Source organism: Cucurbita maxima, unplaced genomic scaffold, assembly GCF_002738345.1.
Source record: "Cucurbita maxima cultivar Rimu unplaced genomic scaffold, Cmax_1.0 Cma_Scf00028, whole genome shotgun sequence".
Classification (NCBI taxonomy): Eukaryota; Viridiplantae; Streptophyta; class Magnoliopsida; order Cucurbitales; family Cucurbitaceae; genus Cucurbita; species Cucurbita maxima.
The window spans coordinates 1,450,081-1,500,547 of NW_019272044.1; the positions used below are offsets into that span (position 1 = coordinate 1,450,081).

At 34.9% G+C, this 50,467-nt stretch overlaps 5 protein-coding genes and 1 long non-coding RNA gene across 10 annotated transcripts; 3 read left to right on the top strand and 3 right to left on the bottom strand.

Moving 5' to 3' along the window:
* Positions 1-2,347: 2,347 nt before the first annotated feature.
* Positions 2,348-12,223, bottom strand: LOC111500246 (peroxisome biogenesis protein 5-like). The gene is made up of 15 exons (XM_023151948.1): positions 11,768-12,223; positions 11,520-11,642; positions 11,249-11,429; positions 10,661-10,854; positions 9,843-10,094; positions 9,295-9,417; positions 8,394-8,549; positions 7,686-7,870; positions 7,341-7,587; positions 6,434-6,518; positions 5,464-5,573; positions 4,336-4,560; positions 3,144-3,209; positions 2,844-2,938; positions 2,348-2,759 (listed from the first exon to the last, which is right to left on the bottom strand). Exons 1-15 carry the CDS (start codon positions 11,885-11,887, stop codon positions 2,681-2,683), a joined length of 2,241 nt encoding a protein of 746 aa, XP_023007716.1. The 5' UTR covers positions 11,888-12,223; the 3' UTR covers positions 2,348-2,680.
* Positions 12,224-23,671: 11,448 nt separating this feature from the next.
* LOC111500308 (cytochrome P450 87A3-like) lies at positions 23,672-28,270 on the top strand. 4 transcript variants are annotated; one of them, XM_023152045.1, is made up of 10 exons: positions 23,672-23,926; positions 25,024-25,179; positions 25,250-25,571; positions 25,666-25,815; positions 26,494-26,745; positions 26,841-26,930; positions 27,013-27,091; positions 27,185-27,291; positions 27,414-27,541; positions 27,753-28,270. In XM_023152045.1, exons 1-10 carry the CDS (start codon positions 23,913-23,915, stop codon positions 27,838-27,840), a joined length of 1,386 nt encoding a protein of 461 aa, XP_023007813.1. In that variant the 5' UTR covers positions 23,672-23,912; the 3' UTR covers positions 27,841-28,270. The 4 variants fall into 4 exon arrangements, with proteins under 4 accessions (XP_023007813.1, XP_023007814.1, XP_023007815.1 ...); XM_023152046.1 differs by having other exon boundaries at positions 25,045-25,179; XM_023152047.1 differs by having other exon boundaries at positions 25,083-25,179.
* A 986-nt stretch (positions 28,271-29,256) lies between these two features.
* Positions 29,257-36,069, bottom strand: LOC111465048 (E3 ubiquitin-protein ligase At1g12760-like). The gene is made up of 5 exons (XM_023109309.1): positions 35,268-36,069; positions 31,070-31,189; positions 30,845-30,977; positions 29,878-30,042; positions 29,257-29,743 (listed from the first exon to the last, which is right to left on the bottom strand). Exons 1-5 carry the CDS (start codon positions 35,825-35,827, stop codon positions 29,570-29,572), a joined length of 1,152 nt encoding a protein of 383 aa, XP_022965077.1. The 5' UTR covers positions 35,828-36,069; the 3' UTR covers positions 29,257-29,569.
* LOC111465162 lies at positions 30,199-30,501 on the bottom strand. The gene is made up of 2 exons (XR_002714160.1): positions 30,453-30,501; positions 30,199-30,317 (listed from the first exon to the last, which is right to left on the bottom strand). It is a non-coding gene; the product is annotated as an uncharacterized LOC111465162 (long non-coding RNA).
* Positions 36,070-37,128: 1,059 nt separating the features above from the next.
* On the top strand, positions 37,129-43,546 carry LOC111465064 (replication factor C subunit 2). Of its 2 annotated transcripts, XR_002714126.1 has the most exons (8): positions 37,129-37,397; positions 37,795-37,901; positions 37,987-38,088; positions 38,944-39,139; positions 42,685-42,813; positions 42,893-43,087; positions 43,159-43,362; positions 43,398-43,546. XR_002714126.1 is itself a non-coding variant. In XM_023109331.1 (7 exons), the coding sequence occupies exons 1-7, from the start codon at positions 37,236-37,238 to the stop codon at positions 43,267-43,269; spliced, it is 1,002 nt and encodes a 333-aa protein (XP_022965099.1). In that variant the 5' UTR covers positions 37,129-37,235; the 3' UTR covers positions 43,270-43,546. The 2 variants fall into 2 exon arrangements, 1 of the variants encoding a protein (XP_022965099.1); XM_023109331.1 differs by having other exon boundaries at positions 43,159-43,546.
* Positions 43,547-46,491: 2,945 nt separating this feature from the next.
* LOC111465068 (RHOMBOID-like protein 2) lies at positions 46,492-50,048 on the top strand. The gene is made up of 5 exons (XM_023109335.1): positions 46,492-47,085; positions 48,426-48,589; positions 48,673-48,836; positions 49,368-49,618; positions 49,708-50,048. The coding sequence occupies exons 1-5, from the start codon at positions 46,805-46,807 to the stop codon at positions 49,817-49,819; spliced, it is 972 nt and encodes a 323-aa protein (XP_022965103.1). The 5' UTR covers positions 46,492-46,804; the 3' UTR covers positions 49,820-50,048.
* The last annotated feature ends 419 nt before the right edge of the window (positions 50,049-50,467 follow it).

Genomic DNA, 50,467 nt, shown 5'->3' on the forward strand with positions numbered 1-50,467 from the left:
ACATGTCATAGTTCATTACAAATGTAAGATATTTTTCTTTCCGAGTAAATTTAAGAGTAGGATTGAGTAAAATTGGATTGTAACTCTATTTTCAGATTGGTCGACTTTAGATAGAATGCCTAACGCGCTAGGCTACCGATTAAATTTATTTCATATAAGATGATATAAGAACTATTAAATTTACAACTCTCCACATGAAAATGGAATCAAAATTAATTGAGTTATCAGATTTATTTTGTCCAAAAGATCACGCCAACAATTTTCAAATAATAGTTTCTCAATAATTGGGTACGGAGTTTTAAGTTTTCCGTATTAATCATCAATATTCTATAATTCAATTCAACAAAATTGTTTCATCAATAATATATGCTTCGACTCAATTCAACCCGTCTCAAATTATTAATTTTGTAGAAATATTTAAAATATGTTATTAGCTCGAATTTTTTTCATGAATGGGTCATATTTTAGTATGATTCTTAATACAACCAAACAAATTTTCGAACGGAAGAAAGACATCAATATATTTACCAATAAACTACATGTAAATTGATATTAAAAAAAAAAAAATCGAGTTTGAGAGCAGAAATTCAAACCTATAACTTTTAAGAGATTATCAGTAACTTAGCCAATGTGTAATGATGATCCGATCTTCCATCCAACACGAATCTCTCCTTTAAATGCTTTGACAAATGAAATAAAAAGCGTTCTTAAACATTATGAATGCCCTCTTTTGAATGGACGAGAGAAAATGAGAATGAAAAGTATCATTCCTTTAACGTCATTTACCAAAATTATTATGAAACGATATCAATGAGTAAAAATTTAATAGTAAACACCGGCACAATCGACACTTCAATATTTTACGAGTTTCTCCGCTACCTTTTGAACAGACCTTGTAAGAGGCAATTTTATATTCTCGTTTGAAAATAAGAAGCATGAAAACGAAACTTTTGAAAGGCAAATGAATAGAATACAAACACAAAGGAAACTGACTTATGATATACTAGAAAAGGATTTTAGCATAATCTCTCTCCCTTCACTAATTGAGTTTGAACTCATTGAAATCTCGAGTTTCTAATATCATAAATAGGTAGAGCTATCACTACCACATATGGAATGTAAAATGCCTTGAGGATCCTCCTATAATGAGATGAGATTTAGTGCATGTGCCTCGGAGAAAGGAGATCATAGAAGTATTCCATGAATAGCCCAAACTCACCATTAGTAGATATTGTCTTCTTTGAGCTTTCCCTTTCGAGTTTACCCTCAAGGTTTTTAAAACGTGTCTGCTAGGGAGAGGTTTCTACACCTTGATAAAAGGTGTTTCGTTCTCTTCTCCAACCGATGTGGGATCTCACAATCCACCCCCTTCGGGATCCAGCGTCCTCGCTAGCACTCGTTCCTTTCTCCAATCGATGTGAACCCCCACCAAATCCACCCTCCTTCGGGGCCCAGCGTTCTTGCTGGCACATCACCTCATGTTCACCTCCTTTTGGGGCTCAGCCTCCTCGCTGACACATCATCTAGTGTCTAACTCTGATACCATTTGTAACAACACAAGCCCACCGCTAGCAGATATTGCTCTCTTTGGGCTTACACTTTCGGATTTACCCTCAAAAGTTCTTAAAACGCGTCTTCTAGAGAGAAGTTTCTACACCCTTATAAAGGATGTTTCGTTCTTCTCTCCAACCGAGGTGGAATCTTACATTCCACAAAAACAGATAACAACACAAGACCCATCAAGCCATTCTTATAAGCCTACAATTGAATAGCATAGATATCACGCAACTATTTTAGATTCTTAAGAGGGGCAGGAAATGAAAATAAATGAGAAGAGTAGAGTAGGATGCAACTGGGTATTGTAGGGACGTGTGAAAGCTGTAAGGAGGAAGAAACGGGGGCGTGTGCAACAAGTAAAATGGCAGAGACAGAGAGAGCAGAAGCAGATGGGTGGTGGTTTATTTAATAAGGTGGGGATCGTACCAATCCTTCCATCAGAGTTACTGCATTATCCTACCTAAATCATTGTGTATGAAGTGTACGAGTATGTTTCTATTGTGCTATAAAGAGATAAAAAAACAGACACGGAATCAGTGTGGACGGACTACAAAGCTTTCCCCTATATGGACTTACAAACACAAATGACGCCAGAAATCATCAACGTGTAGCTCAGAAAGAGAAGGCCAAAGTTTTTGTATTTACCAGAGTAGAGAAGTAGTCATGGAGGATCACTTCACCATTTCTGCAAGTTTCCAGCTTCTTCCTCAATCCCATAACCAAAGCTCCATCACTTTCACTGCATTTTTAATCAATGGCCAACTAATAAGATAATGAAATAAAAAGAAAGGAAAATTAAACAGCATCATATGATATATTCTCTGTGTTTATTGAAAACTAAGGAACGAGGTTCGTACATGGGCTATATATATTGTTATATACAGTCATTATTGGGTGTGTAGTAATAAACACAATTATTCCTCAAAGAATACATTGATGTGTAGAGTAAAGGTAATTTCATTTTAACTTCCTCACCCCCACCCCCTCAACCCCCAACAAATTTTTTAAAAAGAAGACTAACAGTCCACGGTCCAGCAAGTATTTGACTGTAACCTCTTCGATATAACCAACACGTAACCCTTTCAGTCAAAGCTTATTCATCCAACGCTTGCGAAGAATAATATCACAATGGAAACTCCTTCTGAAGAACATCAAGATTGCGGGAATCACAGGCTTCCAGCATGTCATTCCTTGATGCACAGCTGCAAAAGAGAAATCTATGATTTCATATTTGCATTAAAGAGTGGGTGGGTGATGCAAGAATAAAATCGCTCCGAATCACATACCTTAGTGAAATTCTTAAGTATTGCCATGCATTGTCTGCCTTTGGATTCATACTAAGTGACCTTACATAGTACTTGATCGATTCCTCATAGAGCCCCTAAAAGTGCAGAGGGAAAGAAAGTCAATGTTTCAGTACAACCTTATTACTTAACTGAAAATGAAAGATTCATCCTAGAAATTAGAAATGATTGGTTAATAACAACCGAAAAAAAAAATATATGTTGAAGAAAGAGGACTTTCCCAACTTTTTGTCAAGTCACTGAGACTGGAAAAGGAGAAATAATTAAGCATAGGACATATACCTGATTAGCATAACTGATTCCCATATTGGCCCAGGCACGAACGTAATTAGGCTTCAAATCAAGTGCCTAAGAGACAAATTAAGTTAGTAAACACACTCAGAAGAGTCATTATAAGGCTAAAATAAGTAAAAGTAACATAATTTGCGATAAGACAAGTTGTTCATGGCCTAAAGCAGTTTAGTTTTTGGCCAGCAAGAACATTTCCCATGAGACCATGACCATACACAAGAAAAATCCTATAAAACGTTTCCACCCATAGACTGAAGGGCACGCATAAAATTGAAAAATCAATTCAAACTTCAGGTCAAAGCTTCACCACAGGTTTCTACAAGATCAGTATAGAAACATTACTCTTTCTTTAATTTAATCTCAATGGAAGCTCAGCTTGTTATCGAAAAAGCATTACTCTTTCTTTAAATCTTAACGTTAGGACATTACTGCACCCTTGATTCTGTGACTACTTGTTTTGTATCCTTGAGTTCAGAAGCAAATTAATTCTTCTCGTGATTATCGTCTACTAAAATACGTGTATGTATACAACCCCGCCGTAATGAAGAAATTCTCACACGAAGGTGGACAGTGTCCTCCCTTTCCTCTACAGACAGACAATCTTTCCTCCTCTAACTTGTCAAGGTGTTCACTTTTTTCTCAATTTCTTCCTGATTAATTACCAAACCCAAGAGTTTGTGCTTGTTTCAACTTCGTCCCTAGCTACAATTTTAAAAGCTTCCAATGTAATCCTTGTGGTTTGGCAAAATCTCCTAAACTTCCCTACCATTACTGAATGCAAATTGCTAACCATAACACAGTCATAACCTCTTGTTTGCCTAATGAATCTGTTGTCTTTGGGACACCCCAAGAGCAACCAACACTTCTCAATCCAGAAGGCAGCAACTAGTTGAATACAAATCAATCCCACAATTTCCCCTCTCTTCGCTGCTTTTGCTCTACCTCCTCCAAACTCTCACCTTAGGAGTATCTAAAGACTTTACACTCCATTTTCATTACCCTAAATGGAAACTGCCAGCCTTTTCGTCGTCTCTCTCACCCTCTCTTATGGAATTAAGACCATCTCTTTGTAAAATAATAATTCAATGTCAACTCTTTCTGAGGGAAGTTCGTTTTTATCACACAAAAAAAAATGGTAAGCGCAAAGATACATTCTAGAGATGGAGAGAATAAGGGGTGATACCTGTTGATAAGCTAATATAGCATCAGCACTTTGAATGCTGTTAGCTTGTGTAGCACCTAGCTTGTTCCAAAGAGAGTAATCTTGCGGCTTTAGTTTCAAGGCTGTCTCAAAGGATGCAATTGCTTTGTCAAATTCTCTGGACAAATTATAAAGGACACCAAGCACTATGTGCACATCAGCATCATCAGGGAACATTTTTGCAGCTTCGTTAAATAAGCCAGCTACCTGCACATACAAAAAAGAAAATGGTGCATAGTTTTAGACCAAAGAGGGAAATGGATGCATGATGCAAAAGCATCTTAAGTTCCATGCTAAAAACTCCTAGTTACTAATGAAATTTATTCATCATTATTATTGCTATTATAAAAAAACCGAAACATTTGCTCATGAAAGACTACAAGGGCAATAAAAAATACACCCAACATTAAGAAAAAAGGGAGTCAAACTACGAAAAGAAAAGCTCCAATCAAGAGACTTAAAGGATAATTACAAAATAGTCAAGCTAATGAAATCCAAAATCCAAATCAATGAAAAATTCAGTGAAAATTTCACGTCAAGCAAATTGCTTCTTTGAATCTTTTTTTTTTTCTCTCTCTCCACCCCCTTAGATTTCCAAAGAGTGACAGTCTTGCACTCGAGGGAAAACCAAAAAAACCACTTAAACCGACCGAAACCAAGGTTGGTTCAATTCAGCGGTTTCAGTTTGCAGAAAAAAAAATTGATTAAATTCGGACAGGTTACCCAAGCCAACCAATAATATATATCAATATAATAATGGCAATGCATTCAAAAATATCAGCAGTTAAAATGTTTCTGGATACTTCCGCTATTTGCTACAACATCCAAACCCAGATTCTATTATTGATAGCACTTACTTAGCACACTGCAGAAATCATGAAAGTGTCAAAAAGTAATGCCCATGGACTTGAAAATAATTTTAGCACATTAATGTAATCAGATGACTGGATTTCATCGCAAATGTCATACTCCACCTAATTTTTTAAGCCTCCACTACATGCTAAAGCAATAAACTACAGATAGACACATTTTCCAATAATAAATTTCCCAAGATTTCTAAGTTTGTAACAAAAGCTGAAGAAGAATGAGCAGAAATAACATGGTGCTTACATCTGCATAGTACAATGAATCAGAAAGCTCCGGTTTTGCAAGCATTCCATACTTTGGGTGATGCTGTAACCACCCATACAAGTATCTTAAAGCAGCAGCTTGCTCTAATTCTGCAGTAATTATTTTAGTAATCAATCAAATTATTTTTTTAAGAAACACACATAGTAATTGAGAAACAATTACAAAGGGATGACTACGTGGCGAACTAAAAGAGAGGACCATGAAGATTACAAAGGTTTCCCGATTGGTGGACAGGGAAAGTAAAACATCCCTACAGATAAATGCCAACAAAAGACGGTCAATTAAATCCAATCTCACACATCACCCCACCGTCTTCATTTTCCCTTGGAAAAAATCATCCTAATCCTTTTCAGACCTAACAACAGTTGAGATGTGGAGCCAGGCTGAAGCATTTGGATTAAAATTCCTCTCTTCTTTTTTAATACTGCATGCTTTAATTAATTTCATAGGGCAGCAATTTGAACCTATACATTTGATACTACTAGAGAAAAATAATATTCAATATCCTAGGTAGGAAGACACCTTAGTTCGAACCCATAACCCAGGTTATAGTTTGCCAACTGAATCACCTAGCCAAACCATGGGGTTATCGTTTAATAATTGACACCAGAGAACGACATCAAGAAACCTAAAAGGACAATAGTTGATGGTCAACCTGACCCACATGCCCAAAAGGCTATTTTCTGTGGGTTTTACCCTTTTTTGTAATCTCATACATCAATAAAATTGTTTCTTAAAAAAAGGGGGAAAAAACCTCATCTTCTGACCAATAGCAAACCCATAATTAAATTAAAATCTTTAACAGATCTATATATAATTTATCTACAAACTCACTACAAAGATTCAACTATAATAACTACTGTCATTCAGTCAAGATAATTAAAAATTTGCTGAAGTGACGATATAAATTATATACAGCATGTAATTAGATGATGAAGCAACCACTGACCATTTGTGTGACTCACACCAAGCGCAAGAAGCACCTCTAAGTTTGTAGGGTCAGCATCCAGTGCCCGCTTCATGGCAGCAATAGCCTGCATATATCAATTTATAGCATATTTATTGTACAAATAATAATCAGAAATCCGAAGTTAATAATCACATGGCACACCACAATATCGAATGTACAATTGCCATGAAAAAGCATCACCTAAATTTATAGAATCCGAAGTATTACCATCAGGTCAGAAAAACATTGGTAGTAATAACAGCATGCCTCTAGAAAATGGTTTGAGCATGTCATACACAACTTGAGCAAGTCCCTTCAAATCTTTTCAGTTTTGACATACAAACTCTACCCAGTTTTCACATATAAAAATTTATAGATTGGGAAGCATTACCATTACGCAGGTCAGAAAAGTATTGGTAGTAATAACAGTAAGCCTCTAGAAAATAGTTGAGAATGTAATAAATTTGAGAGAGCCCCTTCGAATCTTTTCAGTTTTCATCTACAAACATATTCTAATAACTAATTCCCAAGGTTTTGGAAACTCGGGAATAAGTTCAACTCATCACAGGAACTTAGTAGATCAATAAGTTGATTTTTGACTACATAATATGTGATTCCACAAGGAGATTTGACAATTTTACCAAAAACGGTGAATATTAAATACCACAACAACTGAAGGGATGGTGCTTTCAATTCAATAATTTAGTTGAAAATCCGGAAGAAACATAGAAGTTGTAGAGAAATATGACTTGACAATATAAGCAAAAATCTATCAAACTAATTATTCTGTATAAAAAAAACATAAATCGTTTATTTGATCTTCTATTTCTAATCATTTCAATTGAAGAATGTTAAATACCTAGTTGGTCTTAAAAGCCAAAAATTCTACATAAATAACGTAAAATACCTGTTGATCATCATCATTTTCAGCATGTGCAATTCCAAGAAGCCTCCAACCTTCAGAATTTTCAGGGTTTTTCATAACTTCAGCCTCTAAAGCGAGCACTGCCTCACTCAGAAGGCCTTTATGGAACAGATCCTGGCCTTCCTTCAAGGGATTAGGATGACCAACATATGGGTTCATATCAGAAAAGACGTATATTCCCTTTGAAGCATCTGTCTTTCCCTTGGCAGCTACTTGTTCAATTAGATACCTGTCAGGAAGGTAAAGCAGAAGGCACAAAAGAATTTATTATAGACAGGTGTTTACAGCATTACAGTATAGTCACTTGAAGTAAAATATCAGACATACTCATCATATGCATTTGCCCAATTATCGGCTTCTCCAGAAGCCCCTTCTCCAACCTGCTGACCAAATTCTTCCACCCAGTCTTCTTGCATGTGCAACTTGGAAAATTCATTTACCCATGGATCATCTGACATATGTTGCTTCTCTTCAGCAAACTCATCAGCCCACCGATTAGTTTGATTAGAAACCTGGAACCATTTTTTTTTTAGAAAAATAAGTTTTGTACAAGCACTTAAATAGTATGTTAACCAAATAACTTGGAGACAATGTATGTTTAGTACCAATTCATTGAAACATAGATAACTTATTAATTTGATTTCACATATTCTGAATAACTTGGAAAGAGGTAAGAGAATTTTGGACGATTGGAAGCCTATGTTATAACCTCATTGCTCCAAGCTGGTAAGGACCGGGAAGCAAAAAGGAGGGGGCTCCCCCGAGTTTGTTTTTAATTCAAACAATTAAAGTTCCTCTGTTTCCATCTAATTTTTCCTCATAATGTAAAGTTTTGACTATAAATATTTAGTCTCCACCCCTGGCTATGGGAAGGATTTCTAGCACTCTCTGCATCCCATTTTCATCCATGAATAATGAAAACAAAACAAAAATCAAACATGAAAATTATTCATAAAAACACCCAACCCACCCATCCGACAGATTGTCAAACTGCAAGGTGGGGAAGAAAGGGGAACAACTTGTTTCATGACTTACAAATTCATCAGCCCAGGGAAGACCTCCATTATACTGTTGCTGGTACTCGGAAGCCCAGTTATCTGATGGAGATAAAGAGTTTCGCTTGACTTGATTATCTTCAATAATAAGTTCACCCCTACTCATCTTTGAAACAAACTGAAGAAACTTCGAGTTCTGCATGCCAAATGGATCAAATATCAAATTTGGCCTTCTCGATGAATTGATTGTGTAGTTTGAAGGGAAAAAAACAGAATCCAGAAGAAGCATAGAAAATGCAAAAGCACCTATCTAGAGGAATATCATTAAGTGACAGTATGACACACCATAACAGACGACAGTTTGACAAAACAAAGTTGATGGCCTAAAAACTTTGTGGGGTGGGCATGTCGAATACATTACCTGATTTTATCCAACTAGCCTAGTCCTTGTGCCACGTTATGTCAACACGTGCTAATCTAATCAACGAGTTATTCACCACTTAAGTAATAATGTTAACAAAAATGACTTATTAAGATCACAATTGAAAGCTGATGGCATAATTGGAACCTAAAAATTTAGGAACTAAATATACACAACAATAGGACTAAATTATAATTTAACCTAAAACAATTATATAAGATGCCAATGAAGAAATAAAGTCAGAAAAATAAATTTTAATAGATGGTTGTATTTTCCATCAATAAAGCCATTAATCTGACCTTTGCTTTTATTTGTAAAAAGAAATTACTATAATGTATACCATTATAGTTCTTGTTTCTATTAAAACTAATTTTACAACATCGACAAGCCTATTAATCAAACCAACTGTTTGACAGAATTTGCTTATGTGATGCGATCTTATCAAATACGAAGGTAAAATGAAAACGTTAGTTATGCTTTAGATAAATGAAATACTAAAATCATAATACAAAATATCAACCTGAAATTTAGGGTCGTTATTATCAGCTAACGTCTTTGCAAGCCTGTGAGTCTGCTCCATTGCAGCTAAGTTCATCATATTACCACCTGCCATTTTTTCTGCCGATGCTAACTGAAACTTCTCCTGTGGCAATATATCAAGAGAATTACAATCCACAACCACGGAGGCAAATATAAGTTATTATAATTGAATTAGAGCCAAATTAGGCACTGTGCATACCGAATCAATTATTATACTAGCCAAGAGTGAAAGAAATATAATTACACATATTTCCCCAAGGTTGTTGGAAGTAAAAAGTTAAAATATCATTTCGGTCCCTGTACTTTGGATTTCATTTCATTTTATTCATGTAATTTTAATTGTCCAATTTTAGTCCATGCTTCTTTTTTTTTTTTTTTAAATATATATAAGAAGCAATTTTATTGATGTTTAAAATTTACACAATGATCATCGACAGAAAGACCTATGCAATCATTAGAAAGCTAGTCCAGCCACAGATAATGTAATATGGATAGGTGCAGCTTGTAGGACAAGCTGCAACTCTTTACCTTCTCAAACTCAGAGGCCCATCCATTGGCACCATGTTGTTGTTCGAAAGACTGAGCCCAAGCCTCATGATCAGCATACTTTTCCCGGTTTAGGCTATATTCAGAAGCCCATCCGTCTGCAATGTGACCACCAGGTCTCTGGAGAGCTTGAGATTCATTCCAATAATCCTCCAACTCATGAAACCTACCAGGTTGAGGCCCCCTAACTTGTCTACTGTTGTCAATGTCTAAGGAAGATAGAAGTGCATTCACCTGAGGGATAGAAGACAAAGAAACTCGATAAGTTTTCATTTACAATTCATACCTATTGAATTAACAGAAAGTTAATATGTTCAATCCTTCTCTTCGCAAACTCAATTGGAATAATAAAAAGGTTTACAATCTCTTTTCTTGTGACTAAAGTTCTTTTTACTAATACTATTAGAGGATCACTTTTTTAATATATTTGGTGCCTAGGGCCAATGACTCCCCTTTTCATGTACTTTTTCCATCAAGGCATTGCCTCTTATCTAGAAGATCGTAAATATTTTAAGAAACAATACTTTTTCAAGATTTGATTTTGTTCTTTCAAGATAAGCAGAAACAGTCTTTCTTAACCCAAAAATAAATAAATAAATCTGTAAAAAATAAAAATTGAGATGAAAACATGAAGTTAAACAAAAAGGGAAAAGATGAGAGCCAAACATGAGACGTGACCTGAAGACGGTGAAATCCTATTGCACTTAAACTAGTGCTTGGCAAATGTCTGAAAATTTGGTATTAAAAAGCTAACTACAATCTTTCTTATGAAATGGTACTAAACAGAGAAATCGCCAAACCTGTGCATTTATGAAGTCTTCATTCTTATCTGCAAAAAAATGTCGAGCCATTATGCTACTACGATCTCGTATACATTGTTTATCACCTTCAGATAGTCCCAATAAAGGCAGAGAGGCAGGATGAAAAGGTATTCCACCACGGCTACTCTCTACAAATGAGTGCAAAAAGTTTGACAGAATTCTTTGCGGTGGCCCTGGTTTACAGTTAAATGAAGTCAAAAAATAAATAATTAGTAAGACTGGAAAGAGTACCAAATTCAAGCTCTAACAACTATCAGATGTTACATAGTCAATATTAAATGTTTATAACTTTGGGATGAACTAAAAATAATAGTTTCAAGACTATGATCTGGAAGTTCTTCAATTAAATATACTATGGAGTTTTTTACTTACGGATTTAAGAAGTTGAATTCAAGTCATGAATTGGGAACCCAGACTAAACAAACCACGAATGCTGTTGAACTAAATTTTCGTTATCAAGACCAAAGTCCTTCGAAAAGGGTTCGATTCCAACACAAAACGCAATCGAACTGCCAACAATATCAACCATCCAGAATTTTAATGAACAAAGAGGAAACTCATAAGTACCATCCAATACGGGTTGATGCTGCGAAGCAGGCATTTGGTCATAAATTCGATCAAATTCAGCAAGACTTGGTTGCATTTCTCTCAAGTGGACAGGAGGAGGACCGCCCTGAACCTCATTCCATGCAGAGGCCAGACCACTCTGATCGGCAGCCGAGTGGAAGCCGCTAAAAAAATTAGATGCCTGACATCAAACAAAATAGAAACAACAGATAAGTTCAAGATTCAATGTGAATTCTAAAAGCAAAACAAAAAACAAAAAACAAAGAAGAACCTGCTCTTTGGGATGAAGCGGTGGATGATCAAATTCAGAGCCAGGGAGCTGCCCATAGCTCGCAGGGGCAAAAGGCCTTTCTGGACCTGTGAGCTGCGATGTAGGAATTTCCCGTAGCCTTTCCTGCTCAGATTATAGTTCAAACATAACATGAATTACCAATCTGATTTGACAAAACGAGGAAACGACAAATTCATGAAAAGAAAACAAAAAATCAAATTAAAATCCAGAAGGTAGAGTGAAAGAACCTGGGTCTTGGATGAGGAGCCAATTATGGCGTTGGCAAGGGCACCTAGAGGGTTAGAAGAAGAAGATGTACCAGGAACAGCACAAGCAGCTCCTCCAGTAACAAGCTCTCGCATCGCCATGTCTGGTTTCTTTTCAAGCTTGGTGGACACTCAATTTTCCTCCTCACGATTAGCGTCTCCCGTCGCTACTTGAAATTGCTCTCTTTTCCCAAGAACTGCAATTGATTTCGTAAATAGGATTGAATTTGAGGTGAAATTGGTGGGAAAGATGATAACGGGATGGGCTCTGGGCGTTGTGTTCGAACACTTTTGAGCCACAATTGCGAAGCAGCCTCCCTACGGAGCCGATTCCACAATATTAAATAAAAATACGACCATCTTCACCGCCATACACAGAGAACAGCATCAATCCCAAAACAAAAAACGATAATTTTGTGTTTTGATTCTCTAATTTTTTTTTTTTTTCTATTTTTGTTTTTAGTTCATCCGTTCACTATCCATGGGTATGTAAAATTATAAATTTCATTTAAATTTTGAAAAAATTTATAGATTTATTTTTGTTTCGTGGTTCGTTACAATTGTAGAGAGAAAAATCAAGCTCAAGATACAACAGGTATTAACCCAAAAGATCAGGCATCGTGCCTGTCCAAAGGCCAAGAGGACTTACTCGTGAAGCCAAGAGTGCCCGAGAGTGTGAGATGGTGTGTTGGGGGCGTGTGTGAGTATGTGCAGACATGTGTCAACCTCTGATTCGTTGTGTTCGACTCTTTTTTTTACCTATTATAACAATATTTTCCTATAATGACCTTGAAAATTATTAATATTGATATAATTAGGAGGAGTTGTGACTAAATTACCAAATTATGAATAAATTACGAAAGAGACGTAGTTAGCGATCCAAGTAAGTAACTTGTAAAAACTCCTATATAAGTTTTAACTTATTCTATGTGAGTAAAGCATGTCGAACATGTGATTAGAAGCTATAAATGTTAAATGGATGAAAATGGCATGCATTGAATAACGATATCGTGAACACATGCATATGATACGAGCATGTTAGAAATTCTTGATAAGTAATTATGATGTTGACTTTAGTTTATACTTATGAGTTGGTTATGTTATGAGATGTGAATGAGTATCTTTAGTCTACTAATCCCGCTGAACCCCTGAGCCATGCACCGAGTGTTAAGTTGAAAATAATTAGTACTCCTGACCATCAGGTTGTGCCCTATTCTAGGCCACCAAAGAATTTGGTAGACGTGTCGTATTTGACCAAGAGCGAGTCTTATATATGTATCTGAAATTTGTAGTAAGCAAAAACAACTATATCATCTTAATATCGAGTTTATTTTGCAGTAATTTAAACAACATTTTAAGCATGAGATGAAAAACGACAACCAGCTATGATTGAAGGAGAAGAATTTAGGCAAAGTCAATGCTAATGATAGAAAAAAAAATCGTCTGCGCGCATGCAGATACATTAGCCACCTCAGGTCGACACCCCTCTATGGCTTTAGAGATTTCAAACGCCTCCTCTGGCTTTAGAGATTCCAAACACCTCCTCGCCTCGACCTGGAACTTCAGTCACTTGAAAAACAAATGTAGGAAGGGTGAGTATAAAATTGTACCCAACAAGCAACCTACTTATAGACTCTCATCCCATCCTTCACCCAACGAATCACCATGGACTTTTCTCTAGGCTCTAGTGTACAATCCTTACGTCTCACATACTTAGGTAACTAACTTAGCCTACACATTGTTTAACCGGTGTTCTGGTTGCAGTGTTACCTCGTAAAACTCTCTCTCTAATGGGGGCATTATGGTGTATACTAGCTTGTTTGTCACCCATAGAAAGTTAGTCGACAAACTGACCATTTGGGAGAGTAACTACCCCATGCTTGCTTGTTACTAAGACTACCTGCATAATTCCACATCTCCATTTAGAACGAATCTATTGTGCAGGGCAATCTAACTGAATTGTCGGTCATACAACCTTAACTAACCTAAGCTTGGTTCGACGATACTAGTACTAAAGTAGAAAGGAAAGTAGAAGTTGTATCGACACCATGCCAACTGATAATAGCTTGGGGGGCTACCTTAGTCTTTCTAGTTTTCCCGAGTGGTTCTCTAGGTTATTAGGGCAATTAGATAACATTGACATAGACTCTCATCTCCAAGTTTCTCTATTCTAACTCATTGAGCCTAGCTTGGTCTGGGAGTACTAGGGTTTGGACTCGTCGATCGCCGCTCCCGATCCTAAGGTGCTCAATTTGCTAAAATTATCTTGTCCATATGACATCGTCTCGCTAAATTGTGTTAATCCTATTTTTAAATTTTAAAGTGTATTTTTTAAATATGATATTTAAGATAATTTTATCAAAAAGAGTTAAAAAGAGTATTTTTTAAATAAAATATTAATGATTTTTTATCTCAAACTAACCCTAAATTTATTTTTAATTTTTTTTTTTTAAATTTGAGAATATTGTTGAAATTAACGGTATTTTTAACTAAATTTGGGCCATGAAGAAGTTGGGCCAATAACTTGCCCAGTGGGCTTGCTGAAAGTACAGACGGTTGTACTTTCGACTGTATTGGATGCTGCCACATACGATCGGACGGTTGAAGATAATTCACTTCTATTGGTAGAGATTGAATCTAAGCCGTTGAAATAAAATAATCTCACAAAATTGTAACCAACCCTATTTTTTTCTTTTTTTTTTTCTACTATATGCATAAATTCATTTCAAATAGAATTAATTGAAAAATATGAAAGTTATGTGATAAAATGTTCATGTCGTACTCGACTATCTAGTCTTGGTTTCATGACCACTTGAGCTGATCTCGTTATTCGTATATGGGGCTTTTGCATTTACTTATAAAAATATTTAACATAATTTGAGTATTTAAAAATACCCAGTATGTGGCTTTACTGTTGGGGTCGAGAAATACAATCACATTCATGGTTCATGGTAAGACCTACTTTTCGTGACTAATCCTTCCGATCTACTTTTCTTTCTGAGTAGGATCGAATGCATATTACTTCTCTAGAATTCACTAGGCAGGCCTACATACATGTCCCGGGACTTAACTACAAACTTATTTGACATGACTATGATCTAAACCTAGCTACATTTCATCGTTGTTTTTCTTAACCCGTCTGCTATAATTTATAAAAACGATAACAGATGTATAATTCAACCATCATATTGTACCGAAAAAAAAACCCTAGAAATGGAGGGTGAAAAGCTTGCAAAATGCATGAATTTGAACAAGGATTCTGTTGGTTTCAATAAATGAGACATGGGTTTTTTTAAAATTATAGACAAAAGAACCCAACTTGGAGGTTTTTTTAAATTTTAAAGGAATATTATTTTTATGAATATTTTGTCATGGATGACGTCATTTTCTTCCTCCTTTGCTTTAGCTTCATGTTTTGGTGACTTCCTTTGTTCATTGAACAAAAGCATTACTTATTTTGCTTCTATGTTTGTTTAGTTGCAAAACAAAGCTTGATTACTTATTTATTTTCTTTTTATATTTTTACTCTTTATCGAACGAAGCAAACAAGAAAATATTTATTTAAGATCTGAGCGAAGTTGAATATAATGAGAGTTCGAGAACATTAAAAATGTCAAACGTCCACTTCAATTAGAATAGAATCAATTCCGAGTAGAATTTGAATAGAAAAAAGTTCACATATATCAACCCAAATCCACCGCTAGCAGATATTGTCCTTTATGTGCTTTCATTTTTTGGCTCCCTCTCAAAGCTTTAAAACGCATCTGCTAGGGAAAGATTTCCACACCTTTATAAAGGGTGTTTCGTTCTTCTCTTCAACCAATGTGGGATATCACATTATATATCTTAGCATGATGAATCCGCTTGAGCACATCTAGTCGTGTATCTATGTAAGAGTCCAAGCCCACTACTAGTAGATATTACTCTCTTTGTGCTTTCAGAAAGAGATTTAATGTTTTGTTCTCCTTCTCAAGTGATGTGGGATTTCACACTTTATGATAAAAAAAAAATTAAAACACTAGTGTTACTGAATCAGATACACTTTTTGTGAGATCACACATCTGTTGAAGAGGAGAACGAAGCATTCCTTATAAGGGTGTGAAAACTTCTCCGTAGTAGATGTGTTTTAAAAACTGTGAAACTGACAATGATATGTAACGGGCTAAAGCGGACAGTATCTATTATCGGTGGGCTTAAACGGTTACACTTCTTATTATCTTATTCGATGAAAGTTTCAATAGTTAATTTCGATTAATTATGATAGAGGAGAATGGTTTAATAATTCACATAAATAAATAAAAAAATAATAGGATTGAAATAATTGAGGTTTTCTAGTAATATTAGAAAGTAGGGAGAAAGGTCGGTAAATAATTAAAGATATGTGGCCTTTTTGAAAGGTCGAAAACAATCTGTCGACAAAAGGATCACCCTAAGATGATCATCACATGGCTAATCCTGTAGTGAAATTGAGACGGCTAGTGTATATGATTTAGGGACTCTAGCTCCTTTTATTAATTTCCCTAGTTATTATTCATGTTTGAAACTATATATATATATATATATATTATAGAGTTACGTGGATATGTGACACCCGAGTAAATGAGGAGTATATAAATAACGTAGGGTCATATTTGAATGAGAGTGATTTTGATGACAAAATGACTGAGAAACATTTAAAAGAATTGAAAATTATTACCTATGCCAATTAGACGCACCTTTTTTTTTTTTTTTTTTTCGGTGGCTCAATCATAAGGAATCCAAAGTTAAGCATGTTTTGTTTAGAGCAATTGTATGTTGGGTGATTTCCGAGGAATTTCCTAGAAAACATGTGAGTGAGGACTAAACAGTTTTTACTCTTAGAAACGAGGAGTAAGTAACGTGATCATGTTGCAAAAGATGCAAAAGAATGTCGAGGCCTTTAGGTGTTGAATCAAGATTCTGAATCTTGATCCAAATTCTATGCATTAATGGAGATAGGATACCTGAAATTTTTTGAGGTTACAAATCTGAAAATGTATAATAATGTCATTTGAGTATGGTTGAAGGTGATGGAGACGCAATCGATTATGGAAAGGATGGCCGAATGCAGAAAACCACAGTTAGGTTAAGTGAGGAAACGATGAACGACACAATGCAGGTGATTGTGAGATTTGACGTAATATCTACAACTCAAAAGTGTGAATAGATATGAAAATATTATTACTCAACAAAAGAATACCACTCATGAGAAATATAATTGGGATGGAAGGTTCAATCTTCATTAATATTCACAACCTTTAAATTAAATTCATACAAGATATCAACTAATACCTATAAATAAAATATAAATTAACTAAATCTTGAGAATAAAATAAAATAAAATATACTGCGGTTTAAATTTAATGGATTACAATATACCTGATATATTCCCTAACTAATATATTCTCCAAAATTATTAATATCATATATTTCATAACTAATTCAAACTTGAGCTGAGAAGATGAAGATTTCAAAAAAACATTTGTAGCAAAACGTGTCCAGATTAGGAGTGTTCGTGAGTTGGGTTAGGTTAGGTTAGGTTAGGTTAAGTTTCAAAAAAACATTTGTAGCAAAATGTGTCCAGATTAAGAGTGTTCGTGAGTTGGGTTAGGTTAGGTTAGGTTAGGTTAGGTTAAGTTGGGATATTTCTTATACCCAATTGTAACTTTTTCTACTCATACAACGTTCATTTTAACTCAATCCAACTATAATTTTATTTTTTTTCTTTTTGAGTTCCTTTGGTTTTCGTTGTTTTGGTATGAAATTAAATAATACTAAAATAAATATACGTAATATAATTGTATCATAAGAAAAGAAAACAATGTATTTTTTAAAATTAACAACAAATTTAAGTTCGTTTGGTTCAATCCAACCTAGTTTTACGGAATATCATGAACTGACCAGACTCATACAGTTTTCATTTATTTAACCCACCTGAACCCTAATAAATTCATAACTCAACTCAAACCAGCCGAGACAAAATCGATCAACAATCTGACATTGAGACAAAGTCTAACTAATCGACAAACTAAGTTGGATACGAGCTAGGAGAGGCAAATGCAAGGAGAATAAAGAGTTGAGATGCGACTCGAACTGTACGTCATGAGAGTTTTCTATAAGAGGAGTCAAGCCAAGCTCAACTTTTACGACCGACGAGATCAGCAGCTGGGGTTTCTCTCTCTCTTTCCCGTGACTTTTTGATCAGTCAAATAACGATCAAGTACGAAGTTTTTAAAGGTACCCGTTATAAAAGTTAAAAGGACAACACCTATTTGAAACCCTACCGAATAAAAAGTTTAGATTAAATTAAGAATATTCCCACAAGTCACAGGGAAGAGACAAGGAAGAACAAGTTTCTCCTTAATCATCGGACTTGGCTAACTCAATTCACTACATCACTATCATTGTCATTAAAATCCTTAATTAATTTTTCTTTAATTACAATTTACTTTTTATTCAGTCAAACTACAAGATAAGTTTTTGATTTTATTTTGTTTTTTTTTTTTTAATAATTCAAAGTCAGATGCTTTTTCATTACTTCTTGCCTTTTGTCTTACTTTTCTCATAATTATCCCTTCCTTTTTTATTTCCTAAGTTGCTTCCATCCTTCTTTTTCTTCATCATTTTAATTATTTCTAAGGCTTAATAAGTTTTTTAGTTAGTTCGAGGAGCTTATATATACCCTTTTCTTCGTTAGAAATTGTGAGATCCCATATCGGTTGGAAAGGAGAACGAAACACCTTTTTATAAAGACGTGGAAACCTTTCCCTAACAGACACGTTTTAAAAACTTTGAGGGGAGGTTCATAAGCAAAACCCGAAATAGGACCATATTTGTTAGTGGTGGTCTAGGGTCGTCACAGAAATCCCTTCAGTAGAGGTGGTCGTAATTTGGGTGTAGACATTTTTCAAACCTAACCCAATTGTCCGGGTTGTAAATTCGTTGCAGAAATACCTTTAGTAGAGGTGCTCGTAATTTGGGTTCGGTCAGATTCAGACATTTTTTAGACCAAACTCAATTGTCCGAGTTGTAAATTCGTTGCAGAAATACTGAGATGCTCATAATTTGGGTTCGGTTAGGTTTGGACATTTTTTAGACCTAACCCAATTGTCTGGTTAAATAATAAACACAATCCAATCGACAGAACCCAATAATTCAAGTTATTCAAGTTGTTTATAGTATATTTGGTTAAGATTTACCACTAAATTTGAAAATCTTTCTTCATAATAGTTAAAATTTATTTGTAAGAAAAAATAATTATGAAGTTGAATGAATATATGTATATATGATTGTATCGTAAGTAAATATGTATTTTATTAATACTAATAATAAATTTAAGTAAGTAGTTCGGTTAAAACCAATTTTCATTTATTTGAACCCAATCCAACCCAAATACGTTCCTAACTTAACCCAAACCATACCATTTGAGTTGAATTACGTGTTTAGGTTGTTACTCGGCCTCACTAGGCAGGTCTAAATGATGGCTAGTTTCATCATCTCTCATAGTAACATGTGTCTGATCAAGACTAAATGACTTCCCGAGTATAGTTGTTAATTCGAGTGAAGCTTGAAAGTTCGACATTTGGTATATAATTTGTATTATATTTAATGTTAAATCTAATCTTTTATTAGGATTTAGTTTATTTATAATTTCAATATTATTACTTTTGGTTACAAACATAAATGTAATTATAAAATATTATATAGGCGCCATATGTTTAGGTAATAAATTAAAATGAGGACAAACAAAATTATTGAAAAATAATTTTCCAATATTTTATATTAAAAAATCTCATTAATATAATTAATTATTTTATAATGTATTTTTTTATTTCCATATTTGGGGGATCGTGCTTCATTAAAGAATTGAAAATTAAAAATCATTTTTCAACCGACCTTCACTAATTTTATTGCTGTAGAAGCGTCAATTGGCAGCTGGAATGATGGGTTGTGATTTAGACACGTGGCAGACATCCAAAGGTGGTGAACAACTAATTGAGAGCCAATCATATTTCTTCTAAGTCAACTTTGATGGATGTTTCTTGACCGTCTGATCGAAATCTAGAAGATCATGGGACAAAAAGTCATTGAAAGCAATGGATTACAGAAGATCTTGCCATGTTCTCTAAACACCCTTTAAATTCTTGGTAGTTATAACTGGTTTTTTTTTTTTTTTTTTTTTTTGCAAAATTCTCAAATAATTTAGAAGTTGTTTATTTTAAATATATATATATATATATATATTTGATGCTAAAAAATGGAAAAAAGAAAAAATTATATTACATCCCATCAAATTCAAACCATAAAGTATCAGACTTTGATAGTTGCTTTATTGGTGAACTTCTCGACAATTCTTTTAGGGTCATTTTGGCCTATTAGCCTTAGTCGACCAAGAGTCAATAATGACCACGAGCGGCTACTCAAAATGCCAAAATGACCGTGGTTTCAAGGTTGAAATTAAGGAAATAGCCAATAATGACACTTTTCTTGGCCATACCCTTTGGAAGTCGGACATCCAAGACCTTAACAGAGAGTTATTTAGGTGTTGGTCACACAGTATTTAGACGGCTATGACGAATGGACCTAACTTTTTCTCTTATTTAAACTGTGCCTCGATTCCAATTATTATTGGGTTGGCTTGATATGAGTTTTGAATTCGATTTTATGACTAATTTTCACCTGTAATGACTATTTTAAAAAGTCGTGTGAAAACCAAGTTCTAAATTTATCAAATATATTAGTTTATTTCATTTTCAATACAAATTTTTTTATAAATAATTAATTATATATTTTTTTATTCACAATTGTCATAAATTTACATTACTTTTTATTTTTAAAAAAAATATTATACCAAATCTACTTTAAATTATTAAAATTGCAAACAAAAAAAAAAATGATTTTGTTTTAACCATGAACATTTTTTTTAGGATTATCTCTATGAATTATTATTAGCATTTAAAATAATTATAGTCAACTTTACTCATTAAATAATTATCAATATATATTTAATAATTTTAAAAAAATTAATTTAATATTTAGTATTTCATTTGAAGTATAATTTAGGTTAGATACGAAAATAAAAAATTAGAATAATTTCCCAACCATTAAAAAAATCCGCTTTTTCCAATAATATTTAAAAAAATAGCTCAAATTAATTTTCCAACTCCATTATCTTGTTTAATCACTCATTAAAAAATAATTTTCTAAATTGGATTAAAAAAAATTATATTAAATACAAAATAATTTTTTAATGCTTACCATTTTCCAAAACTAAATAACAAATCCCACATCGACTAATTTAGGAAATGATTATGAGTTTATAATCAAAGAATACTATTTCATTGATATGAGGTCGAGAAGCTGAAAGCAAAACTACGAGAGCTTACTATTTCATTGATATGAGGTCGAGAAGCTGAAAGCAAAACTACGAGAGCTACTATTTCATTGATATGAGGTCGAGAAGCTGAAAGCAAAACTACGAGAGCTTGTATCATAACCAACAAATTGAGATTAATTATGTCTACGTGTTCGTTTTAATTATATATATTAGGGTTTTATAGCTTGTGTTTATAGCAAGCACACGTCTTTGATTGAGTATTGAAAAAAGTGTTCAAAACTGAAAGCAAAAGAGCTGTCATTAAAGGGGGCAGCAACTTTACTATTTTATTCCTTTAAACCTTCCTACTTCTTCCTTTTTGGTTTTAAATATTTTTAAACTTTATTATTTTAATCTTTCATTTTCCAAGTGTTTCGTGTTAAGGCAACATACAGATATATACGTAGCGTCTATTCGGGGCAATATATCAAACTTTCGTTTTTTATATTATTATATTTCTCAAAATCATTCTTGTAGGTACGTGTTTGTACAAACATATAAGGAGAAGTAATTTATGTTCTATGGCACACAACATGCATGAGGTCTCGCAGTTTCGTTAGATGATGCATACCATGTAACGATAATTTATAATTTAAAATACATACAAACGTGCTAAAGATAATTGAATTGGGATCGAAAGTATGATCTTCATTCATGTTTACCCCGTTTAAATAGGATATAAACTATCACCTAATACCTAAAAATAGGAAAAATATAATATAGAACTGATCAAATCTAAATCTAACATAAAATATACTACTAACAGATCCCTAAATATCTCAGATATACTCCTAATTAATTATTAAAATATATCTCCAAATATCATATCTTAATACATTCAACAAAACTTAAAATAATAAAATTAGTTTAACACCGAAACGTCTTAAATAATAAATTCAAACATAAAACTCTAAGTCGTTTTATGGTCGTTCTTTCCACCATACTCGTCACTCCTATGCTACAGTCTTGGTTTTACTTGAAAATCATTTTAAAATAGAGTGAATATGAAAATACTCGGTAAGGTTCTCCCCTATTGGAGTCAGACATGCAAATTATCATATAGTTCATCCATCAAAATCAAGAGATCTTGATGGTTGATTACTCTGTATCACACAATGTAATCTACTCACCTAAAATAGTTTTGAGCAATTACTCTTTAGTGACCAATAGTTGTTTGGTTACTCGATACACACACAGCTTATAACTCTTACCACATTTATAAATTTCAGCAATTACCCATGTGACCAATTTTTTGAATGATAATTTAGAGTTATGATGTTTCTTTAATGTATTTTAAGGCATTTTTAGACACGGACTAATTATGACTATACAGAGTGACTAATTATAGTCATAAGGTATGAAAGTTACAACTTTTTGAATGCCTCGTGCCACACGAAGGGTTTTAATTTTGAGGCTAATGGATTTGACATGACAAATGTAGTAAAGATATAATTTTTGCTCGTCTTTAGCCAATGACTAAGTTTCTTTGCAATTCTATATAATTTAGATTGTATGTTTAGAATCATTCGAGCTTGATATGATTGATCTTGCTTGTGGAGTGATTTGAATTTCAAACAAATGTTCTTGGTTTGAAATATTTGATCAATAAGGTAATCCAAATTTAATTAACTTTTCCTTGAAGTGATTCATTTACCATTAGGGTTACGTTTCCGTGCAATTATATGTAATTTAGATTACATGTTTAGAATCATTTAAGCTTAACATGATCGATCTTACTTGTGAAATGATTTGAATATCAAACAAGTGTTCATGTTTTGAGATATTTGATCAACAAGGTAATCCGAATTTTACTTTCCCTTAAGGTAAAATCAAATTAATTTGGGAGTTTTAACATTTGTGAACTAGAGGTTTGCATATCCAAATGCTTACGAGGGTTATTAAATATTAATTTAAACCTTTCAAAATTTCTTATTAATGCTATCGTGAAAATTGTATTAATTTAATTATAATTCAATAAATTAGACATAATTGACACGCTGAGTTAAATTATTAAACTAAAATGATAATAATTTTTTAATTTAATAACTTAAGCAACTGCATTTAAAATTATTATCATTTTAGCTTAATAATTTAATTAAAATGATAATAATTACACTAGCTCAAATAAAAGAAAAAAAGAATTACCCTAAAAGAAGACAAATTTACCTTAGGCTTTGAATTTAATCCAATTAAACTTTTAAAATCAAATGAATTTAAAACTTAAAAAGATGCTATGAATTTTACCGTAAAATTTTTACCTCAATTAATAAATTATAACTATGTTATTTTGTTTAGTTTTTTAATTTATGAATTTTAATAGAATTATTCTTGAGCTTAATTTTGTACAAAAATTAATTTTTTAAACTATTAAATATAAGTATAAATTAGTAATTTAAAAGAATATCGAATAAAATTTAGAAATTAAAAAAGAATTATATTCTTTTAAATTTTTGAATGAGTGAATGATGACTCCAAACGAAGAACAAAAACCAGAGAGAAACATTCAAAGAGAAACAAAAAAAAAATTGAAGAAACAATCGAGCCCTGAGCTTTGCATATGGAGCAATTCTACTATGAACCCTAGTTTCTGAGGCGCATTATCGGATTGAGAGGGCTAAAAGCTCTCAATTATTGTGTTTCGCTAGCCGCACAGTGACCTATCGATCTAACTTGTAGCATTGATAATGGAATTTTTGGAGTTTGTGGCTCAATGGCATTCTGGGACGGAGCTCCATGTCTGGAAGAAGGTGTGTTTAATCAGTTTCTCCACCTTTTACATACCTAACTTATGGAAATATGGAAGAAACATTTTTACAAACACTTGGTGTGCATAATCGTTTACTGCTGATTTGCTGTTCAAATGTTCTTCATCCATATCTCCAATTGATGTAAGCAACAAGATTTGAGTATGATATGGGGAATATTGGGTGGTGGTTACAGCTAAAGCGGAAGATCTAGGAAGAGAAAACGCGACAAATTTTTGTAAAATAACACCATGTTGGCTTTGTTTATAGTGATCAAATCCTGGAGGTTTAGATACTCTGGTATTTAACATAGATATTGAGGAATATTTTCCTGTGTTTGGTGTGAAAAATCTGATGTTCGTTTGAGCCTTTAATGATCTAATGAAAGATTGGTTTTCCATTGATGATTTAGTGATTCAGATACTTTGGAACTTTACAGAGAAACAAACAGACCCTTTCAATTTTAAAAAAAAAATATATGAAGAAAACCCCTTCTGTTTAAGCAAAAGCTCCTTAAAATAAGGCATTATTCTGCCCTCGTGTTCCTTCTTCTTTTGGTTTGAAAATGGTGGCTTAAGATGAGGTATTATCTTACAAAGGGTGAGAGGGGAGTGGAGGAAGCATCCTGTAAGTTTCACACGAGATCTAAAATATGGGGTTTGACAAATGATATGGAGTTGTGGTCTTAGACAGAACACTAAACACTTATTTTATTCAATCTCTTAACTACCTGTAAGCCATATTTTAGAATTGAATTGAATTGAATTTTGTATTAAATAAAGGGTCCAGAGAGAGAGAGAGAGAGGGAAGAGGACAAGATTTAATTTACTATCTTAACTAGTTGTAATGTCCAATGAGGCTATATATGATGATAAGATCTCACTCATATGTTACTCAAAGGGAGATACATGCCAGCACTTTCTTCTGCTTTCTGATTATTCTCTTCCCCACATCCAAGCACCACTCACCCCCTTCTCCTTCTGACAATATTTCCATTTCAGCGTGCATCAATCATATATATATTTCTTCTTTGGAACTTCTCTGTTCCTATTTATACCCAGAATGTGGCTTCTTTTGATTGGAGCTATTGTTGTTGTAAGTTTTACACACTGGCTTTATAGATGGAGAAATCCCAAATGTAATGGAAAACTTCCACCAGGTTCAATGGGGTTTCCTCTACTTGGTGAAACCCTGCAGTTCTTTGCTCCCAATACCTCCTCTGATATTCCTCCTTTCGTCAGAAACAGAATGGATAGGTTTGTTATGTTCCTTCTTGTTCTTTTTCTGTCTCCTCATGTTCTTATGGAAAGCACTTAAATGTTTCAGGTATGGACCGATATTCCGAACGAGTTTGGTGGGAAGACCGTTGATTGTCTCGACAGACCCTGACTTGAATTACTATATCTTTCAAGAAGAGGGACAATTGTTCCAGAGCTGGTATCCTGATACCTTCACAGAGATATTTGGAAGGCAAAATGTTGGTTCGCTGCACGGTTTCATGTATAAATATCTTAAGAACATGGTTCTTCATCTTTTTGGCCCTGAAAGTCTGAGAAAGATGATACCTGAAGTTGAGGCTGTAGCAAATCAAAGATTGAGACAATGGTCATCTCAAAACTCAGTTGAATTGAAGGATAATACTGCAAGTGTAATTACATACTCAAACATTCTTGTTAACAATGGCATGTTTTAGAATTTCTGTTCATTTTCCATGTCTGATACTGATTTTTTGGTCCATGCAGATGATTTTTCATCTGACTGCAAAGAAGCTGATTAGTTATGATTCAGAAAATTCTTCGGAGAATTTGAGAGAGAACTTTGTTGCATTCATACAGGGCTTGATCTCCTTCCCTCTAAATGTTCCCGGAACTGCTTATAACAAATGCTTACAGGTAATCCAAATATAGTGTAGAAATTCTAATGATGGGCACTTCCTCTGTATTCATTTTGCCATAGGAATTGAGGGTACTCTTATGGATAGCTTCAATAGGCAAAATTTTAATTTAGAACTGCAAGATGAACTTTGGAGTTTTTTTAGAATAATTCAAAAGAAATTCCGTTTTCAGTTCAAAATTAAGCTTGTCTAGTAATAATTTCTTTATTTCATAATATATTCCTAATATACATAAGAAATAAGTGCCAAATTTGGTATCAAAAGCTACGTCTAAAAAGTTACTTTTTTTAAGCTTCTACAATATGGCTAGTTTAATGAGCATGTAGTTACAATATCGGTTAGGTTAGAAGCTTAACTTTTTAAAACACGATTGATATCAAATTATTAGTTTGAATATATCTTTCTGTTATCTTTGAAAATGTCTTACTTCTTATAATCTCTCTCTCTCTCTCTCAACATATATATATATATATATATATATATGTATATATATACACATATATTTATTTATTTATTTATTTATACTATTTTCCCAACATTTGTTGTGTTTTGATATCAGTATGACTTCAATTTGTTCCATTCAAACCTACTAACAACACAGGTTGCAATTGATAACGACTTGTTTTCGAACTAATCTATTGTAAAATTGATCTTTTACTTTGAAATGAATTAACAGGGCCGGAAAAGAGCAATGAGGATGCTGAAGAACATGTTACAAGAAAGGCGAGCAAATCCAAGGAAACAACAAATAGATTTTTTTGATTTTGTTCTTGAAGAACTGGAGAAAGATGGAACTCTTCTCACTGAGGAAATTGCTTTGGACCTTATGTTTGTACTACTTTTTGCAAGCTTTGAAACTACTTCACTTGCTATTACAGCAGCCATCAAATTTCTCCTCAACAATCCTCATGTGCTAGAGGAGCTGATGGTCCGTTCTGTTCTATTATAGCAGCCATAAAAGCTACTTGCTTTCCACAACCTTGTTATCTGTCCTTTTCTGATGAGTATTTGCATCTTTATCAGGCTGAACATGAGGGAATATTGAAGAGAAGGGAAAATGCACATTCTGGGCTTACTTGGGAGGAATACAAATCCATGACATTCACATTTCAGGTTACTTGAATTATTCATATGTTCATTCTTTTCTCTCTTTTATGCCCTATGTTTCTCACAAACCAACTTCATCAAATTTCAGTTTATCAATGAAACGGCGAGACTGGCAAATATAGTTCCAGGAATCTTTCGAAAAGCACTAAGAGATATCCAGTTTAAGGGTGTGCAGTAGTAGCATTTAAGATATATTTTTTTTTCCTGCAAAAGATCATACCAGAGGTTGACTAAATATGTATGCACCTTAATTTGAGCAGGATATACCATTCCAGCAGGCTGGGCTGTTATGGTCTGCCCTCCAGCCGTGCACTTAAACCCGGAAAAGTACGTCGATCCCCTTGCTTTTAACCCGTGGCGATGGGAGGTATGTCGAGGATACATCCTTCGTCCTTTTTTTTCGTTGTTGTCTGAGCTAGTTACTATTGTGAGTAGTTTCACTACGTTTGATATTTGGGATCAGAATAATTGATTTTCTTTTTTTGCCAGAAATCTGAACTGAAGGGAGCCTCTAAACATTTCATGGCTTTTGGTGGGGGCATGAGGTTCTGTGTTGGTACAGATTTTACCAAAGTTCAAATGGCTGTGTTTCTCCATTGTCTGGTTACAAAGTACAGGTAAGTTGCAAGAGAGAGTAAGACAGGACTAGCCTTTTATATATAAAACTTTTTAATTTTTGTAATACAACTCTTTGGTCCCTTCGGGAACATCCGATAAAATTGAAACGATACTTGCTAAAACTTTATGAATCGAAGACAAACTAGGGGCAACTACATGCCTCTGTCCTCAGAGATAGATAACTAATGTTTGTACATTTGGAACTCTCAGGTTCAAAGCAATCAAAGGAGGCAACATCGTCCGAACTCCCGGTTTACAGTTCCCGGACGGCTTTGACGTTCAGATCATGGAGAAATAACAAAAAAACCTTCAAGAAGAAGATAAAGAGAAGTAGCAAGACATTGGAATGCATGAGGTGAGCATCAATTTTGTATGAGAACCAGACGTATCTTTTTGATCCAAACAAAGGAAAATTGTGAAGTAAAGATGTTGAAAGCAATGAAGCTGCGTAGTATTACAAGTCTGTAATCTTCACAAAGCATCATAGTCAGTATTATCATTCATTTTGTTCATCTTTATTACTTCTTTTTGTCTTTGTCCTGATAGTACAGTCATAGAAGGGGAAAGAAAATGAAAGCCATCCATATAGTATAGCCAGTCTTATCATATTGTATGCCTTGTTATAATGTAAAATTTACTTCCATTTTGTGTAATGGTGAATGCTTGTGTTTTGGTGTTGAAGCACCACTACTCATACAAAATATGAATTTTGTGCAGCCCTTTTGTTACATTCTTGATACTTGTGGAGTGATGAAGTTCATTAAAATTGATGTGGAACTGACCTTTTTCCTTCGAAACCATTCCCTTTGGTATGAAATTGAATCAACCGATTGAACTAAAATGGACCAAAATGAAATCGAAGGTAACATTTGTTCGAGTTACCATACTGGGTGGATGGAGAATTCAAATCTTTTTGGTCGAGAGTACACATTTTATGCCAATTAAAGTTCATAACTAATCATCGTAAAATAAATTGTTCACACATACAACTTCAATCTCAATAACTCCTGATAAATATTGCAATGAAACATACAAAACATAGACAATAAGTAGGGTAGGGTTGAGTTGAATTATGATTGGGAACAAAATGTCTTAACCAACCCAGAATTTTTAATTTTCCAAAATTTCAACCCAACCCAAAGTAGAAAGAAAAAAAATGTAAGCTACTAACTTTTATAGTTTGAATTAGGTAGTCCAAGTTAATCAAGTCGTATGTACACCCCTAACTCTTAGATATTATCAAAGTGTACCGTTCATGAAAACAATTATTAGAATATATCATCTCATCTAGATCGAGATCAACATTTTACTAACAAACACATACTTTATAGGCTCAACAATAGGCACAATATAAAAGTAGCACAAACAATTAATGAGACATTGCACAATATTATGATTCAATGGTTCAAGTACATAATAAATTTAACTTTAAATAAAACTTTGATTAATTTTGGTCCTGTACTTAACTTTAGTTTACTTTGGTCCGTGAACATTAAAAAAAAAGAGACCATTTTCATCCCTTAAAAATGAAATGAAAATGAATAGAACTTCATTCAAAATACAAGGATCTGAATACATCCAATTAGGTATAAAAAAAAAAAAAAAATAGAATTATTGGTTGGATGTTAGAGAGAGTTGTGCACATAAAATGGTGAAGTCAGTTTTGCAACACACGAACTCCCAAAGGCAGCAACAAAGTTTGGAAAAAAGGAACAAAAACAAAAGATGTGTAACTTAAATTTATTGAGCAACAAGATTACAGAAGTTGACTAGGGAGAAGGAAACAAAAGGGAATGCCTTGGGGTGGGGGGTATTAGTCATTACAGAGAACCTTCAATCGCCATTTACACGAGCAGCAACCTGGGCACAGAGCAAAGACTACAGCAAAGAATAACATTCACTACAACAATAATAGCAACTGCAGCAAAAGAAAGGCCTATACTGAGTTTGCTGATCCATCCCTTTCACAACTACACACAACGCACCTGTATATACGTTCTTTCATACACATAAATTGAGAAGTAATTTCAAACTTCCTCTTGAGCAAGGTTGCTACTTTTCAGGATGTTGTACTTGCAGAGAGGACAGGTAGCATTAATATACAGCCACTTATCGACACAGGCACAGTGGAAATGGTGACCACATGGGAGTTCTCGTAGCTCAACGCCATCCTCATACGCAGAAAGGCAGATGCAGCACTCCTAAAAGACGAGATTTCCATCAAACAATCATCTATTTGAGAGCAGCAGAGGCCTATTCTAGCTTATAACAAAATAAGATCCTGCAATGGACTGTATCACAGTTTTGGCATATGATAATGGTACGGCATACATACCGCATCCTCCTGTGAGAGGGCACGTTCAATGGGTGAATCTGTACTACATTCGGTCATTATGCCACCAAGAGGTTCCTGTACATCAGCGGAGAATTTCTCTGCATCATCAACCTTTCTGAATGTAAATTTTGACAACTGTTCAACATCTTCTTTGGTTGCTCCTTCCTGCATATATGCATAATTATTATATGCATCAAGGCAGTAAAGTTGGCCTTGTAAACAAACTAATCACATTATCTTGGCCCTAGGATGAAATATAATATGGGCTACCAAACTCAGGTCCTAAACTCTCTCTCTCTTTTTCTTTCCTTTACTTTTTCACCCCCCCCCCCCCCCCCCCCCTCTCTCTCTCTCTCTCTCTCTTGTAATAACTGACTATAAGGGATCCCACCCCTTGCATCCTAAATTCTTCAACGAGGCTTCAATAACCTCAAGACTAACTACAACAAAGAAGAAGGGTGTCAAGCTAATACATAGAAGAATTTTATGAGAGAATCTTTGATAAGAGCTGATTAGGAAGAATTCTAGAGCTTTCCATCTCTCCCAAGTACACCCAATCTAAAGCCAAAACGCACCTTACTCAACTCTGTCCTGCCCTATTAGTACCCTGACCCACTCCCCTTGAGTCAGCCCCAGAAGCTAGTTAAAAAATAGTTGTTCCCTTCTTAACCAACTAATTACACCCTCCTTCCTCATGCGCTTTCTCTGATACACATTTCTAATGGTAGCCGATCAATCTTATACATGAAAATGACACACAATAAAAGGAGACAGCTCCCGTCTCTCTCCCTTTCTTACTTTTACTTCCATAGTTTTATAATGGGAAAAGCAGAAAATTTTTATACAGAATCTTATTATTACGTGGAAATGTCAAAAAAACAAAAAAGGAGACAACAAGATAACAATCACAAAAATATTTGCCCTTTAATGAAAACATAAAAATATCTTCAGTGACACCATAAAATACCTGGTCTGCTACAGCATACAAAAGTGCAATGATACAGGGAAGACAACAGCAAACAGCGATTCCAATGATACATGCCAAAGCAACACAGAAGACCACAAAGAAGACATCAAAACCCAAGAATATGATGCATAACCTGCAGTTCAAACCACATTAATAGATGTTAGAATCTATGAAAACGTAATCATCAACTTCAAAATCCGGTACAAGAAAGGAATAATCACAAACCAGTAAAGCAGAGGGGAGACGTGTGCTAAAGATTGGCCTCCTGCGGATACCCAGTAGAATCCAATAATCCACCAGATGAAGGAAAACATAGTATTTGCAGATTCCAGGTGCTTTGCTACACTGTCGTGTCAGAAAAAATGAATATAGGAGATATAAAGAAAATTGGAGGGATCAGTTAATGAATCAGCTTTATAACCTTTATTGTTACGTGAAAAATTCTACTAATATCAAGCCACATTATAGTCAGCTTTATAATCTAACATTATTCGGCGAGCTCACAAGCATAAGCTAAGAAGTTTTTGTGTTGGAAGTAGATTTATAAATGTCTGTAAGCCAAGATTCGAAAGAGGCATGCTGGACAATGAGAATGTAATTGACTACTGGACGAAAATAGTAATGATGATGATAAAGAAAAAGAAGTAGCTTGTTTCTACATACTTGTGCTCATTAGTCCATTAGGTGATAAGGGATCAAGTTCTTTGGAAGACTACCTTTTTTTTCTGAAGTTCAATGGAATTTATGGATTGAAAATATTAGGAGTATTTAGGGATGTTAAGAGGTTCTAAGAAAAGTTTGGGGTGGGATACGTTCCAATGCCTCTCTTTAGATGTTCTCTATAAATATTCTCATTTTAAAATTATCCTTTGTTTTGTATTCTCAACAATAAAATGGACTTCCACATCCATTTTTTCAACGTTCAATAATCTTTCTCCCACGAGTTTCCAACTACTAATCCTCCCCTTAAAAGCAGTAAGTCGATCTCTCTTGATTAACAAGATGATTTTGTTTGCCTCCTTTATTTCTATCCTAAAGGCAACCACGTAATTTTCTTTCTAAATCTCCAGCTATCTCCTCCATGTGTGCCAAACTGATAGAACACAACTGGGCAAGCTCCCAACGATCTCCATGCCATTTCCCTTCCACTATTATTGGAGACTCCCTCAGCCGTACAATTCATTTCTCTTGTGGAAGGAATATCCCGAGGGGTTTTAAAGTGGGAGAAATTTCGTGGAAATCTGTCACCTACAGTATGCAAAATGATGGGAAATTCTTGGCATTTTTCTTATTGAGAGCAGGCTTGTATCTAGATATCTCTAAATCCCAGTAGAGTGGAGCTTCCTTCTCTCATAATGTCAATTGTTGTAAAGTGGAAGACTTCTCTTCTAATCATTTGAGCTTCCACCCGGTGGAAATCAGAATAAATAATAATAAAAATAAAAAAATAAAAAAAGTTCTTAGAAACTTGTTTTTGTTTTTGGAATTTGGTTGAGTTCAAATGATTCCTTAAGAAAGATGCAAGGCATGGTAAAGAAATTGGGAGAAAACAAGCAATAATTTTCAAAAACCAAAAAGAAAAAAGAAAAAAAAAGCAAATAGTTATTAAAGGGGACCTTTGGAATTTTGCTTTTCCAGATTTCTTTACACAGTGTGGGGTTGCCATTGTTTACTAGAAAAGTTTCATCGAAAGATAAAAAGAAAAAACCAGCACAAACTTTGTCCACCCCACATCTCTATAAATCTAAAGAACAAAACGAAACATTTTTCATTGATAAAATAGAAATTACAAAAGAGTATCAACATTATACAAAAGAACCAAAATCTAGAAAAGATTCACAACTCTAACCCAACAACTTTGAAAGAAAACTAAAAAGAACAAACCTAAACAAACTCCCAAAATCATTACAGATAACAACTACCTAACTTGGGGAATTGCAAAAAAAATTGACAGACACTGTTCCACCACTACGGTCTGTCTTCACTGTGATACACAAGTAGACAGACAGGACCAAATTGAGCAAGCAGCATTATAATTTACTATTCTAGTCATCCTTCTATTTAAGGGGTGAGCAAAGCTAGCTCATAACAAGTCAGTGTACTTCTGCCACATCCTACATTTTTTATTCACTTAATTTCAATTGTCATCAAGAAACTGAGGTTGATAAAATCTAGTTAAATCAATCTATCCACTCCAAACCATTTGCAAGAGTGATATCCTACAACATATTTTTCCAAAAGTCTGTTCTTAAGCTTTTTCAAGTGTACGTGGCTCTTAAGTAGAGTTATTACTTTTTTTTTAGTTCAATAATTGTAAGGATGGAGGACCAAACCACTTAAAGTAGAGTCATACGATATCTTATCTACTAAGTTATGCTTGTATTCATAGATGAATAGAGTTGATTAATGCAATTGGATTCGGAATATTCCCTCAACTGTGTTGAGCTCAGTCAAAATGATAGTAAAGAAACCAGAAAAATGCAGGAGAAAACCTTTCAGCACTTTATCATTATTAAATTGTGTACAGAGCAGCCATACGTATAAGCTGAGGAAAAACTACTTCTCACACCTTCTTTCATATAAGGTGATACAATGAAATACAACTCCAATAACAATCAACTACTTGATTAATACCCTCTCAATCTCCTTTCATTCCACCATCTCTAAAACTTCCCCTTGTTTCTCCTCTTTTTTCTCTAATTTCTTCTAATTGTAATGAGCTTTCACCTTCTTCCTCATCAATTCATGATTCTGATGGGGAATAAGTTGCTAGCATCAATATTTTGGAGTCGAAGAGCCTCTGTTGAATTTACAGGTACTGGGAAGAAATGAGGTTGATCATTGCATGGATGATAACTTTGAAGCTTCATTTTCTTTTTTTCTTTTTTTCTTTTTTTTTTCAGATAGTGTTGTTGGCCCATCATTAAATTCAATTGCTAATTAGTTCAAAGAAGTTTCCCCTATAGTGTCCACTTGGTCGATTTCTAGTAAGTTTGCTTTTCTTATTGAGGCTTGCGATCGTAAGATGCGTGCAATCCCATCTTCATCACCTTGGATAAATGTTTGATTGCTCCCTATTGTTACCCTTCCAATGAAATTAATCTCAAGTAATTCTAGAGTTCTTGGGGAATTCTCTAACAGGTTGGCTCGATTTACAGAAAATCCAGTGGAAAGGTTATCGAAGGGTTGGGGATGAATCTTCTCATTAATTAATTGACAGTTTTTTGGTTTTGAAAACCAAAAAACTGGGCCAATTAATAGTTTCAATAGTGTGGGGGCAGTAATTGAGAAATCTCTCCTTCAAGATCGTTCTTATTAAGATTTGGTATGTTGTGAATGAAGCCACAACAAACACAGATAAAAACCTCATTCAGAGCTGAAACTAGGATTCTCTCTCTGCTTTATATCAAAATCTCTCAGCTTTACACTCAAAATTAGGCATGGTCTTGCCTTGTCTTCTTAGAGGCTGAGCTCTTTGGTTTGTCGCCTTGTTGCAACCTTAATTTCAATGAGCATAGCAGCTGTTTCATACGTTTTTCTTGATGGCAAGGTTGGAGGTTGGTTTATGATTTTCTTTGGAAGAATGTAATAGCTTTAAATGTTACGTGATTGGTGGAGGCCTTTTTCGTAGCTTCAGCTTTTGTTTGCAAGCTCTCCAAGACCTTCAGGCGAAGATATTGAAAAACTTTTTTTGTTCTTTCAATATTTCTTTTCATGGTTAAATCTCTCTATGGGTGTATTTGTTGTTTTGTATTTTCTTTTTTTCCTTCGTTTTCACCCCCTATGGGAGTTTGTATCCCTTGAACACTCGTTCTTTTTCATTATTTAACCAGAAGTTGTTTCATGATAAAAAAAAAACTGAAATTTTCAGTTTAATAATTTAATGATAAACTAAACAAACGACTAACAATAATAGCTCTAATGAGTTGCCTTCATACTGCGCCAGAGACTACGTGAATGTTTTACATGATGAGACTTTGATGCCAAGGGTGGTTTAGTTGAAAATAGGAATGTAAAGAGAACAATGGTTCTTGTTGTATCAATCCTTCCTTATCAATCACGCCTGGAGGTAAGAATTATGATATATATATATATATATATTGACGTCCAAGATAGTAAACTTAACCAAACATTTCGAATTTCTAAAATTTGTGCAGCTGGGAGAAAAGCTCAGCTGATGTAATCATCCTGATAGTCTAACATTTCCCATTGAAAAGCAAACTCAGAATCCACGTCCTTTACTAACATGCTGCATATAACCAAACATATCATCTCTATCAAACAAAAAATCTCTCCTTTGGTTCCTTATAATTCCTATCAGAACAATTACGAAATCACTGCATGTCAAATATCATAAAATAGACTTCTGGAAAAGACAACATCATATTTAAATCTTAATGTAAAAACGTATATATAACCTAACCTGGTGTCGTTATCATCCAGGTGCGCCAATGATACATAATGACTCGAGTTCCCTCTCGACCCCAAACCGGAAAGCCCCCGTGCAGAATTTCCCTCATCCATCGAATTGAAGTCTGAATAGCGCCGCCGCTGGCGGCGACGATACTCCACAATAACACACACCATATGGAGAACGCATTGAAACGCATACCCCACAATCCACAACCTCAAAGGCATTGTAGGAGACTCGTTGCGGCTCAGAACCAAAACGGTAGCAGCAACAACAACAAAAGCGAAATTCCAGACGATGTCAAGGATGACAACCGGCTTCGAATACGCCCAATCACTCTGCCTCTCCTCCAATTGCTCCGCAGCTGTCTCTCGGACCAACATAGACGGCTCACGCATCGTCCTCCGACTACTCGCCTGCCTCAGAAACCTCGCCGCCTGACGCAGACTTTGCCTCTGCACAAATCGCCTACCCGAATGCGTTTCATCAAGCGACCGATTCGAATTCCCCATCAAGGGGGAGGTATCAACGATATCGTCAGACGATCCATTCGGAGACCTTGAAGATGCCATTAGAAATTCCAAAAACAATCAATCAAACCCTAAGTCCGCGAATTGACTTGCTTCATCCCGTGCAAGAAACAACGAAAGAGGGAAACTCCAATTGGGAGGTGAAGGATTATCGGAGCTCCGGGTAAAAGTAGGGGAAGATTTGGAGGGTGGGGTGGATGATGATACGAAGGCCTAGGGGGGAGGAATTGCGATTCCTTCGTCGTGGTGCTAAATGGGAATGGCGCGTCCTGTTATGGTCTCTCCGGGATCGCGGCTTCTTTGTAATTATTTGTCTTTTCTCCCCACCTGTGGGACACGCCCGATTGGATCGAAACCACGTGTCGTTTTGTCTGTTCATAAACTGAAAATTACTGGTCGGGGGGAACTTGTTCATTCATCACGCCACGTGTCGTCATCATGTTTTTTCTTTTTAGATTCACCTCAAAATCTTTTTTTTTTTTAAGCTAAATTACCAAATTATCTTTAATTTTTTTTTTTTAAAAAAATGTTTTTAGAGTTCAAAATACTCTATACTAAAAATTTAAAATTTAATACTACAATACTTTATCAACGCCGGAAATTGGTGCAAAAACCGAGACTTGAGAGAGGAACTGGAACTAAAAAAATATAGTCTCCATCTTCGATTCCATTTAGCTAACAGAGAGAAATCTTTCCCGACTCCTTTCATCATTCTCCATTTAAATATGAATTTTATAGTCCCTTGGGTTAAATGTGCATCTCTATCCAAAACGAAAGTTAATCGGTGTTTTATTGTTGAACGATGAACTCTCTCCTCTTCGAACACTGCGCTTTAGTCTTAAATAAAATATGATGCTTTTAAAATTATTATGAATATTAAGAATATTTGACTTTTGTAGCATGTCGGTGATGCGTTGTGACTCGTGAATGTTTAATATTTAAATTTTATGAGATTTTAGTTATTAATAGTTTTTTTTTTAAAAAAAAAAAAGAACAACCCACCGCTGTGAATTCTATTGGGGTTGCTCGATTTACCAACCCAACAACCCGAATTCAATAAAAAAATTAATAAAATTTGGATCGAGATCGAGACTTGAAACGATATATCAATATTCAAGCCACAATTTTGTTACATGTCACCGTTTTCATTTTAACATTATATCAAAATTTTATTCTAGTAAATTTTAAATTTAAGGTAAAAAGGGTTACTTTTTACTTTTTATAATAAAAATTAAAATAAAAAATGGGAGGGTATTATTGGTAAAATAAAAAAAATGCAGGGTCAAAGCTGTCATTAACGATGAGAAAAAAAATGGGGTTTTGCCCTTTTATATTGAAAAAAAAAAAGCCAAGCCGAGGGCGCGAAGTGGGAAGGGCCGAGTTTCTCCTTCAAATTGTTCTACCCATCCTCGAACAGCCACATTCATCTGTGCAAAGACAGAGAAAATCCATGGCGTCTTCTTCAGGAAGCAGCAGCAGCAGCAGCTACGACATGCCATGGGTGGAGAAGTACAGGCCCAGCAAGGTTGCTGACATTGTGGGCAATGAAGAAGCAGTTTCTCGGCTCCAAGTCATTGCTCGCGACGGCAACATGCCCAATTTCATATTATCTGTACTTCTCGAACGCTTTTTCTTCTCGAATTTTTCACTGTTCAATTTACATTGCCGCCATTGATGTCGTAGTTCAGTTATGGGACATAGGGTTGCTTAATTTTTAATCTTAGTTATGTGAAGTAGAAAATCATGCAGCTTGAACATCTTTTTCATTCTTTGAACTGTTTTCATGGGCACCGGGGGATTTGGGAACTAATAAGGCTCGAATTTTATCCTGTTTTTGATTATTTTTTTTGGGGGGGGGGGTTTAATGTTCTGCAGTCAAATATACTAAAAATTTCATTCACAATTGTTAGGGGGCAAGCGAAATTCAAAAGGTTCTAATCAAGTGGGATGAGGTTTTTCCTTTTGTCTTGCTATTGGTGATACTCTGTTGCTGTATATTTGTTTTCTAGGGTCCGCCAGGAACTGGGAAGACAACCAGTATTCTGGCTCTTGCTCACGAGCTCTTGGGACCAAATTACAAGGATGGTGTTCTGGAGCTTAATGCATCAGATGAAAGGTGGCACATTCTATGCTTTTTAAGCTTCAAATATTTCCAAATGTTACTGGATCTGTATGTTTTTCTAACCTGTGTTCTTGTTTAGGGGAATAGACGTTGTGAGGAACAAAATCAAGATGTTTGCTCAAAAGAAAGTAACCTTGCCTCCTGGTCGACACAAAGTGGTAATATTGGATGAAGCTGACAGGTAGGTTTCAACGGACACTCTCTTTTGTAGAGTGTTTGTAGCATCCTTGTTTATTTTTATTTTGTCCAATTTGGAACACACATGGAACATATCTGGTCGTGTAGGGAACACATCGTTGTAAAAAAAATTTGATCGAGAATTTAGAAAGAAAAAATGTTTAATCCAGCTCATTACTTCTTGTCCTTTGCTCAAACCATTACTAACCTTATTATAATCAGCCCTAAAATTTCATGAAGAAATTGTGGGGTGAGGGACACACTACTCACTATTTCAAGCACATTCATTTTTTTTTTTTTTTGTTAAATTCACGTATCTAGTCTATTTTGAAATGTCAAATATGTTTTGAACCGAAAAAGATGTCTGTCTGTCTACCCCTACAAAAGAAGAAGAAAATGAAAGAGGAAATAGAAACCACGTAACAAAGCTGTTCAACTCCGGAACCTTTGAACATGCACATCTTCTATAAAAAATAAAAATTCCCAATGTGTCCATGTCGTACATTTGTATAAATTAACAAATTGACGTGTCGGTGTCCGTGTCATATTCATGTCTCATATCTGTGCTCATACTTGTTTCTTAGGGTAGATGACACATTTCATAGTCATAGGCTATACGATCTAACCATATCGAAAAAATTGTTTTCTGCGTGCAAGTTCCACTTTTGTGACACTATTTGATCCTAAATGGAACCAAGAAGTTCTTTCTTGGGAGGTTTTCTTTGTTTCCTTCCCTTCCTTTTCGCATTCCTATCCCTCACCTGTTTTTTACTTTTGCTTTGCTGTTCATTTTCTGACTTTGGGTTCCATTGTTTATTTATTACTTTTGGGGATGGTTATGATTATGAAAATAATCCAGCATGACAACTGGAGCACAACAAGCTTTGAGGCGTACAATGGAAATATATTCGAACACAACACGTTTTGCACTTGCATGTAATACCTCCTCAAAAATTATCGAGCCTATTCAGAGTAGATGTGCAATTGTTCGATTTTCAAGATTAACAGATCAAGAGATTCTTGGGCGCCTTATGGTGGTACTTCAAGCAGAAAAGGTATCAATTATTTGTGATAATGATTAGAGATGCATTCCAGACTATATTTCTGTTGTTATAAATACAACCACTCTGCTAAATTTAATTGTTCTTATAAACTTAATGCCGCTTGATTATCTTCTGAAGAAAGTATCACTTTATTGAAAGGCTGAAAGCATCACTATGTTAGATCTCATGCCATTGTTTTATTATGCATTGGTCTCATTGTTCTTTTGCGCAATTTTTTGATGGAAATGGCTAGCTTGTTTAGTAATCATTGGTCATATTTTTAAGCTGTATTGTTCAAAAGGATAAAGAGCCTTGTTCCTCTCAAACTACTTGTGTAGGCCTGAATTTCTCATAGATATGTGTCTTAAAATTGCACCTAAACAAAGTAAAATGTTAATATTGCTGATTGTTCATGTTAGAAACTTGTGGAAGGGATGGTTCGGCCCTTGTCATGTTGCCTTCTTTTCAGTACTCTCTCGCTTTCGTTCCCTTCGTGTATCTCCTATATGCATATATATTAGGGCTATAAGTTAGTCAATTGGTGTTGATTTCATTAAATGGAAACCGATAGGTTTATGGGGTGCAAGCAACCAACTAATCCTAGTTTGTTAGTTTTCCTTTTTTTTTTTTTTTTCAAATAAAAAAATTAATTAAAAAATCATCATTATTATTTTAATAATCAATGAACATAATATTAAAAACCTTTTTTTTAGAAAAATATTCGTTTTTTTCTTTTATTTTTGATGTTTTTTAGTATATGTTATAACTTTTGAAGGATTTAACTCCAAGATTTTGTATTATATCTTATTTTATTTTAGGCTATGAGAATACAATTTTCCGTTCTCTCAAACTCTTCGGTGGGTGGTAGGCATCCATCAATAGGCTAGCTATCAAAGGGGTAGACACAAGTTTTGAAGGGGATTATATTTCTTTCAACTACTAAATTAAGCTCTTGTGTCTCCTTGGTTGGATGTGAGCATAGCTAACTTCCGACCTACCATCATGGTCTCCCTTTTGGGGGTAATTTGTGGAGTATGATCTTATGGAACCCTGTTTTAGACTAGGTTCATAAAATGTTTCTACTTGGAAACATGCTTTTTTCTCCAGGTGGGTCGGCTCACCCTTATCCAGTCTGTGCTGAGTGTTATCTCCAATTACTTCTTATCCCTTTTTCAAGATCTAGGTCCAATCTAAAGTGTTTGACTAGCTTAATCTGGAAGCATAAAAGCCCAAAGAAAATCCCAGTTTTCTTTGGTCCTTGGCATTTTGAAGCCTAAATACTGATGATAGGCTGCAAAGGAAGTTCAAAGACTGGTCTCTTCTTCCTTCTAGATGCAGATTATGTTGGCAACTTATATTGCACTGATCTATCAAGGCACATTGAGATATAAGTTGCCAAAAAAGAAACAAGGGAGGATGAATTGCTTGGAATATTCTAGCGGGTCTTCTGGGGATTTCATTTAGTATGCCAATTAGAATTGATGATTGGCACTTGGAGGGTTTGAATGCTTGGAATCTGAAAGGTAAAGCTTTGGTGATAGGCAGTTGCGTCTTTAGGGCTGTTTTGTGGCTTTTGTCGAAAGAAAGAAATGCGTGTTCATTTGAATATAAGTCCTTACATTTTGATTCTTTTTGTAACTTTATATACAAAACACGGGCTCTTGGTGAATTGCTTTACACAAAAAGTTGTTTTGTAAGTATAGTGTGTTGGTGATTATCAACGATCAGCAGACTCTTTTAAAGTAGTTGGTGAGGGGAGGGTTTCTCTCAACCCCAGCCCTTAGTGTGTTCTCTCTTTTTCAATGAATATATCCCCTTTGCGGTTTCTCATCCCAAAAATAATAATAATAATAATAAAAAACATTATTATTGTTGTTTTTATGAAAAAATTTCTAGGTGCTCTCAGTTATTTACTCATTAGTCCAAAACTTACTCGAAAGTACTGAAAAGTTGCGATTTGTTGTTCCTTTAATAGGCTTGAAAATTAAGAACAAGAAAATCAAGAAACTTGTAGGGTCGTGTTCAAGGTATCAGCAAGCTATTGAGGGAGTCAGATGTCTGGAGCAAAAGAATAACTGGGCATGTATATTGAGACATTTCGAAAGCACCCCTTTATCTTGGCCATTAGCATGGTTCAACCCAAATGAAGACAATGATGTATTAAATTGGATCATCTTTCCCTTGAGCCTAAATAGATCTGCCCTTTCATGGCTAAATTGGCTGAATGAGTTATTTTAATCCATAAGAGGTTTCACTGAGCTATACTGGGCTTACACCTGAATATTTGCAAGTATGACCAGGAGACATTCAACATGTTTAATTTCCTCCATGAAGAAAATGGAAGCTTGAGAGATTGCTTGAAACGCTAAAACAAAGAAATTCATGTAACAGATAAAGCCCACCGTTAGTAGATATTGTCCTCTTTGAGCTTTCCCTTTCGGGTTTCCCTTCAAGGTTTTGAAACACGTCTACTAGGGAGAGGTTTCCACACCCTTATAAGAAATGTTTCATTCCCCTCTCCAACTGATGTAGAATCTCACAATCCACCCCTCTTGAGGGCTCAGCGTCCTCGCTGGCACACCGTCCCTTGACTAGCTTTGATACCATTTGTAACAGCCCAAACCCACCGTTAGCAGATATTGTTTTCCTTGGGTTTTCTCTTTCGGGCCTCCTCTCAAGGTTTTTAAAATGCGAATACTAGGGAGAGGTTTCCACACTCTTATTAGGAATGTCTCGTTCCCCTCTCCAATTGATGTGGGATCTCACAATTCATGAGGTGGTCAATTGCAATGATCATGTAATAACTGCTAACTTGTGTCTTAAAGTGCAGCTTTTTTCGAAGTACGGTTATCTTCCACTCCTCTTGCTTAGATCCCTACGATCACGGAGAAACTATATGTTTCTGGCCTTGGAGCAAGAAAGCAAGCCTTTAGATCAGCCTGAAAGCGTGGGACAAAACAGCAGCCTGGTAAAGGCAGTGGTTTAGACAAACCATATAGAAAATGAAATGTAGAAGGAGCCACCAAAAATGACAAACACCATCTGATGCACTCACCTCAGCTTTTTATATGCTAACCTTCATTGTCTAGCAAAAGGTTAAAGAGTACCTTAGTTGGCCAATATCGTGAGATGCTAACCATTCTTGCAAAACAGGGTCCTACTACAAATTTCATAGAGGCATGGATATAGAACAAATGATTGCCGTGTTTTGAAGCGAGAAGGGTTTGGGGCATCAATGTTATGTGTTATGCCAAATGACTCATGAACACTTCTATGTGCTATGGAGCTGTCAGTTTGCTATGAAAATTTAGAATAATTTCTTGGCTCGTTACACGTTAGCTTAGTCGGCTCCTAGTAGAAGCTTCGATTATGGTTCACTTCAACATCTCCCTTTGTGTGTTCACTACATATTATTTTGTTTAATTTGCATTTGTTTTTTTTTATCCTTAACAATACCTTGAGCCTTTTTTTAAATTGTTTTGTTTTGTTTTGTGGACTCCCATGTTTGGTAATATTTTCAAGTAGTTTAGAAATGATAATTGTTTGAAAATATGAAGGTACCCTATGTTCCAGAAGGTCTTGAAGCAATCATTTTCACCGCTGATGGTGATATGAGGCAAGCGCTGAATAATTTGCAAGCTACATATAGTGGATTCCGCTTTGTAAACCAGGACAATGTTTTCAAGGTTCCTGTCACATGTTTTTATCTTTCCTTATCTTAGACTCAGAAAACTTCATCTTGTGACATGCTTGTTGATTCACTAGGTTTGCGATCAACCGCATCCGCTGCATGTTAAGAACATGGTGCGTAACGTGCTTGAAGGTAAATTTGACGATGCTTGTGCAGCTCTGAAGCAACTCTACGACATGGGCTATTCTCCCACTGACATAATAACCACTCTTTTCCGTATTATTAAGAACTATGATATGGCTGAGTATCTGAAACTGGAATTCATGAAGGTATGTTAAAACCTGAGCTATCATTTGACCATACCAGATTAGCTAGTACTCACTCTTTTGATGAATTGCAGGAAATTGGGTTTGCTCATATGAGAATTTGTGATGGAGTTGGGTCTTATCTGCAGCTATGCGGTCTTTTGGCCAAGCTTTCCATTGTTCGTGAGACTGCGAAAGCGCCATGAATGGTTGAAATGTTGAGGCTGCTTAAAATTCGGCTCGAAGGGGAGATAGTATGAATTTAAACACTTGTGTTCCTTAGGATATTAGCTTTTGTTTTTGTATGATATAGTTAGACTAAGCACAAAATTTGGTGTTTTAGGATCATTTTGCTAAGGTTTTAGGCCAATGGCATTCTTGTCGACATTTCTCTCTCCCCTACCCCCATTGAAGTAGGTACAAGCAAGCCCCTGACTGTGTCCATGATTCTCATTAGTTAAAATCTTTTTGTTTTCAAATGACGTAATTTGATGTTATGATCTCGAAGTATTTATCAATATCTCGGTACTTTGAGGCAAAGAAGCACGAACACAAACAAAGATATGGTGTGTAACGATTCAAGTCTATCGCTAGCCGATATTATCTTTTTTTGGACTTTTCCCTCTCGGGCTTCCCCTTAAGATTTTTAAAATGTGTATACTAGGAAAAAGTTTTCACACCTTTATAAAGAATGTTCTCTTTGGGCTTTCCATTTCGGGCTTCACCTCAAGGTTATTAAAATGCGTCTGTTGGGGAGAAGTTTTCAGACCCTTATAAATAATGTCTTTTTTGGGTTTTCCCTCACGAGCTTCCTCTCAAGGTTATTATTAAAACGCATCTGCTAGGGAGGGGAGAAGTTTTCAGACCTTATAAATAATGTCTCAAGGTTATTAAAATGCATATGTTAGTGAAAAGTTAAAATGCATAAGTGAAAAGTTTCCACGTCCTTTAAAGAATGTGTTTTTTGGGCTTTCCCTTTTGGGTTTCCCTCAAGGTTATTAAAACATGGCTGCTAGATAGAAGTTTCCACACTTATAAATAGTATCTTTTTTGGGCTTTCTCTTACGGATTTTTCCTCAAGGTTTTTAAAATACGTATACTAGAAAAATTTCTATACCTTTATAAAGAATACTTCGTTCTCCTCCTCAACTGATGTCGGATTTCACATAGTGATATGTTATATTTTATAGTCACGTACACAATGTCTTGTTCATCAGTTTCGTACAAAAACAAATTTAAAGTCAATAACCGTGCTTCAAAAAGTTACAATTTGTCTATTCATTGCTTTGAAAACGGCTCAAAGAGTTGGATTCATATTCAAGTTCTATGATTACTGAATGTCCGATATATGTTCGACATGGACACGTTATCGAAACTGAAGCGTCAATTTCTAGTGACTTCGGAGGTCTATTTTTCAGAACTTTATGGTTACAACAGGGGAGTGCCCATATCTACGCCAACAGTGCCTGACAAAGGAAGCTTGTGCAGGGTCCATATGTTACCAATACTTAATTGGTGGCTTGGAACCAATCGTCTGCCAGTTGGAAACATATCTGAGTAACTTCAAAGCCAACTATTACGATCCAACCACCTTCAGTTGCCAATAAAATAAATTCCATCACGAAGAACTCCAAATTTGTCGTTTACGATTAACCCAATTGTACGATTCAACTACTTTAGTAATCTAGATGATATGGAGCGGTGTGTGAATGGTACCTACAAGATCGGTGATGTACTAAGGAACCATTTCATGGAGGATTTTCAATTCATAGAATGGGTTGGGAGCATGCGTTGCTCGTTGATCAATCAAATTATCGGTTGAATCACTAGTTTTTTTTATCAGTCCAACGATTGGTTGATAACTACTTTAACCAGTGAATTATCCAATTATCCTCATCACTAAGTATATCGACAGTCTCAAAACTTGTAAATGCATCCATCAGTCATAAACACATTCTTAAAAAAAAAATTCTATATTTAACATATTTTTTAAGAAAAAAAATACATTATTTAGAAATATTTTTTATTAAGATACAAATAGTTCAGAAATTTAAAGATATATTGAGCCCTTGAATTGGCTTCAATTAAGGCCGTCGTTTCAATGAAACATTTCCTTATCGAGTTATTCCTTCAAAATAAAATTTATAACATTTTTTAAAAATAATAATTCTCGGTTTAATGCCCGAAATTTTAAAAAGTATATAATATGTTCGATTTATTAAATAATTATATGAAAATTTAGAGACTAAATTTATATTATAAAAAGAAAAAACAAGGAAAAAAAAAAAAGTATGTTTGACTAAAATATATTGATAAAATTTATTTATAAATAAATAACTAATTTAATCATTAAAATTTATAGAACATGAACTAATATATTATTGGAAAAAAAATAATTATCTCCCACATGTAACTATATCAAGACTTCATAAGTCAAAGCTTGGGATTAACATCAAAGTCAAAGAAAAAAACATTTAATTTTTTTTATAAATATTTTGTTATTTACCTTATTCAATTTTTCTTTATTTAATAATTGACTTATGAAAGAAACCTTTTTACAATCCTTGAAAAATAAATTATAAAAAAAGAACTCCATAAGTAAGATATTATATTTTCTAAAAAATAAACAAACAAATAAAGAAATGAAAAAAAAAAATAGACTTTATATAATTTTCAAGCTTTTAAAATTACTAATAAATTACAAAAATAAAAAACCAATAAATAAATAAAAATTTAAACTATTATTAAATAATTAAAAAAAATTAAAATTGTAATTAATAAGATTTTGTCCACTACAACCTCTTTCCAAACCCATCATAACAAAAACCACTCCCTAAATAAATAAATATATATATATATATATATATATATATATATATATATATATATATATATATATATATATATATATATTAATTATTATTTTATAAAATTTGGTATTGAATGATTTTTCTTATCCAAATTATAGGTGAGAAAATGAGCTAATCCACCACTTTTTTCAACCATCCCCACTTGCAAGCTTTGGATGATTTTTTTTTTTTTTAAATAGTGATTAAATTTTTTTTAAGAAAAAAAACTATTATCTAATAATTAAATTGGAGAAATTGAGATATGCTTCCTAAACTAATCAATTTAGATCTTTTATCAGTAATTTGTAGCTAATTTTTACTTGATTCTATGTGAAATCAGCTCGGAGTTATCAATATAAAATTATTATTTTTTAAAGATTCTGTAAATTATTGGATAATTGTTTTTAATGAAAAAAATTAAATTTGATGAGTGGATTTAAAAAAATTATGCATAAGAACAGGAACATGAAAAGTTGAATAATTGAAGGTTGTAAATATATTGGAAATGGGAAGCACACAAGAATTGGGTTCTTTAGTTTATAACAATCATTGAAATGTAATGATTCCCCACTCCACAATTCTCACACACGAGCAAGCGGCATCAAGAAATGCGTTTCTTTAACCTCCATTACTCATTACTCCTTTTTCTTACCGCTTTCATTCAAACTTGGAAACCCCCCGGTTGTTGAATCCAACCTACACCCACCGCCTAACATCTAATTCACAACAAAAAAAAGAATCCCAAATCCCAATTCATTTCATCGCTTCGATCTCTGAAACCCCCCTTTTCCGTCTCCATTTCTTCCATTCAACTAACCCATTTGGACGAAAGTGATCGCTCATTTGGGCTTCATATAGTGATAGATTGAGAGAAAAAGAGGGATAGAGTGAAATGGGTAGCCGAGATCTGGAAAGAGGAGGGGCTAAACCCAATAACAACCCACCTGGGAATTACTCAGGTTCTTATTATCAAGACGCCTCTGAGAAGCAATGGACTTCTTGGTTGGTTCCTATGTTCGTGGTGGCTAATGTTGCTATGTTCGTTGTTGTTATGTATGTTAATAACTGTCCCCAGAACAATCTGGGCTCGCAGGAGTGTGTTGCCAGGTTTCTTGGGCGGTTTTCTTTTGAGCCTCTTAGAGTGAATCCTCTGTTTGGTCCTTCTTCTTCCACGTGAGTTGTTTAATTTTGCCATTGGGTTTCTATGAGCTCTGTTTTGTTTGCAATTGGGATTTTCTGTTTATGAACATTAATCACTGTGTTAATATGTTGCTGTTATCATGGAAGTTTGCTTGGTTTTAAGTTGAGGTTCCTTGAGTTCTTTTTGATTCTTATGTTTCCTTGTTTGAGGTATTTTGTATGCGCTTGGTGTAATCTATAGCCAAATGGGTTCTAGCTCATTGCTGGTCAAATGAAATGAATAGGGCGAGAGAGAGAGCCTTCGCTTATCTGCTTAACCGTGCGGAAGGCGACTCTTTCCTCAAGGAAAGACTTGCTCTTACCGGGCAAATTGAGTTGTTGATGCGGAATTCTCGACTTAGCTTTTAGTTTCACTTGGCAAAAGACGAACCAAGTCTTTCTCCCTTTTCTTTATCAGATTTTTACCTTGTTCAATCGGGTTCAGCAGCGAAGGACTTAAATGTTTGGAGGAGATCTTTCAGCTTTGAGAAAAGCGTACCTCCATTAATGGACTAATGTATAGGATGGCTTTGTAGAACTCCATTAGAGGTTATCTAATCTGTTCTTTTGAAGAGGTTTTTCCTCAGAAATAGTTATAATCTGCGCTCGTACTTTTGTGATTATAAAAAGTTTTTCCTTGGAGAAACCTTTTAGTTGAATACTATATACTTCTCCTGGGTCTCTCCTTTAATCTCGATAACTGTTGATGAATGGTTTTGTGAGATCCTATGTCGGTTGGAGAGTAGAACGAAACATTCTTTATAAGGGTGTGAAAAACTCTCCCTAACAGACGTGTATTAAAAACCTTGAGGGGAAGCCCAAAGAGGACACTAGTTGCTAATGCGGTGGTTTGGACCGTTACAAATGGTATCAAAGCCAGACACCGGGAGATGTGTCAACAAGGACACTGGGCCTCTAAGGGGGTGGATTTGGGGGTCTCACCTCAATTGGAGAAGGGAACAAGTGCCAACGAGGATGCTGGGCCCCGGAGAGGGGTGGATTGTGATATCCCACATCGGTTGGGGAGGAGAACGAAACACCCTTTATAAGGGTGTGAAAACCTCTCTCTAGCATATGCGTTTTAAAAATCTTGAGGGAAAGGCCCAAAGAGGACAATATCTGCTAGCGGTGGACTTGAGCCGTTACATCATGACAATTGTCGATGACGTTCTTGTGCATTTGAACTTTGTATTTGCTATTGCATAAATTCAACTCTACCATTTGTGGAAGAGACTATGTTTTAAACCATAGAAGAGACACATGAAGGCAAAGAATAACGTGAGACTACTCTTTAGGCATTGAGTTTTTACCATAACTGATATCATTTATTTCAGACTACAGAAACTGGGAGCACTTGAATGGGAAAAGATAGTTCATGGGCATCAAGCATGGAGACTCATTACTGGTATTTGGCTGCATGCTGGAGTCATTCATTTGCTTGCAAATATGTTGAGCTTGGTATTTATCGGGATCCGCCTCGAACAACAATTCGGATTCAGTACGTCAAGTGTCTTACTTTGGCCTGCATTTTACTTCAGAAATTTCATGCTCACTGGTTGTTTTTTTGACATAATCACGCAGTTCGGGTCGGGATACTCTACTTGCTTTCGGGATTAGGTGGAAGCATATTATCGTCTCTTTTCATTCAAAACAACATCTCTGTTGGTGCCTCTGGTGCTTTATTTGGGCTTCTTGGTGCAATGCTATCAGAACTCTTGACAAACTGGACTATATATACTGATAAGGTTAGTTGAAGACACAAAAATGAGTAATAGTCGAAGCCTACAACTAGTGGATATTGTCTTCTTTGGGCTTTCGTTTCGGACTTTCTCTCAAGGTTTTTAAAACGCGTCGGTTAGGGAGAGGTTTCCACACCCTTATAAAGAATGTTTCGTTCTGCTCTCTTATCGATGTGGGATCTTAGAATCCACCTCCTTTCGGGGCCTAGCGTCTTCGCTGACACTCGTTCTTCTCTTCAATCGATCTGGAATCTCACAATCCACCTCTTTTTAATCGATGTTTGGCTCTAATACCATTTGTCAAAGTCCAAGCCTACCGCTAATAGATATCGTCTTCTTTGGGCTTTTCCTTTTGAGTTTCCCCCGAGGTTTTTAAAACGTGTCTGCTAGGGAGAGGTTCCGACACTCTTATAAAGAATGTTTCGTTCCCCTCTCTAACCAACGTGGGGTCTCACATCGTCTTTGTTTTCATGTTGGTTGGTGTGTACCTTATTTGAACATATCATGCCATCAACAGCTAACGAATTGTTCTTGTAGGCTGCAGCTCTCATCACACTCATCGTCATCATCGCCATTAACTTAGCTGTTGGGATTCTTCCTCATGTCGATAACTTTGCCCATATTGGCGGGTTCTTGACAGGCTTTCTTCTTGGGTTTGTTTTGCTTCTCCGTCCTCAGTTCGGATGGATGGAACGTCGACATCTCCCCGCAAGTTCTCGAGCTGTATCCAAGCACAAGGCTTACCAATATATTTTATGCTTCGTGGCCCTCGCTCTTCTGATTGCCGGGTAAGTGTATCGCTTCTACTGATTGATGAATGCTGATAACAGCAGAGATGAAAAGAGAACTGGATTACGATCTTGTTTCATCGTTGCAGGTTCACGATCGGGCTGGTGATGCTATTTCGAGGGGAGAACGGAAACAACCATTGCAGGTGGTGTCATTATCTAAGTTGTGTGCCAACATCAAAATGGGAATGTGGGAACTGATTAGGCTTGTTTTGATATCATGGTACATGTCTATGAATGTGTTTTTTAATGATGATGTCATGTTTCCATATGTTTTCTTAGTTGAAAGAACAGTGTATGTAGAAAAAAAGGTGACATAATTTGTGTGTTTGTGAGCTCTCTGTTGTTCATATAATGCATCACTTCATTCTTTTTGTGCTTACATCTCTGGATGTTCAATTTATGGAGTAAGAATGAAAACTTTAATATATATTAAAAAATTCTTATCGTCTAAATTATCTCTATACTTTTTAATGTTAGTTTTGAAAGCTCACGAGTATTTTTGAGATGTGGTACTAGCGCTAGGGTATTTTGAAGGTTTTAAAAAAGTATAGGGGTGTTTTCGAAGTTTTTATTTTTTTAAAGGATTGGGTTCCTTGTGAGAAAATTTGGGTTTGGTCTTTTGCCTACTCGGGAGAAGTTTCCGCACCCTTATAAGGTTTCGTCTCCCTATTCAACCAATGCGAGATTTCAACTCGCACACACTCCCTTTAAAAAAAATCAATACACCAAGCACTACGCTTAAATTTATTGGATTTGTTGCTAAAATATCGGTATTAAATCGATTTTTTTTATTAATTTCCTATTTTGTTTCGAATAATGTTTCGTTCTCCTCTTCAACCCATAAGG

What these genes read in the sequence shown, in the direction of transcription:
- LOC111465048 (XM_023109309.1), bottom strand. Translation starts at nt 35,827, where the DNA reads ATGGCATCTTCAAGGTCTCCGAATGGATCGTCTGACGATATCGTTGAT. An exon ending in GTCTCCCCTCTGCTTTACTG is followed by an intron (nt 30,978 to 31,069) that starts GTTTGTGATTAT and finishes TTTGAACTGCAG; the next exon opens with GTTATGCATCATATTCTTGG. An exon ending in CCCTCTCACAGGAGGATGCG is followed by an intron (nt 29,744 to 29,877) that starts GTATGTATGCCG and finishes CTCGTCTTTTAG; the next exon opens with GAGTGCTGCATCTGCCTTTC.
- LOC111465064 (XM_023109331.1), top strand. Translation starts at nt 37,236, where the DNA reads ATGGCGTCTTCTTCAGGAAGCAGCAGCAGCAGCAGCTACGACATGCCA. An exon ending in TGCCCAATTTCATATTATCT is followed by an intron (nt 37,398 to 37,794) that starts GTACTTCTCGAA and finishes TTTGTTTTCTAG; the next exon opens with GGTCCGCCAGGAACTGGGAA. An exon ending in CTTAATGCATCAGATGAAAG is followed by an intron (nt 37,902 to 37,986) that starts GTGGCACATTCT and finishes GTTCTTGTTTAG; the next exon opens with GGGAATAGACGTTGTGAGGA.
- LOC111465068 (XM_023109335.1), top strand. Translation starts at nt 46,805, where the DNA reads ATGGGTAGCCGAGATCTGGAAAGAGGAGGGGCTAAACCCAATAACAAC. An exon ending in TTTGGTCCTTCTTCTTCCAC is followed by an intron (nt 47,086 to 48,425) that starts GTGAGTTGTTTA and finishes CATTTATTTCAG; the next exon opens with ACTACAGAAACTGGGAGCAC. An exon ending in CGAACAACAATTCGGATTCA is followed by an intron (nt 48,590 to 48,672) that starts GTACGTCAAGTG and finishes ATAATCACGCAG; the next exon opens with TTCGGGTCGGGATACTCTAC.
- LOC111500308 (XM_023152044.1), top strand. Translation starts at nt 24,986, where the DNA reads ATGTGGCTTCTTTTGATTGGAGCTATTGTTGTTGTAAGTTTTACACAC. An exon ending in GTCAGAAACAGAATGGATAG is followed by an intron (nt 25,180 to 25,249) that starts GTTTGTTATGTT and finishes TAAATGTTTCAG; the next exon opens with GTATGGACCGATATTCCGAA. An exon ending in TGTCTGGTTACAAAGTACAG is followed by an intron (nt 27,542 to 27,752) that starts GTAAGTTGCAAG and finishes TGGAACTCTCAG; the next exon opens with GTTCAAAGCAATCAAAGGAG.
- LOC111500246 (XM_023151948.1), bottom strand. Translation starts at nt 11,887, where the DNA reads ATGGCGATGCGAGAGCTTGTTACTGGAGGAGCTGCTTGTGCTGTTCCT. An exon ending in CGCTTCATCCCAAAGAGCAG is followed by an intron (nt 11,430 to 11,519) that starts GTTCTTCTTTGT and finishes GTTTGATGTCAG; the next exon opens with GCATCTAATTTTTTTAGCGG. An exon ending in ATAACGACCCTAAATTTCAG is followed by an intron (nt 8,550 to 9,294) that starts GTTGATATTTTG and finishes TTTGGCATGCAG; the next exon opens with AACTCGAAGTTTCTTCAGTT.